Genomic DNA, 72,089 nt, shown 5'->3' with positions numbered 1-72,089 from the left:
ATCAAATTCCAAAATTCAGTTTTTTATCTTAAAAACCAATAAATAGAACTCTATTTATAAAAGAAAGAAAAGGAAAAAAATCAAATGGAAATTAAATTTCAACTTTGGTCTCTACTTTTGTCTTTTAAACTTTAAAAAAGTGCTTAATATATTCTTAAAATTAAAAATTAAGAAAAAAAAAAGGTTTGATAGGCTATTAAACTTACCAATTTTATGGATTTAAGTTTTTGAACTAAAAAAAAAGGTCTACTTGAAATATTTTAAAAATTCACATATCTACTAAACATAAAAAGATAGAGGATGTAACGATCTCATGATTTAGTCCATCCCATGGTTGAATATATCATAAACCTATATATATATATAAAAAGTTTGTGTTGGCCCTCCAAATTAAACTATAGATAAGTCACAGATTCTCTAGATGGGGTAGTCACACACGTGAACCAATCCAAACAAACAATAATGGAATGATACCCTTGAGGCATTTGAAATATGTGTTGCCCACTAGCTTAGCTTTGTGACCATGACTATTAGCTAGCAGACACCAAGTATTAGTCTAGGGTGTGTCAAGATGGCCCTAAATCACTAAAATAAATAAATAGATTGATTGTTTTTCGATTTGATAAAATAAATTTTAAAAGAGAATTGTCTAGAAAAACCAACCGAATTATGTATGATTATTTTGAACCCAAATCAATGAATTGATTACAATTCAATCAACGTCAATTAATTTGGATATAATTGATTAATCTTTTAGCAAATTTAGAAGATGGGATACAACAATACAATATCTCATTCCCCAACAAACATGAAAATATAAAAAAATATACATCTTGATGAACATGCCAGCAGTTCCCACTCCTTATCAAAATACATCTCATATATAATAATTAAATTTATGGGACAAAACCCCACAATCTTACCCTTATAGCATTACACAACCAAAAGCAAACCAACACTTTATTTGCCACGTCGATAATGACACGTGTCAAGAGACTCTTTAGGTGGGTAATTCCAGACTTCCAGACATTCCACACACTAACAAATATTATTTTAACGTAACCCACAACTCTACATCCCATCGCATGCATATTGCCTAATTTCTTCCCATATTTCCTTACTCTTTCTTCTCCTCTCGTGCTTCTTTCTTCTCATCTTTTTCCTCTGCCTCCTCTGATACTAAAGCTTTGGCTTCCGCTACGACTGATGGCTCGTCGGGTTTGTCGTTTTCTTCCTTGGCTACTCCTGCAGCTTCTTTAGATTCTAAATATTCCTCGACCTCGTCATCATCTGTTAGGATAACAACCTCATCTTCTTCCTCCTCCTCCTCCTCCTCTTGATCAGCCGTTGCTTCAACTTTTTCATTTGAAACAACGGCTTCTGAATAATCATCTGACGATCTTTCATCAACAACTTCAACTTTAACACTCTCTTCTTTTTCCTCTACCTTCTCTTTTGATGTGATGTTTGGTGACGATTGTTCCTCAACTTCTTCTTTTGCGTTCGTCTCTTTAACAATCGTCGTATCTTCTAAGAGAACGGCATTCGGAGATACGGTCTGCAAGTTATCATAGTAATTTCTTATAAGAGACGAAGCTAAGAAACTTAAAAGGAAAAGAAAAGCTTGCTACTATAATTATTATTGCTATCTAATATCATATATCATAGTTACAATTATCAATCAATTAATTTTTTTACTTTTTAACTAACTATAAATTTAATCTTTTATTAGCAAAAAGAAAATAGGTTAATTGAAAATAAAAATAAAAGATCATAGTTGTTTTTAATATAACCACAAGTGTCTAGATCAACATAATTATTGATATACTTGACTATTTTTATAGGACAACTCATTTGATCCTAAAACATTTGATTGTCAATAAAATTAGTAAGATATTAAATTCTAACTAAGTAATTGATTACCAAACATACTTAACTCGTAACCTTGTAATCATTCACAACCGTCGTGTTTTTATTTAAAAAAGAAAAAAGTCAGAGCGGTGATACATATGTTTTCACTCTTTTTTCAATATGTATTTCACATGCTATATTTTCGAAAGGTTCATTTTCTAAGTCCCAAGATCTAAATATATTTCCTGAAAACAAACCCATAAATCAATTAAGAAAAAAGAGGCAATTGCACCCTTCTTTCTGTGGAAAAATTATTCGATGAGGTTGTTATTACTTTGTAATTATTAGGGTATGCAAACTTTTTAATTCTATGTCCAATGAGTATTATGAAGTGTGGTTTATACACGTACATTAATTTGGACAACCTAATGAATAATATCTTTTCCTCTTGCAAAACGAAAAGATTTAAAAACATGATGCATATTCAAATCGTAAAGAAAGTAAAAAAGTGAAAGAATATTATTGAGATACCTCAACGGTGGCCATGGAAATAGCTTCTCAATAGGGAATGTGAAGAAGTGCTTAAGAAACTAAAGGGGGAAGAAGCTAAAGGAAAAGACAGAAAATGTAATGTGTGAAACTTTATGGACCTAAGAGTTCGGTTTTATATACACAAACTCAAATAACTTTAGCTTATTATAAAATTAAAATAAGATATATTTAGACAGAGAAAATAAAACGTTGAAAATATTCAAAAAGAAAAAAAAAAACACCAACTGTGTATTCAAATATCATTATTTTTAGTATCATATGTTAGATTTATGGTATGTACTTTTTCACTATTAGGGAGAGACATTAGGTTAAAACTTTAGGCCAAACATGCATTAACATGATATAATTAATATTTAGTTTAAACTTTGATGTTTGTTTTAATTACATTTTTAATGTGATTTTTTTTCATTATTGTTTTAATTTTTTTAATTCTTCTATTCAAATTTCTTTTGGTAAAAATTTAATATAATTGTAAGATATAAGATATGAATTGCGATTGAATGGTAGACAATTCGATTTTCCACTTATAATTATTGATCTTATAAATTAATCTTTTTAAGTAACATAAGTTGAGGTATAGAGAGATTTGAACATACATGTCAATTGCCATTGAGCTATATGATTTGATATTGCAGGAAATCAAAATTTTCTTACTATGATGGAAGAATACGAACCTCATATCTTTTTAAATATCACTAACACGTATTATATGTCAGTTAAGTTATGTTTCGCTTTAGTCATGTGGCAAGAAATTTAATATATATGACATTTTGATAAGTTAAATGTTAGTATATTTCAAGATAGACTAAAATAATTGAAGTTGAAATTTTTAACGGAACTACATGAAAAAAGTAAAAATATTGTTATTTTAGGCGCAAAAAAAACATATAAATTCAAAAGTTTAAAATGAATCAAAGTAAGCATACCAACTCTTAGTGTGTGTATACATGAACTCAAAAACTATTACACAAACCAAAACTTTAGTATTGTAATTTTTTTAAAATCAAACAATTTAAATATAAACATATATAAATAAATTTAAAAGAGGGCAAAAAAAAATTCAAGATATATCAAAAGCATAAATAGCTTTTAAATATAAAAAAAAAACATTTCGATTATGTAAATATTAGGACGGTTGGATAAATTATGCATGATATGTTTATGGTCGATTTGAACTGAAATTGACTGAATTACATCGATGGACTGTTATATTATGACGATACTTCCGCTACAATTTTTAATTTGATGCTTTAGAATGATATGCAAGTTGACAGAGAGTTATTTTAAACTCCTGGTTTACTTTATGTTTTAACTAGGCGTCGAAAAATCATTTACTTTGGCGATTTTATTTGTAAATTTATTTTTCTAAACATTTTAATTTCTTCTTAATTAAGTATATAAATTATTTAAGCTTTGGGCTGATTTTGGTTTTGAAAATAGTATTTTTATTCATGTAATGGTCTTAGCTTAAGTTAAAAAATTGGATTGTTACAACTAAATTCGACCATACTTCTTTTAAAATATATTAATACAATAATTAAAAAAAATCAAAGAATTAATCAACTTATAAACTAGATATTTGAATTTCTAACTTTCAAATTTAGTACCATAGAACGATTTTAATCCGTTGATCGCTGTGACAATTTAGTTAACGTAACTTAGCAACTAAAAAACATATTTTAACCAATAACCATATTAACAAAATATTATTAGTATATTTTTCTAAAATTCCTAAAATTTGTTATCATTAGGATTAGACTATTGGAGGGTTCCATTTTCCAATCTCACATCCTTTTCTTTGGCATTATGTTTCAAAACACTGTGCTTTGTGCTATTGTGGTTCATTAGACATAAACACAATCAATTGATAATTAATCCTTATTATTCAAGTAAATTTAATTTAGATATTAGAAAAAAGAAAAAAAAAAGTCGACCATTTCATTTACAAATAACTTCACAATGAAAATTAAATTTATTATTAGTATATAATATAAGGTTTCGAACCTATTAATTAGTTGGATACGACTTCTATAATTTGTGGGGTTCCATTCATGACAAGGCTACCCTTATCATCTTTTCATTCAATTATTATTTAATTCATCCATCAACTTTTTTTTTTTTCTTTTTGTTACTTTAATTGATCCATCAATTAATTTTAAGTTGAAATATTAATTAATTATATAATTGTTTTTTTTCCTTATATTAAATAATAATTATTATCAATTTTATCGTTATTGTCAACCCAATAAAAGTTGGCTTTTTGAAGTTGAAACTAAAATGTCTTAAATAAAATAAGAATGGACATATGCACTTTCTTTTTTTTTTTTTTCTTAAAAAAAATTAAATGACATTTATTAGCAAATCACAATTTAAATTAAATTGACATTAATGTGGATCCCAATGAGTAAGTTTATGATTGAAAAATGAAATGTTAAATTTAATTTTCCTTCTTTTTCAAAACTTATCCCATGAACAATTCATAACTATCTCTCAAGTCTAAACTTTCTTTTAGAAATTTTATATCAATATTTAATAATGTTTATCAACATGTCAAATATTTGCATCGATATTTTAAAAAATAAAAAACGGTAACACAAATATTAACAAGACACTCTTGCTTAAAAAAAATGAATGAAATGTTGATAAATTAATTTAAATAGTTTCTATATTCATTATACTTTATTTAAAAGTTTCCCTATCACATCAACATTTTATAATATCTTAATCAACATTTTTGTAATGAGATATCCACGCTTATATTAATTATATGGACATTTAAGATTTGAAGGGTGAGTTATATAATGCCTCTTTGGTGTAAGAAGAGGGCATTAAAGAAGAAGAATGTAATTCCATTTTCTCAATTTTATGGATAATGGTCCCTTGGTATACAAGTAGGGTTCTTCACTTGTTACATTAGTTTTGCCCCATTGATCATGATCATGGGGGGTTTGCCCTTTGAAAGGACACACTAAATTGGGACTCAATGTGTACGTGGAATCTATCGACCAATAGTTTGTTGATACATTTTATTCAATAATCGATACCGAATACAAGTTAAAGAGTTTATTTAAAATCTTGTTACCGGTATTGAGATTTATGCATATGATAATATTTTTTATGTATAAAAGCATTGATTTTAGAGATATCAATTAATCTCGAACATAATTCAACACATATTTAATTTTTCTTCTTCAAATAATCGAAGAAATGCATAATCAATTGACATTTGAATGATTTGAGATTTTAATGACTTCTTTTATAATTTAATTAAACAAGCTTTAAAAAAAAAGTTTTCAATAGGTAAAAACACTTCTTATGATCTTTCCAACATGTTGTTAATAAGATGTCGAAAAATTACCAAATAGAAGTTATAAAATTAAATATATAAAAAATGTTATTCTTTTTTATGGAAGTACAATTACCTTATTCTATAAGATTATACTATCATTACCAACATATTTTAGTTTTACGGTTAGAATGCGTTAGTATTTATATTTTCTTAGCATTTCAAAATTCTACAATACGAGACAAAAAAAAAAAAAAAACCATGTGTTTTGCTTATGGGCTTAAGCTCAAAAGTTATTTTCAACATGACTTTTACTCAAACCACTCGGTTTTTTTTTTTTTTTCCTTTTCTTTTCTTTTCTTTTCTTTTCTTTGAAAGATAAGTAGGGTGGGTTAATAGATGTACCAAACAAATCACTTGATTTACCCCATACATTTAAATATATATATATATATATATATATATATATATATATATAATATGAAGATTATGATGTCTTAAAATACAAAACCAAATGGAGTTTTATGTAATGGAAAATGCTATAATGGTTAATATAACAGGGTGATTCTGGATTTGAGGAAACAAGTCGAAAGCAAAAAAAAAAAAAAAAAAAAAAATCAAAGAAAACTAGAGAAAATAGGAGGTTCAAGATAAGAATGGGAGTTTCTAATTATGACCCCAAAGTATAGGTGAGTCAACCAGACACATAGCAAAATAAATACTTTAGTTTGGATAAATAATAAAAAACAATTATATAAATGAAAGAATAAAAAAATAATTGAAAAACGAATATTATGAATCGATAAAAATAACCTCACTTAAACTAAAAACTAACCCAACATACAAATAAAGAATTCGGAGAGTCTCACAGAAATTAAAAAACTCATCCAAATACACTGAAATAAAGCACATACCAACCTTAAGACTTCCTCTTCATGCGTGAACTTAAGAATAAGCATTTGTCTTCTTTTTTCACTTCAACTTCTTTCCGACTTCAACCTATTCCACAAAAAAAAAAAAAAAAAAAAAACCATCGTGCATGAAGCTCTCCGATCGAAATCTATGAAACTTTCCACTATATGTTTGTTAAAAATCCCGAAGAAGTCCTTCGATCTAAATTTGTGAAATCGTAAAGTTTTTTGTTGTCCATTCGTTCAAAATCCACGCGATAGAGGAATAAATCGTCTGATCGAAATTCATGAAGTCGTGAAAACCATGAAGCAGACAAAACCTCAAATATGAATGATAAAGTCTCAAAATTTCTCAAAGTAAACAAGAACCGTCTTCAAATAAAGAAGGGGATGGAGTTTCAACTTCCAAGGAATTTTTCTTTCTTTCTTTTTCTTTTTCTTTTCTTTTTTAAAAAAGTACCAAATGGTAAAATTAGGCATATTGAAAATATAGGTTACTATAAAATTTATTTAATTCGTTCTTTTGAAAAAAAAAAAAAAAAGAGTCCTCTGCCATTTCCTCGGATTCCCCAACATAGATTGGGTTTTTTCTTAGTTCAAACAAAAGGCCCACCATGTGTTCTTAACTTCACTAAAATTTGGGCTTATTGACATATACAGGCCCATAAATCAACTATACTTCCTCTTTTCCTTTCCTTTTTCAAAATTTATTTTAAATTGTTTTTATCATAAAAGTTAAAATAAATATGATCCATATAAATATAAAAAAGACACATATTGATCAAACAAGAATAAGTTTTGATGAAAGTAGGAAGATAAATCGAATAACTTTGAAAAATAAAAATATTTAAGAGAATCATATTTTATGAAGACTTAATAAGATTCAAATGAGTATTATAAGATTTGGTCTTTTAATTATTATTTTCCTTTAGTTAATTTTCCTTTAGTTTCGGATAGTATTTTTATCTAAAACATAATTTATTTTGAATTGATCTAAATGTATAGACGATAGAATGTATAGTTTTTGAATTGAATTTGTTTTAAAGTCAAATTTGTAAGAAATATATTCGATATAAACTTGAACTGTTTAGGTGTGGTGATGTAAAAACCTACCTTTCTCAATCTGATATGAAATTGTGCACTTAAACCTGAAATTTTGGGTGTTGTGAATATTTAGGTTTAATTTTAAGGAAATACAAATAGTTGTGGGGGCTATGTGGCTGTCTAGTTGACCGTTTCGAAAGAAAGAAAGAAAGAAAGAAAAAGAAAAAGTTAGAAAGAAGAAAGGGAGCGAGGAAGACGAAGAAGAAACTTCTGCAACTTCCTAGACCAAAGTCGAAAAACGGGTATTCTTTGCTTTCAATTCAAAATCAAAAAGATAAAAATAAAAAAATTGCCCCGCAATTCTCTGCGCTAATTCCCCCCCCCCCCCCCCCCCCCCTTTGAACTTTTCAAATCCCACATTCTTTCTCTGTTCCTTTTTTTCAAAAACAATCAATCCAATCCATTTCTTTTTGCTCCCTCTTTCGAGCATTTCGCATCACCACATAACTCTCTCTCTCTTTTGGTTCGAACTCCAAACCTCATAGTTTAATTCAACACCCATTTCCTGTTTTCCCACTCTGTTGACGGTTTTTCTCAGACATTTCGCTTCTTTTCCCCTTTTCCTTTTCTGGGTTTTGTTCGTATCTACACCACAAAGAAGAAACCCACCCCTGTTTTCGTCCCCTTCTTTCAATTTCTTGACTGGGTTTTCTTATATGGGATTGAATCAGTAATTAGTGCTCTCTTTATGATCTAGCTCGTGGGGTTTTCTTCTTTCTGGATTTTCTTTTGTTTCTTTGTCTTGGTGTAACCCTTTTGATGTCTTTGGCTGTTGGGGCTGCCTCAAATTCCAAGAACATGGGGTTTGATGAGAATCGTGAAGAGGGGGATGCATTGGATAACCATGGGAATGAGAATGAAGCTACTGAGAAGATTTCAAGGCAAATGAGTGAAACTTCTCTTTATGGAACTGAGGATGAGACTGATGATGAAGGAAGTAAAATTGAGTTGGGGCCTCAACGCACATTGAAAGAAGAGCTTGAAAAAGATAAGGTTAATCTTTGTTCTTGTTTCTCACATTTGATTCAAGATTGTATTGTAATAAGTTTTCTTTGTGTTTGTTAAGTGTATAAGTATTGTTTCGGTTGTTTTGTGGTATGTAAGTTTAGGATGATGAGAGTCTGAGGAGGTGGAAGGAGCAGCTTCTTGGAACTGTGGATTTAGAAAATGCTGGAGGTAATTATAATTTAAAATCTTCCTAGTTTTGTAGATTGATTTCACTTTCTTCGATCATTTCAAAATTTAGTGTTTGGTTCTGAAATGCTTCTATGGAGTTATCTTGAGGTATTTGCTCCCATGTTTTTCCCTAAAAGAGAAAGTTGTATCTCTTCTTTTGGTTTTGTTTTTCAGTTCCATTTCTTATGTATTTTGTAGAAACTCTTGAGCCAGAGGTGAAGATTCTTAGTCTTTCAATAGTGTCTCCAGAAAGACCAGATTTAGTTCTTCCCATTCCCGAGGACGGGAATCCGAAAGGATTGTGGTTTACCCTAAAAGAAGGCAGCCGTTACAGCCTGAAATTCTCCTTCCAAGTGACTAATAACATTGTTGCTGGCCTCAAGTACACCAACACTGTTTGGAAAACTGGTGTCAAAGGTTTCTTTCTCTATCTGATTTGCCTCTTCATTTATAGAAGTTCATGTATCGATTGCCTGACTGGTGATTACTTTTGTAATCTTGTATGTTTCAGTTGATAGCTCCAAAGAGATGCTTGGAACTTTCAGTCCCCAGCTAGAGACCTACACTCATGTAATGCCAGAGGATACCACACCCTCCGGCATGTTTGCCCGTGGATCATATTCAGCAAGATCTAAGGTCAGTTTGTTTTTTAAACACTAGAAGTCCTCTGACGTTGTCACTTAACAATGGCCAAGGCTCTAGCACTTTCAAGTGGGGTAGTGTTTGGTTTTTTCTCCTTACTCCACATATCATAACCTCTTGGGCATAGTTTGAATGACGCCAAATTCCGAGGAATCATCGGACATAATCTGGTTTAAAGAGAACAATCTATGGTGTCGTATCATTGATGTTCCATTGTCTGCATAGTCAAATGAGTTCCAATTTCTCTAGGCTTTCAAACTAGAATCGATATTCAATTCCCGATTTTCAACCAGACGGAGCTTTAAGCATACTCCATCAATTTCATTAACCTTTCCAAGCTATATCTAACTAGTTATTTTAGGATATTTTCCCCAGCTAGCATGAAACTAAGCATCATTGAAGTTCCTTTTTGACTTCCATGCAATTATAGCTACAGTGCTTAAAAACACCGAGCCCTTTTACCATTCTCATAATTAAAGAAGTCTTACATTATTCCCAAGTCTTCATTGCTGTCCAAATCACGTGGCCCATTAAGTCCATTAATTGATTCCTGTTGTGCTGGCTGGCCTTTCTTTCGTAAGGGACATGGCCCATGTTCTTCTGTTTAACATATGCTTTACAAAATGTGTACTTTCATTTTGAATGTTTTCTGAATTCCCCCCCTTCTCAATCAAAATCATCACCACTTTGGATTAAAAAAGCAAAGCCCTTTCTTTTCCATGACTTGACTGTTCTTTTGACAAACCTTCTTCTCAAAAACCTTCCTTGTTCCCATAATTTTTCTTTTAATGAATACCCTTTTCATTCCACGACGAGGTTCATCAAAATCAGGAACAAATGACAGATCTATTCAGTCTCTTTCAAACGGATCCTTCCCCCATCCCTGCATTTATCAGGCTCAATAACTTCCAAACTGAACTTTTATTTCTCTCATTAGAAAAATGAGGATTCTCTCCACTGTGCTTCATATCGTTCGTAAAAACAGAGTAGCATTTGCCTCTACGTTTGTATTTGTAGTTGTGAATGAATTGTAAATTTTTTTTCTGTTTGGCAGTTTCTTGATGATGATAACAAGTGCTACTTGGAAATTAACTACACATTTGACATCAGAAAGGACTGGGCAGCAACATAAAAGCCAGTGATTTGTGGGTATTAGGAGCAGTGCTGTTCTTGGCTTAAGCAATCCCCCATCATCCAGCTGATTAGCTGATGTTCTGAAAACTGCCAATTTTAGTCAATTAATCTCTTTTAATTACATGTAATTATAATCAAGGCCAACAAATATTATGTTAATTACTAGGTTTATGCTGCATCCAAACTTTTGCAAGTTTTCACTGTATTGGGATGTTGGAGGAGGAGATGAACGAATGGATGGGAAAAAAAGAATATAATGAGATTTTTTGTTTGATGCCCTCTAGTAAAAGGTGTGTTTGGCCTTCCACCTTTTCTTACCCATTTTCTCTTTTCACATGTTTGAATCATATGTAGTGGGAGATAGATTTGATTTTTTACTATTGTATGTTCATTTTTTTTTTTTCCAATTATGTACTCTTTAGAGAAAAACATTTTAAAATATAATATGTCGTGGTGTAGAATTCAATTTAAATGTATAATATTACAAAACAATTTAAAATGCATTATTGTCTTGATGTTTGAAACTATCTGTATTCTTTATAGATAGATAACAACCTTACGTCTATAAAAAAGAAAACAAATTAATAATAGTTTATTGGAAACTAATATTTAGTGCATTAGTTTAGAAGTATAACATCAAGTACATTAGAATGAAAATTTTGAATCTATTATTAAACACATAGCTTACTTAATTTCTGATAATTTATTTTTCTTGGTAAATAAAAATATGTGGATTTAAAAAATCTATCTGTTTTTCAAAGATAAAAATGAAATAATCTGTAGGGAAAAAGAAAAAAAGAAAAGAAAGAACAAGTGGTGGAGGTAGAGAAGGCAACAGGCAACAGGCTGTGTTGGTTTGGTTGTTTCTGACAGATTTGAACCCTAAGTGAAAATTCCAAATAATCTTATTTTTAGTCTCTTCCCACCAATACTAGAAAATTACCTTTTACCCTCCATTCTTTTTTTTTTTTTTCTTTTCTTTTCTTCTCAATATATTCATTCTTCTTTTTCAAAAAATAAAAAAGTATAATATTTATTATTTGCTAATTTAATGGTCAAGAAAATATTATGAAATCCATTAAATATTTAAATGTAGGAAGAAAGTAAATAGTAATAAAAAAATTTATAATGTAAATAAAAATGATTAAAAATGGGGTTTTTTTTTTAATATAACGAACCGATAAAATATTTACACTAGTAGAATTTTGAAAATGAAAAAAATTCTATAGGTCTATAATGTAAAATACCAAAATTCCCCTAGTCAACATACGACAAGTCGACCACATGCGCGTGATACACAATCATATAGATTTCGATACACAATCTCAGGCATACCATGCCCCAAGATGTCCTGGGATGAAAGAATTTTTCCTTTAATTCATTTGGTATTAGACATATAATACACCGAGATGGACCGAGATGAAAGACAGAAGTGTAGATCTACACGATCTTGTACTTCATTTTAAATGATGACTTTCAAATTTAAAAGATCGTGTAGATCATGATACACAATCTCGGGCCTTAATTGCACCAAGATGTCTTGGGATTGAAGAACTCTAACTTTAATTCATTTGATCTCGGGCCTTAATTGCACTAAGATGATTCAGAATTAATAATTGACAAAAAAAATATAAACTGCAAGGGCATATATGGAATTTATGAAAAAAATGATCGAACATTGTGGACTTTTTTTATTTTATTATACGAACTGTAAATATTTTGGGTTTTGTTACATTTACGTAAATTACTCTAAAAAATTATAATATAAATAAATACCACAAATAATACTCACTTATTAGCCAAAAACAAATACAAGGGAACTGCTACATTTGAAACAAACATAAATCAAACCCTAAACCCTAAACACGATTATGAGATATAAATTAAACTATTGAAATATATGTTTCATTATTCAAAAAATGTATAATAATTTTATCTTGAAAGCAAGCGATCTCTAACTCTAGCTAAATCGTTCCTTGTGTGAATGACAATGCTTGAAAGTCTCAACTAATCTAAAAATCAAAAGTATCATACTTTAATTACCATATTAATGTTGGAAAGAAAAATAACAAAATGAAGAATAGAGAGTTATTAATATGGGAAGATTAAGAGGAATTAGGGGACATAAGTGAGATGGTCACACATGTGATTAAAATGGCATAGTAAATTTGTTTTAGCTCAAAAACCAGCAAATATATATGTTAGATTATTCTTCACATTGCTTCCACATCTTCCAACCTCTTCCACACATTTTTTAAATAATATTTTACCAACTCTACTTATTTTAGAAAATCCCAAAAGAAGAAAAAATAATGGTAATTGACCCCAAATTTCAAGAATTATTTTATGTCACTTAGTTTAGTTTGAATTTTGACTTTTTGGGTACAAAATAAGACAAAAATTAAAATAAAACTAAAAGCAAAATTTGGTCTTTTAGGGCAACTTTCAACATTGCAACTTCTGCAGACGAGAATGAGTAATTAACCAAGTTTTAGATTTTTGCATTGACTTTTGACTGTGATTTTGTTGTTAAAAGAGTTTTGAATGTTTTCCGAAAGAAACAACTTTATAAGGAACGAAGAATTGGAACTAATTTCATCTCCAAAATAGAAATATCATGTCATGTCAATTACTGTTGAGCTAAGTTAAATTGTAATGGAACCAAACTTATTTTTTTATCGAATTATATTTCTTTAAATGGTCTTTTTTTAAATACATTTCTTTAAGCTAAGAGATTAAAATTAATGGTTTAAATGGATTAGGATTGAAAGCTTTTTTCCACTTAAATGGTAGAAAAATAGCATTATCCTGATTTTCATATTTGTTTTAATATAATCTTAAACTTTGTGTAGATGAAAAAAAAAACAGCAAATGACAAAACTGCTAAAACTATTATAAATATAGAAAAAATTATTGTCTATTAGTGATAGATTTTGATATACAGTAATAAAATTTCACTGCTCGACTTGATCTTGCGGTTCTTACTTCCAAACCTACTAGTCAGATTCAAGCCTACCGTCACGCTCCCAGTAAGAACCATTTACGACCACGAAGGAGGTTAGGCGGATTAGGCGACCATAGAGGAAAGATAGAGCTTTCTTGTTAAGAGGGATTATTGACATTATTCGAAAAGAGTAGGATGAAGGCTCAATTAAGAAATCGGTACAAGTTTGAAGGGATCAAAGAATTTGAGAAAGCAAACGTAGGCTTCGATCCCTTACTTGTGTCAAGTTTTCAGGACGTCAAATCACCCGATGTCAGGCCTATGGTGGAAGTGCACACGAAAAGAAAGAGAAAAGGATAGACTCGATTCTTTCGTACTTTTCATGCAAAAAAAAAAAAAAACAATAGATATTTTTCATTCATAAACGATTGATAAGAAAATATAAATTTTTTAAATATTTTATTAATGAAACATTTGAAAGTCCAAAAATGATTTTAAAACATAATAACAACGATTTTCAACCAAACTTGTAATTTTGAGTTTTTTCTTTCTTTCTTTTATAAAAGTTTTAAAGACATTATTAGAATTTTTTAAATTTTATTCATTGTTTCGTAACAAAATATTAGAAAATTATTGTAAAATATAAAAAAATTTCATATTCTATCCTAAATCGATAGATATTAATAGACTTATGTTAGTAATAGATTTTAAATCTTATTATATTTATAAATATTTTGATTCATTTTGTTATATTTGAGAATCACGGCAAACTAATTAATTACTAATTCGTAACCACTAAAAAAGGAACCATTTTTTTTCCACCTATATGAATGATAAACACTTTGTGAAAAAGGAAAACAATATAATGTATCGCTTTCTCGAGATAATGAAATTTTCTTAATACTAACATTTTAGGGTGCACCCACATTACCAAACTCTTCTAAAACAAGTTTCTTTATCTTTACATTCTCAATTAGTTTTTTTAAAAAACACATTATTAGTTTCCCTTTCACATAAAAACAATATTTATTTACTGCTAATCAATATTCAATTACACATTAGAATTGATATTACTTAAACTATTCTTTTTCACAAAAATAAAAAATAAAAAAATTCAAACATATATATCAAAACTAATAAGTAACATTTTGCCCTTTTAGAATAGGTTAAAATTGACGTTATAGTATTATAGTCACACCTCAGTAACATAAATCATAATGTAATAATAAATGAAGGTAAGTTCTATATCTTAATTAATTGAAAGTATATACTTTAGTAAAGTGTGTAAAAGTTTTATTTGATTTTTTTTTAATATTGTGGGAGAAATAAAACAATGACACTCAAACAAGATTGTAAAAGTAAAAAACGCACAAAAATGGATTCAATGACGATCAACCAAGAGCATATTTGTAGGTGACAATATAATATTGTTAAAATGATGTTTGTCGTATTTAAAATCATTATTAAATATATATTATGATGGTTTAATAATTCAAAACCAAAATTTGATTATATGAGGATTGGGTTTAAGAGTTAAAAATAAGAAATGTTATTGGGATTAGGTTGTTGTAGTCTCTTGCACTCTAATTGGATTACTTATATTGATGATGTTATTTATTTCTTATATAAATTTTGATTATACCAACACACAACAAACAAACAATCATAAATGGAACATGGAAATAGCAAAATAAAGTTTAATGACATGAGTTTAATCACATTTAAATGAGTAATTGAGAATTGATATATATATATATATATGAAATTGAAATTCTTTCCAAATCAATGATTGAATTAACAATAATATACACAATAGGATGGATAATTATTAATATGGAAATTAATTTGGGAGGTGTGTGATCAATGATTAAAGGGTGTGGGTTAATGGGTCACAACTAATTCATCCTATCTATTTCCTTCCTCAAACATAATTTTAATTAATTAGCTGGCTTAATTATAAATTATAAATTGTAGATTAACTAATTAAATAAAAAAAAAAGAAGAAGAAGGAAGAAGAAAGAGATTTGATAATCACACTTCTCCAAATAAGCATAGCATGAGGTGGCTGTCACCGACGATTAGGTTGTTCACATTTTCTTTCTTCTAATTAACTCTTTCCCTAATTGTCAAAATAATATTTAATGGATTCAATTTATAAACACCAAAATTTTGAAAACTATTCTCAAATTATTAATGGGGTAATGGTTAGAAAATCCCTTTTTCTTTTTTTCCTTTTTTTTTTGTGAATTTTTAAATATAGAAAAATATTTATAAAATATAGTAAATTTTCATAACCTACGATATTTATTTATGAATGATATACAAATAAACATCCTACATGTAAAAGGATTAAAATTGATAATTTAAAATTTCAAAACTACAAGGAAGATTTTGAAATTACAAGAATAAAAATAAATCAAAGAATATTTAATAAATATATATTCATTAGTATCTCAAGATTAAACGAGTGGTTTCTTTTTTAAATATTTTGAAAATTTTAAAATGTTTATATAAAAAAAGGAAACTTACATGTAACAAAACTATAAACTATTTATCCGTGCGTATGTACTAAATTCATAAGGTTAGCCATTTTTTAAATATTGAGATTTGTCATTCCATCTTCCTTTTTTTCTTAGCGATTCATCTTCCTCCCGTTATTTTGTCTTCTCCGTCTTCCCCTGCGATTTCGTCTTTCTTCTTTTCTCTTTTTCTTTGCTGCGATTTCTTTCCATCATCTTTCTTATTTTTTAATTCTTTATTTATGTCGTTTAATCTTTCTATCGTTTTTCTTTTTTTCTCTTCGTTTTTTTCGCTTCGATTTCTTTCCATCATCTTTATATTTTTCCTCTTTTTTCTCCCTGTGATTTCTTTTCATCGTCTTTTTTTTCCTCTTACGTGCTTACATTTGGTTAACCAAATCTAAACGACTGTGTACAACAAAATAGCAAAATCTAAAAGATCGTGTATAAAGAATCTTGAAAAGTAAACGATGGTGTAAAAAAAATAAAAGATTGTGTATAAAGAATCTTGAAAAAAAAATTGAGCCAAATGCAAACGATCCTTTAAAAAAGTAAAATGTAAAAAAATAAAATATCGTGTATAAAAAATCTCTAAAAAAAATCATTTGGATTGGAGTAGCCAAATGTAAAAGATCCTGTAAAAAAAGTAAATGATCGTGTAAAGAAATCTAAATGATCTTGTACAAAAGAATTAAAAAAATCATGTACCAATTTTTTTTTAAAAAAATCATTTAGATTTGGGATCGTGTAACAAAATTAAACGATGGAATTGAAAAGATAAATTGTAGTTATATCTAAACGATCGCGTATATATTGAACCATATCTAAACGATCGCGTATTAATTTTAGTCATATCTAAATGATCGCGTATCAAATAATAACCAGATATAACGATCGCAAATATATTACGCGCACGTTATTGACGACGTGATTGATGGAGCATTTTTGGTATTTTACACGGTGGGCCTCTGAGTTTTTTCCATTTTTAGAATTGTTATACAGAGTATAAATATTTTGCCTTTTTTTATATTTTTGAAAATACTCCTAAAAAAGTTTAAATAAAAGTTTATTATATAATTTTACCATTGAGGGTACGAGTCATTCGTGAATATAAATTCATATATATCCATTAACTTTTACGTTCACCTAATAAACCAAAATATTTATAAAATAAAGTAAAGTTTTAGATTTTATCCCAAATAGACATTGATAAACTTCTATCGGTATTTGTATTTATCAGTAAATTGACAATTACTTACAAATTTAAATAAACTAGTGAAAATATCATGAGTGGAAAAATCTATAAATGTCTATTGGTATTTATAAGTGCATTTGGTAGATTCTAATAAAAATATATCGATACCGATTATTGGTAGAATTTGAAATTTTGTTATATTTTATAAATATTTTTAGTAGCTTTTTTTTTTATGTCTCTTGGTTTATCTTTAGTTGTCAATTCTTAATGAATTTAAAAATATAAAGTCAAATAAAATTAACTCTTGTGTTTTTCTTTTTTAAATAATTGCATTTCTATTCATTTAGTAAAGTTTACAAATACTATGGACTCTAGCAAAAAAGGAAAAGAAATGCAACATTAGTTCTAATTAATTTTCTAAGATCCCAACTTAAATCTACATAAAAAAATATGTCAAATTAAAGAAAATCTACATGATCAAAGTATCAACTTGAATTTAGTTCACTCGTATGAAACGTATATATACTTGATTAGAGGCTACTAGTTTGAGTCATGGCATACTATGGGACTAAAATAGGGTTTTTTTTTTAAACAAACTAAAAAAATGATGGAAATAATGAAGTTGATGGGGGGTAGAGTGGAAGGTTGGGTTTAAGAAGAAGAAGAAGGAAAAAAAAAAAAAAAAAAAGAATTAGTTCAAATGTGATTAAGAAAGACTACCCTACATGTCCCACTTCTTAAGAAAAAGCCTTCCCAATAAAGTATGGTTTTTTTATGTCTAAGGAAGATCCCATCTCTTAGTTTATCACCCAATTAACTGTCTCTTCTTCACCACCTCATTGCCTTTTCTTCTCCATTTCTTTAAATACTTGCTTCAATTTTCCATCTTTATTTGTATTTCTCATCTCCTCCTTCCCCATTATTTCTCTGTCAGACCCCCCCTTCTCTCTTCTCTGGCCTGGTCAGTGTCCCTCTCATTCTTCTCCCTTTTTTGAATTGTTAATTTTTGCCTTTTTTACATTTGGGTTTTGCTTCTTATCGTCTCTACTGCATGCCCTGATCTAGATCTGGGTCTTTCTTACTTTTTTTTTTTTTTTTTTTTTTGAGATTTGGTTAGTTGGGTTTTGTGGGAATGTGTGTGGCTGAAGTGCTGATGGGACAATTTGAATTGTTTGCTTGTGTTTGTATGTCTTTCAATTTCTTTTTTTCTTGTTGGATTTACTGTTTGATTTACTTCTCTGGATCTTAGAATGTGCTGTTTTCTTGTGTTCTGTGCTGGCATGTGTTTGTGCTCTGTTTTAGTTTGTTTGCGAGCTTGTGAGATCTGGGTTTTGGAGGAACAAATACTTAAATCTGCTGAGTTTTGGGACTTGTTTTCTTTACTCCTTACTGAGATTTGGTGAATTTTGAGAGCTATATAACCTTTGATAATGCATTTTATTGAAATTTTGATTCCTGCATGTGAACTTGTTTGTGGAAATTTCACTGTGAACTTATGAAGCATATCAATTTCACTTTGTGATTTGTAACTACCTAAGATAGCTAAGATCTGATCCAGGACACCTTTTTTTCTCTGCAGGAAGTTGTGGAAAATGGGATTTTCCATGATTTTCACTGTTTGTAGTGCATTGTTGCTTCTGAGCTCTTCATCTGCCAATGCCCAAACAGCCAGCCCCCCCTCATTTAGCCCGACCCCGGCACCAGCGCCAGCCCCAGATTTTGTAAACCTCACAGATCTGCTCACTGTAGCTGGTCCATTTCACACCTTCCTCAGTTACCTCCAGTCCACCAAAGTCATCGACACCTTCCAAAACCAAGCCAATAACACAGAGGAAGGAGTGACTATTTTTGTCCCAAAAGACAGCGCTTTCTCCGCGCAAAAGAAACCGTCTCTCTCAAATCTCACCGCAGATCAACTCAAGTCTCTCATCCTATTTCATGGCTTGCCACATTACTATTCCCTTGCCGAATTCCGGAACCTCAGCCTTCAGAATCCGATCCCAACGTTCGCCGGTGGGCAATTCAGCTTGAACTTCACAGACGTTTCTGGGACTATCCATATTGGGTCTGGCTGGACTAACACAAAAGTTAGTAGCAGTGTGCATTCAAGTGATCCTGTTGCTGTTTACCAAGTAGACAAACTTCTTCTGCCTGAGGCAATCTTCGGAACTGATATCCCACCAACCCCGGCCCCAGCACCCGCGCCTGATATCGCTCCTGCTGCTGATGCTCCTTCGGATGTTATTGATGGGAGGGCTGCTCCATCTTCAGAACCAAAGCCTTCATCTTCCCATAGGATCATCAATTGGGGAATTTTGATTCACATTGTTTTGGGTATCTCTGGTGGATTTTTGTTTTGATTGTCATCAGAAATCCTACCATCCATTTATTACATTTATGAAAACTATATTGCCATTTTGTTTTGTTATTGATGTGAAGCTCCATTTTTTTGTGAACATATATTATGTTGTTGGATTTGTGCATGAGAATTCCTATTGTGTGGTCTATAAATTATGATGGGGAAGGAATTTTGTTTTACAGTTTCAATGTTTCAATACCATCACCATTCATCCTCTAATAAATATACCAATTCTTGTATTTTATTGAAACAAAAAGTTCATTTTTCCAACTTTGGTTTGTAAATCTGTGATATGGAATCCCAACTAATATTGTAATTATGAATTGTTTGAATTTGTGTATCCCTAATTCTTAATTGACCGAAACTCCCAAATCAGTATGATTTTTACCCGAGATTCGAACACCACACAAGATAGGAAGATCAAATTTCATTTGAATGTTTTTGGCATGCAATTCAAGAAGCTCTCTTGGCTAAACTTGAAGAAGAGCAAATGCTAAATTTGATTCATCGATAAAACAACCAAGTCTAAGAATAAAACACTAATTCATCGTTAAAAGACTAAACTACCCTTACTTAAATGATACAACTAGAAAATACCAAAATTATATTACAATTATTAAATAAAATCAAATTAATAGTTTGATGCTTGGTTGGTTCATTTCATCCTGCCTTACTAATCATTGTGAGCTTTATCCATCTTAAGACCTAGTTTTGATCGGTGTAAACTTTGATAAGTAGAAAATTTGATGATCGATTGTTTTGTGAGTGATTTTAAAAAAATCATTTTCATTATGTTCATAATGATCTAGAAATAAGAACGATGTCTTCAATCATTCTAAACTAATCCTTAAGATAAATATTTAAAATTTATTTCCATATTGTTGGGATTTTATTGAAGTTGTTTGGAAAAAAATGAAAGTGATTTTCATTATTTCAAAATCATTTTCGAATGTACCCTATAACAGTGACGGTTTGAACTTACTCGAGCTCGAAAAAGACGGGACCATTCCAAAGATTCAAGAGTTGTAATTAATGAGCATGGACATTTTGTGTATGTATGATTTGGTTATTGACATGGAAAGATGAAACCATGAAAAGGATGGGAAACTCCCTAACAAAAAGAATGAGACAAAGTGTGAAAAGAAAGAAAAGAAAATGAAATGAAAGGGGTAAATTAAATTCAACTAGATATTCACTTCAAATATTTGAAATAATTAACACAACATTCACAATACACATCTACCAATTTTACCAACAAAACATATGTTGCATCAAAACAAGTTAGCGTGGTTCAACGGTATAAATTTTGTATTATCGATTTTGATGTTAGGGTTTGATTCCCTTACCTTAAACATTGTAAAAAATAAGAAAACCAAATGTATAACTGTTCACACGAGAGTTGAAGAGTTGTAATTTGTGGATTTGAAGTACTTTGTATATTGATTTATATGTTGTATAAACAAGTACGTGTCTAAAGTGTTTCCATGTGTTGGTACTGTGCTATGTCCAAACCGAACCAATATTTTGTCCACCCAAATATGACCTAAAATTACACCATTCAGTTATGTTTTTGTTGGTAATAAATAATTACAATAATAGTATTAAACAAATAGTTTAAATAGATATCTATTGCCAATTTATTTCTCTTAGTTGTAAAACACCTTGCAAGATAGGATATGTTCTTGGTTCTTTTTTTTTTTTTTTTTTTTTAATATTATATTGTATTTGTAAATGTTTTTAGCTAATAGGTAGATACATGCCATTGTCTCAATAATGATAATAATTTAAGAAAGAGAGAAGAAAAAAAAATGATTAAATCACTTTAAAACCTCAAATTTAAAGTTAAATTCATTGACATAACTCAATCCATAAGACACTTATTACTATTCTATAAGTCGTTAGAATTCAATCTTACCTCTCGTAATTTCTTGAACTAAAAGAATGATTGAAAAGTTGGATTTATTCTTTGCTTGCTTACAAGAAAAATAGGAAGAATATTAAACATTCTCTATTTCTCTTTTCAATTTCATCAATTTTCTCATCCATATTCAAGAACAAATGACACTCAAGAATGTCGATTAAATTAAAGTATAGAAATTTTAGATTAGCATAAATGTTTAATTTCACCTTAAATATGAGAGTTGAATTTGTGTTGAACATTAACAACAACAAGCCATTCATGCATTAATTAATAGGAATTAAAGACACCCAAAGAGAGAGATTGCGTAATCATTAAGAAATTCATGAGAAAAGAGAGAGTAAACAATGACTTTTCATATATATATTTTTTTCATTTTCATTTTCAAAACTCTCCATAGAATGAAAACATGAAGGAAAGAAAAAGGAAATGTTTGTTTAAATTAAATCATTATATGATTATTTATTATAATTATATATTTAAGGCTTTCAGTGGCTGAATTTGGTTTTTGGTTCCCCATTTTTCTTGGTCTCTCTCAGCAGTTCCTCAAAACAAGCACGCCTTTCTCTCGTTTTCCTCGCCTATTCCTGTCCCTATTCCATTCGCCTTCTTCACACATCCTCATTCATTCCCACCACCTCTCTTTCACTCTTCACCATGACATTGCTTTTCTGATTAATCTCTTTCTTCCATCTCAATTTTATGACTTTTTCTCTAGGTACGACGTCTTTTCCCTTGCTCTTAATTGATTTTCCTTATTTTCACTCAATTTGTTGTTTTCAGACTGTTCCATGAATCCCCAAGTCTTTGTGTTTTAGTATTCATGCATAGTTTGTTCAATTGCGTCTAAATTATGGCTCTTTATTGTTTTTCCTTTCTGGGCTTTCCTTATTTCCATTGAATTTGTTGATTTTCCACTATTCGGTGAATCCCCAAGTATTGTGTTCGAACATTTATGCATAGTATGTTGAATTGCTTGAAGACTACGCCTCTTCAATTGGGTTTTGGTTGATTTCTCGTTTTATGGGATCTGTTGTTTTGTCAATGATGATTATTTTTCCATGTTGGTTTCATTGTGATTGGTATCGTTTGTTTCATAGTTGTCTCTCATGTTCGTAGGATTGGCTTTTATTGTTTTTGTGGACATCTCTGTGATTGGAATTTATTGTTTCAGTTCTTAGGAAGTGTTCTTTGTGTTGAGACTGATTTTGCCAAAAAAGAGTTGAAGATGTCAAGCTTTGTGGGTGTTCTTGTTTCTGATCCATGGCTTCAAAGTCAATTCACCCAAGTCGAGCTTCGTACCCTCAAATCCAGAGTAAGCGTTTAATTTTCCATTTTCTTGGGCTACTGGTGTTGTTTTGGTTATTTTTTCTGGTAAATTTTGGACTCTTTTCAGTTGATATGAGAATTGGTTTTGTTGGATTTAGTTTCTTTCGTTAAGGAGCCAATCGGGTCGTTTCAAGGTGGAAGATTTGCCTCCTGTTTTTGCGAAATTGAAAGCTTTCGACGAAATGTTTACCGAGGATGAGATTAAAGATTTCTTAAAGGAAAAAAGTAGAGCCGTGGGTGAAGAAATAGACTTCGAGTCATATCTTCGGGTGAGTCTATTTATGATGGAATTTGGATTGCTTTTTGTTTATGGCTGAACTTTAACCATTTCCTCTAGGGAATGTTGATTTTCCTTTTTACAAGCATAAGTAGTTGAATTTATAAGATTAATTACTGTAGGCATATCTAGATTTACAAGGCAGAGCAACAGCTAAATCAGGCGGATCTAAAAGCTCTTCTTCATTCCTCAAGGCTGCCACAACTACGTTTCATCATGCCATTAACGAATCCGAAAAGGCTTCTTATGTTGCACACATAAACAGTTTTCTGGGTGAAGATCCATTTCTGAAGAACTATCTCCCTTTAGATCCAAGTACCAATGATTTGTTTGACCTTGCGAAAGATGGTGTTCTTCTCTGGTAGTTGAAACAACTTGAATTTAGACATATCAATGTTTAACTTTGTGTTGATAGATGGTAATAATTTTTGTTTATGCTTTTGGTTACCCTGTGCAGTAAGCTTATCAATGTAGCTGTTCCAGGGACCATAGACGAACGAGCTATCAATACGAAAAAAGTCCTTAATCCATGGGAGAGAAATGAAAACCATACCCTTGGCCTTAACTCTGCAAAGGCTATTGGATGCACAGTGGTTAACATTGGCACACAAGATTTGGTTGAAGCTAGAGTGCGTTATAACTACCTCTCTGGCCATCTATTGGGATCTGCATATTAGCGTATTCAATTAAATAAAATTTATTGTATAGTTTCCTAATTTGTCTCTTTTTTAATTTTGTTTTCTAGCCGCATCTGCTGCTTGGGCTGATATCACAAATAATTAAGGTATTAAATAATTAATCGTTTTCATTTTGCTTTTTGAATGTTTTTTTTGTTGAAGAACATATACAGTAAAAATGTTCAATTTTCCAAGGTCTTTACTATTGAGAATTAGCTTTATTTCTCTTTTACTGTGCTGGGAATGTAGATTCAAGTGCTGGCTGATCTTAATCTGAAAAAAACTCCTCAACTTGTGGAACTGGTGGATGATAGCAAGGTGATTTCTTTTTTGAGTTAATGTCTTCATGATAAGAGTTGATTTGTTCGGCTGTTGGAGAAAACGAACAAACCTTCTTGAAGCTATTATTAGAGCATGGTTGATGATTTGTAACAATTCTTACAAATATTATCAATAACCTGGCAGGAAGTGGAAGAACTCATAGGGCTAGCACCAGAGAAAGTCTTACTCAAATGGATGAATTTTCATCTGAAAAAAGCTGGCTATGAGAAACAAGTTACAAACTTTTCATCAGATGTGAAGGTTAGAAGATGCCCACTGATTGTATATATTGCACACAATACTTTATAATTGATTCGCGCGTTAGTAGTTCTGAATAGATTCTTGATTATAAAAGTTATGTTCCTTTCAGTACCTTTACATTTCATTTCTGAATGGATTCTAGATGTTTGATCACTAGGACATAGTTAGATTTGTTCTCTTTTCAATCATGAAATTTATTGTCTTAGTTAGATCCATTCTTTTTGTCTTTTTTGCTCTAGCTTCCATGTGAAGTGATGACCTTCGTGAGCATGGTTTACCCATTTTCTAACGTCTGTCAATATTCGATTTAGACAATGGCTTTCTTGGAGAAAAATGTAGTGTGAAAATTATATTCTATGTGATTGACTCATTTCAGGACTTAGAACTGGAACTCAGAATTTCGTGTAACCACATTGAAATCTCTGTTAGAGCCCCCACATTAACTAGAGAAATTAGACTCGTTAAACTATTTTGAAAAAGTATTTAGTGAGGCTGTGTTTTATATATTGGTTACGTAATAAAAAATTTTCATTTGCAGGATGGAGAGGCATATGCTTATCTGCTCAATGCTCTTGCACCTGAGTTCTCTGGTCCAGGGACTTTGAATGTTAAAGATCCTTCTGAAAGAGCTAATATGGTTCTTGATCTTGCAGAAAAATTGGATTGTAAAAGATATATTACTCCCAAGGACATTGTTGAGGGTTCACCAAATCTTAATCTTGCATTTGTTGCCCAAATTTTTCAGCACAGGTGAGAAACATCATTTTCCCCATCATGTTTGTTTTAGACAAAACCATTTCTAGCATTATTAAAATGCTTAATAAATAATGCTTGACCGCTTGTTCTAAATCCTTTGCAAGTGTACGTACCTCTCACTGTGGACTTGCCTTTTTTCTCTCATTCTAAACGTGTTACTTCATTTTCTCAATATTCTAAGTAAACACGTGGATAGTTGATCAAAATTTCAAAGGTAAGAACACGTGGATATTATCTAACTCCCCAGAGCTTTTTGTCCAATCTTTCCTACGTTGACCACAATGGAAAGGACCTAATTCTGGTCACCGATGTTTGATAACCAAGAAACTCTACAAGAAATTTATTCAGTTGGAGGCCCATATGATTTTGACTCAATAACTTGGTTGAAATTTTCTTTATGGATGATCCTTCAATTTTAATTTGATTAAATCTTCCAGCAAGTTGTAAAATGAAGGAAGATAGAAATTTATCATAGAAGATGACCTACCATATCAACAGTAGCAGTATGTTTCATCGAGTTTCAAAATATATGATGCTGCATAGTTGGATTTTTAATCTAATTTGAATTGCAAACTTGTAATGCAGGAATGGGTTGACTGTGGATAGTTCAAAAATGTCATTTGCAGAAATGATGACTGATGATGCCCAAACTTCTCGAGAAGAGCGGTGCTTCCGGTTGTGGATCAACAGTCTTGGCATAGCTACATATGTCAACAATGTTTTTGAGGATGTGAGAAACGGGTATTGTTTTTTGTTTTACTCTTACTTATGAATAACTGTATATCCTCCTTTTTATGGACAAGCTTGAGATACGACGTCCATACTGCAGATGGGTTCTTTTGGAAGTTCTTGACAAGGTTTCTCCTGGATCAGTAATATGGAAACAGGCATCAAAGCCTCCTATCAAGATGCCATTTAGAAAAGTTGAGAATTGCAATCAAGTGATAAAAATTGGGAAGGAGTTAAACTTTTCTCTTGTAAACGTAGCTGGGAATGATATTGTGCAGGGAAACAAGAAACTTATACTCGGTAACTACAAAATTTCTCTCATCTTTTCTAGAATATGAACTCTCCATTCATTTAGATTCTGATTGACATTCACGTTCAATCTTGAAATGAAATGCTATTATGTCATGTTATGATTTATTAGTCACCAGCAGAAAGATTAGTAAACCATACTTTTCAGGGAAAATATATTAGAAAAGAAAGAATAAGAATGATTTGGTTCCTTTAGCCAAAAAAAAAAAAAAAAAAAGAAAAAAGAAACAAACCTTTGCTTGCGCATATGTACTTGCTTATATTCTATGAAGTATGAACTATTGTTCTTGCACCATAGTTATTAGCACGTTTTGATGTTGAATGTATTGATCAAACCATGATCTTACTGCCTAGTTACTGTTGATTCAAAATTCCCATTTGGTAGTTGAAGAGACTTAAGGATCCTCAAACTAGAGGGAGATATTACAAGACCAAATATCTAAAGATAATTTCCTTCTTATTGAGCAGCATTTCTATGGCAACTGATGAGGTTTACTATGCTTCAACTGTTGAGAAACCTGAGATCACACTCTCAAGGCAAAGAAGGAAAAGAGATTACAGACGCTGATATCCTGAACTGGGCAAACAAGAAAGTAAAGAAAGCCGGTAGAACCTCCCAAATGGAGGGCTTCAAGGTAAATGATTAAAGAATGTGTTTTTACGTCAAAGTCTATAGTTGATTGTTTCACCTGGATGATACAACTTCTGGTTTCAGGATAAGAACCTTTCAAATGGTATCTTCTTCCTTGAGCTTCTTAGTGCTGTGGAGCCAAGGGTGGTGAATTGGGCTGTTGTTACCAAAGGAGAAACTGGTGAGTCTTTATGCTCTTTTTCTTAAAGTTCCATCTTTCGAGCTCAGGATTGTTTCAATTTTGTGGGGACGGTTCTGAAAGCTATCTTACGGTGTAAAATTGTCGAATTGCAGAGGAAGACAAGAAGCTGAATGCGACATATATTATTAGTGTTGCCCGAAAGCTTGGCTGCTCCCTGTTCTTGCTACCTGAAGATATTATTGAGGTAAGTTGCTTAACTTGATTATATACCATATCTTTGCAAAAACTGGTGAGTGTAGTTGTTGGCACTTATACTCCAATTGAATTCCTGTTCTACCATGCCAACTTTTGATAGGTAAACCAAAAGATGATCCTTATACTCACTGCTAGCATCATGTACTGGAGCCTGCTGCAACAAGCAGATGAGTCCGAGCAGTTAAATGTGAACGACGGTAATGTTTCAGATGCCAACACAGAAGCTTCCATGGATGGGACCAAATTGTCGTTGGCCAACCAAACTAGTGCTTCGGCAATGGAGGACAATGCTTCAGTTCAAAATGAGGAAGAGTCTCAGGAAGAAACCTCAGCCATTAAAAGTGCAAATTCGTAATAGAGAAAAGAACTACTCACAAAAGCAAACTCAGTATTTTTATTTTTTTTACTTTTTGATTAAATTTATTTATTGAGAGGATATAATACAGGAAGAAAAATGGTTACAGCTTAGCTTATTCTACTGTTTGGTTAATTATGGTTTGAGGAGAGCCCTATTAATTATGGTGCTCATATTACCCTCCTGAGGAAATTAAATTGTAGGGTCCTGTATATTCATTTTCTTTAAATTTTGAACTAGAAAATTTTGTTAATTAGGCTATATTGTCTTTTGAACAATTATTATTATATCATATATACAATAATAATAATATGGGAAAGGAAAAAAAAAGGTTATTATCCTTAACCCCTTGTTTCTTGGATTATTGTAATAAGAGGTTTGATGGTTAAATCTTTCATTTTTCAACTCGAATTGCCCTGAAACTCTCGAGGTTGTTTACTAAAAGTATTTACAAAATTGAGGTTGATACATTTTAGTGGGTGATTCATTTTGTTATATTTGAAAATAGCTTATTAAAAATAACTCATTAAAAATTACTTAGTCATATTTGAAAATAGCTCATTAAAAAAAAATGAACAATAAGACTAACAAAAGAAAAATATATTGAAAACCAAAGTAAGACTAACGAAAAGAAAATATATTGAAAACTAAAGGTTTTTTCTTTTGCTATTTTATATTTTTTATTCGAAATTTGTAAGCTAAAATAATTGAAATTTTTTGATATATTTAAGTTTTTTAAATATAATAAAATATCAAAATATTTACGATTCGCGTAATAAAATAAAAAAACCCATGAAGTTGGTCATTTTTTTTTGAAAAACAAAACACCAAACTATTTACGAGTCGTGTAACAAAACTCATAAAATTAGTCATTTTTTAAATATTCCAAGTTTGCGTTTCCATCTTTCTTTTCTTCCTTGCCATTCGTCTTACTTTTGCTATTTTGCCTGTCCCTTCGATTTCCTCCTTCTTAAACCCTTCTGTTTTTTGCAATTTCTTTCCATCATCTTTTTTATTTTTTAATTTTTTATTTACGTCGTTTAATCTTTTCATCATTTTTCTTCTTTTCCTCTTTTTTCTCTTTTTTTTTCGCTTTGATTTCTTTCCATCATTTCTACTTTTTTTTTTCGCTGCGATTTCTTTCCATCGTCTTTCTTTTTTTTCCTTTTCTTTACGTCGTTTACATTTGGGTATTCAAATCTAAACAACTGTGCACAAGACTGTATACAAAAAAATAGCAAAATCTAAAAGATCGTGTATAAAGAATCTTGAAAAAAAATCATTTAGATTGGAGTAGCCAAATGTAAACGATCGTGTAAAAAAGGTAAACGATCGTGTAAAAAAAAAAAAAAAGATTGTGTATAAAGAATCTTGAAAAAAAATCTAAAAAAAGTAAACGTGTAAAAAAAATAAAAGACTGTATAAAAAAATTCTTAAAAAAAAATTATTTTGATTGAAGTAGCTAAATGTAAACGATCGTGTAAAAAACAGTAAATGATCGTGTAAAAAAAGCAAACGATCATGTAAAGAAATCTAAACGATCGTGTACCAAATTTTTTTAAAAGATCATTTAGATTTAGAGACCCAAGTCTAAACGATCGTGTAACAAAATTAAACGATCGCGTATAAATTGTAGCCATATCTAAACGATCGCATATAAATTGTAGTCATATCTAAACGATCGCATTGTAGCCATATCTAAACGATCGCAATTATAAACGATCACGTATATATTAGGCGCGCGTTGTTGATAACGTGGTTGACGGAGCATTTTTGGTATTTTACACGGTGGGTCTCTAGGCTTTTTCCATTTTCGGAATTGTTCTATAGAGTGTAAATATTTTGAAGCTTTTTTATATTTTTGAAAAGACCTTTTTTTTTTTTTTTTAATATTTCAGGTTTGTCATTCTTTTTCATCTTATTTCTTCTCTTTTTCTGCAATTTTTCTTTTTCTTTCCATCTTCTCTCATTCTGCATTTTTTCTTTTATATTTTTTTTGAAATCATGATATTTGTTTTTAATCAATCATAAATCTTGTATTAATTTTTTTATCAAATTGTTATTTGGTTCAAGATCGTGTACCAAATATAAAAGATCTTGAACAAAAATTGTTGGGATGTTAGTACACGATCTTAAAAAGTCGTTCGAATATTGGTACACAATTGTTTAAATTTAGTTATACGATCCTATACTAAATTTAAACTATATTGGTACAAGATCGTGTACCAAATATAAAAGATCTTGAAAAAAAATCGTTGGGATCATTTAGATTTAGCTACACGATTGTGTAGCAAAATCTAAACGATTGTGTACCAAATATAAAAGAATCTACAAGATCGTGTACCAAATATAAATATTTTATATTTGATATACGATTGAAAAAAATCGTTGGGACATTTATTTGTACAGGATCTTGAAAAAAAATCGTTGAGATATTGGTACATGATCGTTTATATTTGGTACATGGTCTTATATTTTTTTTATATTTGGTACACAATTGTTTAAACTTAGTACACAATCATGTAACCAAATCTAAACGATCGTATAACCAAATCTAAACGATCGTATACCAAATATATTATGCTCACAAGTGGCCAATTATTTGCGTGCTGGCTAGGACATTTTTGGTATTTTCCATCGTGAACATATGAACTTTTTTTGCTTTCAAAATTGTTCTATATGGTGTAAATATTATGCCAATTTGTTATACTTTTTAAAAAACTCATTTATTTGTTCAAATATGTTATATTTTATTATTTTGTGATTTTGTTAATCACAAATTTGTTAGTTGAGTGGAGAAGATCCCTAACCTTAACAATATAAAAAAAGAATCCAATAATTAATTCTCTTGTTCGAACCTTGTGTTTAAGTTAAATAAAAATGTTCTAAATGGCGAAACTTGTAAATATTTTAAATATAATAATAATAATAATAATTATAGCAAAATTTGAAAATATAGCAAAACATCAATAAATGTCGATAAGATACTTATAGACTATTATCATCTATAATAGAGACTTATAGACACTAACAGATGTTTATTAATGTCGTCTGTTACTAATAAACTATGAAAATTACTATATTTATAAATATTTTAAAGAGTTCTGTCATCTATGACAATTTCCTAATTTTTTTTTTATGTTTTTAACTTTTTTTCTTCTTACTCTGACTATTTAGGGGGCATTTGAGCCACAAGCTATGGGAGAGTGGAGTGGGCTATGTGTTAACCTACTCCATCCATTTTCTCTTTCATTCTTCTTTTATTTTTCTTTTTTCTTCCTAAAATATATGTTTAAAGTTTATCGTAGATTTTTTCACTTTCTATATATGCATTGTAATTGTTTTTTTTCCATTGTTTATATATATATATATTCAATAACTCTTCTCTTTACGTTATTTTATCATTTGTTTTAGAACAATAGTTTTAATAATATAAGTTTGTAATTATATATTTTCCATTAGTTTTAATAATAGTGAATACTAACAATCCAAGCTAAATTTATGAAATGAATGTTGTAATTTAGAGGATTAAAGAAATTAATTTGAAGCAAAATTTTGTATTTTATGAAAAATATATATGCATGGAAAAAAGATTAGTGCAAAAGGAAGATCATCAAAGCTTAATTTAGGATATGAACGTCATAATTGAAAAGTTTTTTTTTTGATTTGATGTACCATATATATGCATGCAAAAAAAAGTGGTGAAAAATAACGATTTAATAATTACAATTTTAATTTATAAAATGAACGTCGTAATTAAGAAGGTGAAGGAAAATGCTTTTAAGAAAAATATTGTATTTCATGACAAATATATATGCATGAAAAAAAGATCTTTTTTAGTGGAAATGCAAGATTAAAGTTTAAATTATTGCTAGAAACATCGTAACTAGAAGCTTACTTAAATCGATGTACAATATATATGCGTGAAAAAAAATCATGAAACATCGCAATTTATGCTAAATTTATTGAACGAACATCATAATCAAAATTATTTAATAAAATTAATTTATGAAAATTGTATATTGGATCTACGATATATATTTCAGAAGAAAAAAAAGTTGTGAAAAATCCAGGTTGTAATAGTCTGCACCCCAAACATAGTTTATGATAATACATATTATGATAGTCTGAACCCCAAATATAGACTATCATAACATAGATTATTATAGTCTGAACCCCAACGTCTGTGCTTCAAATGTAGACTATCATAACACAGACTATAATAGTCTGTGCGCCCTAAACGCATACTAAGATTATTATAATAGGACTATCATAAATCACTCCTCACCCTAAACGTTCTGATACTCTTGGAATTAATTTTCAATTCCTCACTCTTAATTTATTTTTTTATGTTTAAAGTTATATCGATAAAAGTTTGTGTCATTCTCTCGATGTCTTTGTTAAATTTTTACATCTAAATTTTTCCAATGCCACTGACAATTTTTTTTAGGTCTATTTTTTTCTACTTCTAAAAAGATATATGATGTTTTAAGGACGACGCAGTCCAACGTCTCTGTTAGTTGAACACCTTTAACAGTAGCCATGATCTCCCAATTAAAGATATTCACTAAACACAAAGTCCGGGCTAGAGTTAAGTCCAATAAAACCAATATAGAATTAGTTAAATTGATCATACAAAAAGCACTAATATTTTGGTAGCAATATAAGTGAAACTGTAGTTGTTGAAGAGCTTGTTCCAGCTGTGTAACCAAACACAAGTGGGTCGTCTCTAACTTTTTTCTTAAACTTAAATTTAATCTGATGATTCTAAAACTACCTTTGAAAACAACCATTATTTATTTAAAAATATTGTTAATTAAATTTAAATGATTTGTAGGGTATGAACCAAATATTAACATGATCAATTACACTTTTACAAAAACTCATTATAATTACATAGTTTAGCTCAAAATATATACTTTTTCTAAAAGTCAATCTCAAACCCGGATTATTTGGGGTAAAGTTCATTATATAATCCTAGATTATTATAGTTAGGTTATAATAGTTTGTATTTTTGAAGTGTATATTATTTTAAATCTGGATTATAATAGTATGTGTTTACGATGTAAACTATTTTACTTTAAAAAGAAAATAGTAAATATTGTTGTAAAAAATTTAAAATTTTTATTGTGTGAAATAGAAAAATTTGTAACAAATGACGGTTTTGAAATAGTGTTGATTGTAGCTCATAGTCTTATTTAATTTCTTACCCTAAGTGCTCCGATTCAAAATCATTTTTAGTTCTGATTTTACAAAATACACTTTTAAAAGTGTATAGCATAACCAAACACAAACATGCTCTCCAAAATCACTTATTAATAAATCAATTTTTTTCAAAATCACTACCCAAACATACTATACTTGGTATGGTCATACAGTGGTTAACTTATATGATGAGATCTTTAAATAAACACAATACTCAAACATGTTAAAATCTCAAGCCATTCCATTTATTCATTACTTCTTTTTTTTTTTTTTTTCTTTTACAAAGCATTTATTCAGTACTTAAAAGCAAACACACACAGGACTGCATACATTATATATAATATATGAACTTGAGAAATCAAAAGACATTATTTGAAATTAAGCAACAAAATAGGTTTTGTTGTTAAACTTTTGGCTTGAGATTGTAAATCCAACCAGGGTCAGATCATCAGCAGATTAGGGGCAGCACTTGACGCAATGACCGTGGGAACACTTACAGCAACGTTTGTGGCAATGGTGGTGGCATCGGGCAAGTGAAGTGTCTTCTCCTCCCAAATCGTGGTGCTTGACATCGTTGACTTCATCGGTTTGCTTAAAAGCTTCCTCTACAATGTTAATGATCTCATGAGAATCAAAATATATATAACACTAATGAAACGAGTATAAGTAAATTAAGAGTACATTGCAATGTATCATCTAATGAAGTATTAGACTCACTAGATTTTATGTCGTCCCCGGCCGTAACTGCAGTTACCTCCAGGACGACAGCGGCGAAAAGGAGACCGAGGAGGATGAAAGCCTTAGAATTCATTTTCTTTTTTTTTTTTGTAGATTTAGAATAATAAAAGTTAAATGTATTTGGAGATGGGATGAGAATTAGTTTTGCAGTTCAAATGTATTTATAGTAGTAAGGATGGGATACAGCAGAAGGGTAAGATTGGAATAAGAATTTTAATTGCTAGAGTAGAAGTTTCCTTACAATTAATTCAACGTCAAGTTGGTGAACATTTGATTCAAATTTTCTTTTACTCATATTTTGTTTTCATTGCATTGGCCTCTCATTCAAAAACACGTGGAGATTTAACTTCTTGTTGCTTTAGCTAATTGAAATATGGTAAAAGTTGTTTATATATAGCAAACAACATCCAAAAGTGACGTGCTAGCCCCTGTGACTAAGCAACGTCACATTTGTTTCTTGTTGCTTCTTTAATTTTTTGGGCTTATTAGAGTAAAAGATGTCTCCACAAATCAATATTAGTTCTTTGAGTACGTTTTGTCTTTACTCACGTGCATTTTAAAGGTTTTTTCCGGTCATCCAATAAAGAATTGTTCCAAGCTAAGTATGTTTAACTTTGGAATTTCTATGATTGAGCCATTAAAAAGACAAGTGTCATTCTTAAGAGCTTAGGAATCTCTCTTGTTTAGAACGTGATCTCGATTCATTTATGCCCCACTCTCTTAAACTCTAGATATTACAATGATTATATACACACACATACACACTACGATATTTTGCAAAATATTATGAAAAGTGCTTAATTTGGTGTTTTGTTTGATAACCATTTTAGTTGTTTATTTTAAGGTATTTAAATTTACAAGGCAACATTATTTAATATTGTTCTTGTGCCAAAGTGAGCTTGCCTCAACTCACAGTTTGTAGTTGCTGTACTAGAAAAGAGTAATTGATACCATTTCTTTTTCGTTTCTAATTTTCTTAAAACTAGGAACATAAATTTGTTTGATAATTATTTATGTTTCTTTTTTTTTTTTCAGAAAAAAGTAACAAACAAATAGATGTTTCTTGTTTTTTGTTTTCTTTTTTACTTTTCTTTTCTTTCATAGTGTTAAAAAAATGTAATTATGTAAAACAAAAAATATATATCATGTATCAATATATTAAAAATAATTATAAAAATTTACATTATCTTACAAACAAGTCTGGATGCAAAAATTAAGTACAATACAATTATTGTTACTTCTCTTTTGTAGTTTCTAAAACGGAACTCTATTTTCAAAAACGTTTCTTAAAATTTAAAATTTAAAAACAAGAGAATGAAAACTATCAAACAAGTTAGTTTCCTAAAAAATGAGAAAAAAAAAAAAGATAAAACAAGAAACATGAAGGCTCCTAATTTTTTATTTCTTAGTTACTTAATCAAAAAAATTAGAGAGAAAAAGAAAATTGTTCAAAAAATGTGTGGTTATATATGTGTGTGGAAAATTTTAAGACATAGATATAAATATTCTTGAGAAAGTTAAGCATCAAAATTTTATATTGATGAAAGAAAATAAGGTTTTCTATCCTAATAATCTATATCTATACTATATATAAAAGGATAGAAGTGGATAAATTTTTTAGCTCCATTTTACCATTTCATTATAATTTTTTTTAGTGGCAATTTTGTAATTCACATAGTTTCCTTACCTTTTCAACAATTCTGAATGAGATGAGGCCATTTCCACATTCAACAAAATAGAAGCTACATTTCCTTAACTTTTCATCTTCTCGTTATAATTTTTCTGAAAATTTTAAAATTTTCTCTCCAATTAATTATGTTATTTAAATTTATTCAAATCTATTCACATTCTTCTCTATCTTTTAATCTTCTATTTCCCAACTATTCACATTCCCTTATCTCATATTAACTCTTTCATATGATCTCCTTCAACCTTTTAAATTCTTCATTTTCAAATCTTTGTGTATAAGTATCTCATTTTTTTTAAAAAAATTTTCACTCATGTTCGCAAGTCACCACAAAATGCTAGGGGTGAAGAAGAAAAGCAAATTAAATTATGCTTTTCTCTTCTCTTCTATTTTTTTTTATTTTGTCTATTTTTTATATAGAAATATTCTTGTGTATATTTATTCATTTGTAGGTTTATTTTTAGTACACAACAGAAGTTAGGGAAACTTAAACCACCAACTTCGTGGTTGACATGTAGATATGTCTATGCTCTTTATGTTTAAATTATGTAATATTGGGAATTTTTTCAATGTAGGTTTTTTCTCTTAATTTTTGTCAATAAACTACTTAGGTGTTCCTCTTAGTGGTAAACCATTGTTGAAGCATTTTTGGAATGACATTTTTGAAAAAATACAAAAAAAAGCTGAGCAGCTAGAAATATTCATATTTGTCTAAAGGAGGTAAAATCACATTGATTAATTTCTCTATTGCTAGCCTTCCAACCTATCAACTTTCTACATGTCAAATTTGTTTGTGGGAGACATCCCCTCAAAAGGCAAATACAACAGCCAAAGATCTCCATGGATTTCTATTATCAAAGGGGTTGATTGGTTTAAGAATCAAATTAAATTGAAGATAAAAAGTGGTGAAAGTCTATCCTTTTGGCACAGTCACTGGCATGAAAACAGTCTTTTAAATCTCTACAGACTAAGGCTCTTTGCTCTAACTACTGAAAAGTAGAGCTCCATTAAATCTATGTGGAATACCGTGGAAGCTAATTGAAATTTATTCCTTAGAAGGCCTCCTAGAGATTTGAATTACAACAGTTGTCTAAATTGATTGCATCTCTCCCTACTCCACATCAGAACCGCGGACAAGATACTCTGAAAATTAAATTACAATGGAATTTTTTTTGTTGCCTCTGTAAAATCTGCTAAGCACGAAAGGATTCAAAGAGAATACAACAACATTGACCCATATATTTACAACAATCTTTGGAAAGCTAGTCTTTCAAAAAAGTGTAAATTCTTCATTTGGTCTCTTATTCACGAATGCATCAATACAGTTGAGATGCTCCAAAAAAGACTCCCAAATTGGAGTCTAAAACTAACGTGGTGTATTCTTTGCAAGGAAGCTGACGAAGATATAAACCATATGTTTACCTCTTGCTCTTTCAACCAGTCTATTTGGGGATTTCTTAAATTGATTATGAATTGGAATATCGATTTACAAAACACGGCTGCCCTTTGTAAGTTTATTTGCCATTCAAAACAAAATTCAAAGAAGAAAATTATCCGTTTCAATTTGGCGACTGTCTCTCTTTGGTCTATTTGGAAAGAAAGAGAATGTAGGATTTTCAACGACCAAGAAAAATCTACTTCAGAAGTGTTGGAAGATATCCGCGTGCTCATTGGCATGTGGACTAGCAGATCTCCTTAGTTCAACAATTACAGTGCTAGCACCATAACTCTTAATTTAAACGCTTTCCATTAATTTGTATTTTATTGGGTTATTTGGGCTTTTCTCTGGCCCATTTTATATTTAGGTATTTATAATGAATAACAATTTTTAGAATAATTATTAAGTATGTAACAATATTTTTAAAAAATTGCAAATATAGCAAAGTCTATCAGTGATAGACTTATATCGTTGATAGACTCTTATGTTTTATCAGTGATAGACCAACATTTGCAATTTTTTTAAAATGTTGCTATATACTTAATTATTTTGAATATAATTGCTACATTTGCAACTATCCCTTTATATTTCTCCAGGCTTCATGTATTTCTTTTCTTGTCTTTTCTTGCTCATGTTTTTTTCTTCATTTAATTTTTTTTATTAAAACTATTATAAATTTTTAGATAGTATATTATGATATTTATAAATTTATTATTCACTATACACTCATTATGATGTGAATACAAAAAATTGATATAAATATGAAAATATTGAATGACTGCTCTAATTTTATAAAGTTAAGTTAAAACTATAATACTTTCGTGTGTGATTTTCAAGTGCATCACACGCGTTGTTTATTAGTCAAATTACAATAATATGTTAAATTCATTGATTTTTTTTTCATGAATAACCTAATGAGTTATGATATTGCATACAAATAAAAATCGAGTCCAAAATTCATAACATCTCATTAATTTTTTTACCATTTACATCGTTTCAAAAAGGAGGACATTGGAAAAAGAAAGACACAAATATGTAAAAAGATATAAAAACCATGTGCCATAAGATGGTCTTTCTTTAAAAAACGATTTCTTATCAAAATTAATCACAATAGGAAAAATTTTCACATTTGAAGATTTCCATTTGTGGAATCATTCATCCTTATTTTTCAACGAGCAAAGAGGGTACGTTGTGCAACCATTTCAATTTCGTAGTAAGGTTCACAATCAATTATTATATTCTTTATATTTAGTTGGTCTATAGTTATATATTTATATCAAAATGTGGGTATATGAACACATTAATTGTTATGACTAATCTACAAAGCTATTTATTCTAGTCTATATATATATATGTATGAGTAATATACCAAGCTATTTATTCTAGTCTATATACATATATATGAGTAATATACAATGATTGTTAGGACTAATATACCAAGCTCTTTATTCTATGTGTGCATGTGTGCATGCATAATATACAATAAATCACCATCGTTTGTGTGTATAATATAAAAATTTAAAGGTAAAAGTAATGTTTATAAACTTTATTTTTAAAAATGAAAACTCATAAACCAAATGGTTAAGAAATTAATTGTCAAATAGGTTAATTTTTCTTATTTTCTTATTATTTTGTTTTTCCACTTACACACTTCTCCATCATTTTCCACCTTAATTAATATCTTATTTGTTACCTTAATTATTTTCCTCCTCACCTAACTCACTTGACAACTTTTTGTTTTTCATCTTCCTTCCCATTCAATTTCCCTAAACAAATCAAACCTTAATTTTCTCTCTTCTCTCATATAACCAACACTTCAACTTTCTTTTTCTTCTAAACGTAAATTAATTACTATCCATTTCTTGTTTTTACTTTGTTTTCTAGCTTAGATATCAAGTAGATTTCTCTGTTTTGCATCTTGGGTAGATTTAGATCGTGTATTATTGGATTCCTGCATTACGATATCCAATTTTTCTTTTTAGTGATATTCGATGATCTTGGAGAGAATTTCATTATCAATATCATCCCTCCTCCTGAAGTAAGATGGTTTGTGGAAAGAAGTGTTAGGATCCATGGTTCATTAAAACAAAGGCTGTTGATGAGTTTGATGAACACAACTCTTTGGTCGAGGCTTACACTTTCAATGGCTTCCAAGCAATCCCGCTGAAAACAACTAGACTCAACGGTGGCTACACTCACTTCAGCTCTGACAAACATTCACATTCAAATCACACATTAGCTAAGAAAGACAGCTCATCAGATTTTGATTATGATCCTTTCAACTAGAAGATTAAAGAAAAAAGGAAAGAGAAAGGCAAAGCCATCCTCATCATTAATGAACCAAATCCCTGCCATTACTCAAAGAGATAAAAAAGAATCTCAAAGAGGAAAGTTTCCTTTATGTCCCCTGGTTGTAACATCTCTCTCAACTTTGATGTGGATAAAAATATTGAAAGAAAATCATTGAAAATCTCAGCCTTCAGTGACTCACAAGCAAACAAGATGGCCATCGAAACAAATCTAAGCTGAAGAGTTATTATAGGATAAAAATAGAATCCCATGTATTAAGTGAAGATCCAAATCATTCCTTAAAGGAATGTGAAGTTGACAACAGAGTCATTAATCTAATGGTTGATGTGGGAGCCGTATATCTATTAGATTATTTAAATCATACTGATAATTGTTGGGTTTTATGTCCTAAAACTCGTAGATAGTAAATATAATCAATTGACTGCAATTAATAAAGTGTTTTATTATTATAATTTCAATAAGTGATTGATTATATTATTAGTTTTTTCTTAATAACCTAAATCCAATAAACTAACATCCTAAGCTGTTTGATGAGTCTTGAACAGTATGTAGAGACATACGGGGATCAATGTTCAAGATCAGCTTAAAGGGTCTATAGTATAGGGTTAAGGTTGGATACCTTATCCTGTTAACACTATGGATACAACTCACTTTGTATTTGATACAAACACATTGATCCAATGTGTTCATGTATGCGACATGCGAGTGAGGGTATCATATGCAATGAGTTTGCATAAGACTGGACCACGAAATAATAATCACTAGATGTAACTCCGTTAACTAGTTGGATTTCTATTTCATTAAGATGACCTAGGTGACTTAGTCTTAATCCTGAGTGTATTATGAACTCCTGTTTGCGAGGGATTGTCCTTTGATTTGTATGGGTGAGAGTGGCTAAATTTTCGACTCAATATGCTTATCATTTTGGGGACAAGATCGAGTGGGGAGCTGGGAACATAATCACACAAGATGGAATTCACTCCTTCCCACCTTTAGGGTAAGTAGATAAGTGTTTCCTTAAATGGTGTCTCCGGGACTTGAACAAAGGGCCCTACCCTCTTTATGGCACGAGAGGGGTTTCTGTTTAGTGGTTGGACCATAAACAGGCCGTTCATTAGAGGAGCACTGGTATTTAAGGACTAGAGGTAACCCAGGGGTAAAACGATAATTTGACCTAGTTGGTGTTAGAACACTTGTGAAGGACTAACTTACTGGTATTGGTATATATCCGTGGACACAGAAATATATCTACAGTGGGAAGAGTTCAGCTGTGAGTCTTTAGTGGAGTGTACACACAGTTAACGAATATTGATTAATATAGTTAATGAGTTTAGCTAATTAATCTCATATCGTTGTAGCTTCTGATCTGTAGGTCCATTAGGTCCCATTCCTAGCTCATAAAGAGTAATGAGATTTATTTATATTGGTTGTAATTTGAAATGTTCAAATTTACTTTGGGAATTAATATAATGTATATTGATACATTATAATATAAAGTTTATTAGACTTTATTATATAAATTTAATTTTGGATATGATTCAAAATTAAATTACGAGAGAATAAAATATTTGAATAAGTTCAAATATTAGTTTAATTTGAATTAGATTCATATTTAAACTATAAGTTAAAATTTAATGTGTATATGATACATATTAAAACTATAGGTTATGAAAGAAATTTATATTTGAATATGATTCAAATTATGGATTAAATTAAATATAAGATATTTAATTTAGAAATTAATTAATTGGAGAATTAATTAATAGTTTAGTTTAATTTGATTTAATTAAATTAATTAAATTAAAACTATAGGTTATGCGAGAGATATTCATTTAGATATGATTTAAATGAAAATATTAATTAAATATGATTTAATTAATTATTAAACTAATTAATTATTAAATTAATTAATTAATTATTTAATTAAATTAATTAATTAGTTTAATATATATATATATATATATATTAACTTAATAATTATTATTAAGTTAATAGGGAACGTGGGTGGTTTTCCCACGTTCCCATTTATTATCTCCAACTTCACACTTCTTCCGTCTGAAGAAGTGGGAATACTTTGCGTAACAAGGAGTGAATTCTGCGAAAAATTTTGCTCTCCCATTTCTCTCTGACAAAAAGTTTTCTCTCTAAGAAAAATTCTCTTATTCCAATTTTGGTTCTCACAAACCATCTCAATCAGAGAATAGGAAGGTTTTCAAGTGGTGGTGCCCAAATTGGTGATTGGTAGATTCAGAGTCGTCAACGAGCCTATGTTTTCTTCTCTATATTTTTATTCAAAGCATGTTTAACCATTAAAATTGTTTTTGTAATTTTTTTTTGCCAATGTATTGGTAATTTTAAGGTTTTAATTTGTAATTTTCCGCTGTAAAGGGTTTTCATCCCTTCAATAACAACCAAGGATTGGAGGCCAACAACAACAACCATTTGAAAGCAAACCTTGAAGAGGACATCGTCAACCAAGCCCTTCAAACAAAAGACAATGTAGATAGAAGCCTTGCAATTCTTGATAGCTTGAACAACAATTCCACAATGGATAGATCAAAAGTCACAAGCTCAGAAATGGATCAGGAAGAAAACAAAGCTTTCAAGATGAAGTTGGTGAGCTAGCTAATGGAAAACGAGCTCAAACTATCTCTAAAATATGTCTTAGAAGTTCCTAGCTCTTCTTCAAATCTTGTACTGTTATTTGATCCAAATGTGGTTATATTAGGCCATGGGCCTTTGGGGGATAAGGGTAATACATGAAGGTCTTATGTTGGAATATTAGAGGGTTATGCTCACCCTAAAAAAGAGCCTCAATAAAAAATCTAATTTCCTCCTATGATTCTGATTTAATTATGCTTACTGAATCAAAAATTAGCAATTTGCAAATGTTCAATATCAATTTCCTATGAAGCAAGAAAGGAGTAAATTATCAATCTCTTCCTTCAAATGGTTCCTCTAGTGGTATTATTGTCATGTGGAATGATATTAATTTCAAAGTCAAAGACATCAATTTGGGAACCTATTCGATCTCCATTAACTTCTTCAATTCAAGTGGACAATGGTGGCTAACCTCAGTGTATGACCCTTCAAAACTTGCTGATAGAACTAACCTTTGGAATGAATTATCTCTCCTTCAACCTTTATGCCTTCCAAATTGGCTGATAGCAGGAGACTTCAATATTTATAGATGGGAATTAGAGACAAATGCAAAATACTTTGATTTCAGAAATATGGCTTCCTTCAACAACTTCATCCAAGCAAATGAGCTCATTGATCCACCTCTATCAAACAACAAATTTACGTGGTCTAATCTCAGAGTTATCCCAACTTTCTCGTGCCTTGATCGTTTCCTATACTCAGAAGGATGGGAAAACATTTTCAAAATTCATTCTTCTAGAACATTGCACAGAACAGTATCAGACCACTTTCCTATTGTGTTGGAATCTCCAAAGATTATATGGGGACCATGCCCCTTCAGATTAAATGATATTTCTCTTTTGGACAAGGATTTCAAAAGAAACTTTCAAGATTGGTGGATCAATTCCAAACAAGAAGATTTCCCTAGTTATGCTTTCATCCAATGCCTTAAAAACCTATCCAAATTCATCAAAGTTTGCAAAGCAACAAAGTAAACCAGATCGAGGCTAATAAAATAATACTGCTGGAAGAAATTGAATCAATTGACAAGCTTGAATTCCAAGGCCTGCTAACTGAAGCTCACCACCAGAAGAGGATCTCCCTTAAATCTGACTTGCTCAACATTGGAAATAAACAAGCTCAAATCTGGTATCAGAAATCTAGACAGAAATGGAACCTTTGGGGGGATGAAAATAGTGCATATTTCCGTAGAGTATGTACTATAAACCAAAGGAATAATTTGATCACATATCTCTGTGGCCCCAATGGAAACAACCTAGAGACAATAGAGGCCATCTCAGATGCTTTCCAGCTGCATTATAAAAACCTTTACTTAAAGACAAACTTTGATGAAGTGCTCATTGACAACCTGGATTGGCAGCCAATCTCTTCTTCCCAACATCCTCAATTGTGCAAACCATTTGATGATCATGAAATCAAAAAAACAATCAGGTCTATCAGTAATGAAAAGGCTCTTGGTCTGGATGGCTTCACTATGCTCTTGTACAAAAAATGTTGGGACTTCCTAAAGGGCGATTTGATGAAAGTATTTCAGGATTTCCACAGTAAAGGAATTGTCAACAACAATGTCAACAACACCTACATTGCTCTCATCAACAAAAAGGAAAATTGTGTACACCCCCCTAACTATAGGCCATTAAAGCTTACAACCTCTCTTTACAAGATTATGGCAAAAGCTCTTGCCAATAGACTCAAGGACACACTTCCTGCTACAATAGCAGAAAACCAAATGGCATTCATCAAAGGAAGACAAATTACTGATGCAATCCTTATTGCAAATGAAGCAATAGATTGGTGGAAGCAAAAAAAAAAAAAAAAAAAAATCTAAAGGCTTTGTTCTCATATTAGATTTAGAAAAAGCTTTTGATAAAATTAGCTGGAGCTTCATAGACATTATGCTCGACAAGAAAAATTTCCTTCCCAAATAGGAAAATTGGATACAAGCCTGCATCAACAATGTGCAATATTCTAACCTTATCAATGGAAATCCAAAAGGTAGAATCAAAGCACAAATAGGCATTAGAAAAGGTGATCCGCTATCCCCATTCCTCTTTGTTCTGGCCATGGACTACCTTAGCAGACTACTGTTGCATCTTGAAGATAAAGGAGCTATCAAAGGGGTCACTCTTAGTAATAATTGCCACATCTCTCACCTTCTTTATTTTGACGACATCCTGATCTTTGTAGAAGACAATGACACTTACATAGAAAACCTACAAATCGCTCTCTCCCTCTTTGAGAGAGCATCAGGGCTAAAATTCAATCACACGAAGTCTACTATAAGTCCAGTCAATGTTCCTACAGACAGAACAACTTGTGTAGTCAGCAAATTTGGTTTCTCCACACAATTCTTACCAGTAAACTATTTGGGAGTCCACCTGGGAGGCAATTCAAACTCTAAGTCTTTTTGGAACCAAACCATAAAAAGTATCCACAGAAAGCTCAATGGTTGGAAGTACAACCAAATCTCCAAAGGAGGAAGACTCACCCTCATCAAATCTTCCTTAACTAGTCTCCCTACCTACCAACTCTAGACCTTCAAGGCTCCTGTTTTAGTATACAAAGAAATTGAGTAACTTTGGAGAGACTTCTTGTGGAAAGGTAGCCAGAAAAAATAGAATACAAACCTTATAAATTGGGAGATATGCACCTCTCCAAAAGAGCAGGGCGGCCTAGGCATAAACAAGCTAAAAGACACAAACAAAGCCCTCCTGTGCAAATGGCTGTGGAGATACCACTCTGAGCCTTACTCTCTCTGGAAAAGTGTATAGATGCAAAATATTCCAAGAGGAATCAAGGTGATATCCCAACTAAAGGTAAGACTCGCAGTGCAAAAGCTCCTTAGGCATGCCATTAAAAATGGAAGAATTGGGTTGATTCAAAAATCAATTGGATCCTCAATGATGGTTCTTATCTTTCCTTTTGGCATAGTAACTGATGCTCAGAGTTTCCTCTATCACACCAAGCCCCAAGAGTATATGCTCTCTCGAACTTACAAAATGCTTCCGTTAAGGAAATGTGGGATCAAAATTTGGGAGACTGGAATTTCTTTCCTAGAAGACCGTTAAATGACAGGGAAAACCAACTTTGGTAGACACTGAAAAACAACATGCCCCAATTACACAGAGATAGAGGACAAAGTAGACCCTTATGGAGCCCAAACAGTAGTGGTTCCTTCATAGTAGCCTTGGCAAAAGATTTGACTTTTAAAGTAAACTTAAACTTTAGGGGATCCCCTTTAGAGAATGAATTCAAATCCCTTTGGAAGTCTTCCATCCCACAGAAGTGTAAGTTTTTCATATGGACTGTCATTCACTAGAGAATCAACACGATGGATCTCATCCAAAAAAGGAGTTTGAATGTGTGCCTCAATCTAAATTGGTGCATATCATGCAAATCATCACATGAAGACCTGAACCACCTCTTCATTCAGTGTTCTAAAGCACAAAGGCTTTGGCATCTTTAGTATCCCTGCTTAAGCTTATGCAGAATCAAAAGGAACAATGAAAAAAGCATCATAAGCTTCAACGTAGCCATTGCTACTTTATATATGGACATTATGGTTAGGGAGGAACAAACAAATCTTCACTGAAAAAGAATCAACATATCAAAATTCTTGGAAAGATATCTGCTCTCTAACAGGAAGCTGGTCCTCAAAAAGAAAATTGTTCAAGCACTACAACCAAGCCACAATCTCCTTAAACATCAATGTTTTTTGTTTTTCATCTATGTAATTGGAACAACTCTTAGTCCTCCTTTTGGCAATAAAATTCGTGACAGGGTGGTTGATCTCCAGCTCCCTTCACTAGTATCTTTTTTCTTTTTAAAAAAGAATACATGTCGTTTTTCTTTCAGAAGAAAACTGCTGCAAAATTATCACAATAAATTCTCAGTGGCTTAGCAATACTGTCGACAATTCCAAGTCCTGAGATAAAGTTCTGCAGCCATAAAACATGAATTGTAGCCTTAAAACATGCTACAAATTCAACCTTCATAGTGGATGCAACAACAGTACATTGCTTCGCATTTTTTCATGAAATTGCTCCTTCAGCTAATAGGAACTGTAGCCACCTAATTTTATACTACATTTTTTTTAAAAAACATATTAATTGTAATAATGGTTAAGATTTTTTATTTGTTCATTTTGTTAAAAAAAGAAAAAAAGGTAAACTTTATTTTTGTAATAATATAAAATTTTATGATAATTGTTATTATTATTATTTTTAAATCTTTTATTAAAATGAAAAATAAAACCATTAATGAGATTATCTATTATTTTAAAAAAAATCAAATCAATTTTGATTTATCATTTTAGGAAAAAGATAAATTAATTTATTTATACAAAATATTTTTTTGATTTATCATTTTAGGAAAAAAATAAGTTTTATTTTGGACAAATTCCTTTCTTTACTCTAAACCTAATCCCATAACGAATGAAAAACTTAGTTGGAGGTTGCATTAGATAGGGTTTACTCCCAATGATCTGCACCTCATACAACAAATAATTTTCTTCGAGATTGAATTCTTATTTTTGTTCTTCTCTTTTTTAAATATAGAGAAAAAGAAAAAAATGTATAAGAAAAATTTCCTATATTTTTATAGTTTATTTATTTTTTTTTGCCACTTTTCATTTTACTGTTATTCTACAAAAAAAAAAAAATAATATTTTTTAACCTTTTTTTTTCTTCTCTCTAAAAAACAAAGAGAAAGAAAAAGATATAAGGAAAATGTGTGTATTATTATTATTATTATTGTTATATTTAATTTTAGGGACAAACGGATACATAATACACAAATAAATACAAAGAAAAAGATATAAGGGACAAAAGTCATGGTATTTAAATAAATGCCACCGTTTTTCTAAACGGGTATTACGGGGTGCAAACACCTTTCCCTTACACAAGTGACCTCGAACTCAACTCTAATTTTTTTGTAGACCAATTTTTCTTTTATTTAAAATGATTTACTTCATTTCGGTTTCCAATCGAACCATAAAAAAGATTGGTGGCGACTCCCTTTTTATTAAGTAAATTAAACCATTTTTAAGAACGTCGACTGCTCTGTGTCATCTCGGGTACGTGGCGACAGAAACATATAGCCAAAAGTGGATTTTTTTTTGTATCCACACATCCGACAAAATCTGAATCTAAATATCCAATCACCTGAATATGATCAGATCTCTTGTAAGTAAGCATATAGATCAATGATTATAATTAAACTTACTCTCACTGATTCTTAGGTGTTTACATCGATCAACGATGTTTTCTTTAAAACCAAAAGATGTGATGGTACATTGCCTTTAAGATACCATTGTTTGGAAGCTTGTTTAAATTCGTATATTGACCTCTTTAATTTACACATCACATGTTCCTTTCCTTCAACCATAAAACCTTTTACACATCATATGTTCCTTTCCTTCAACCATAAAACCTTTCGGGTTGATCCATGAACATTTCTTCATCTAAATTCCCATTTAGAAAGGTAGTTTTCACATCAATTTGATGAAGCTCTAAATCATAATGAGCTAATAAAGCCATAATAATTCTTAAAGAGTCCCTTTTCGAGATAGGAGAAAAGGTCTCTTCGTAGTCAATGTCATCTTTTTTAGTATAACATTTGGCAACAAGTTTAGCCTTTATCATGCGATATTGCTATTTGAGTCAAGCATGGTCTTAAAGACCCATTTACACCTCATTATCATTTTTTCTTTCATGACATCTAACCGATCGTTATCTGGTGTTTGACACTATTCAAACTATTCATGCACTATGGTTAGCAGGGGATTTAGAAAATATATTGACAGGGCTAAAAGAATATGAAAAATAAACTCCATAGGTAACATTTGAACTTGGGTTGGAAGAGAGACTACCAGTCAAATTAACCACTAAGTTAACTAGAAATATTTTTAAAAAATAGTGTTATTATATATATATATATATATATATATATATATATATATATATATTATATAAAGACGATAAAGTTGAGAGCCCCCCTGAACCTATACTAAATCCGTCGGTGATGGTTAGGACAATAAAATCTATACCCGTTTGACTTGTCTGGCTAACCAATGAAGAAACCACAAGTTGTTTTTGAATCTAGTTTTCTTTCATGTGGATTTAGATTCTTCCGCTTGACAACCCCAAACATGCAGGTGCCTTTAACTAGGTTTCCTTATTGTCCATAATTCAAAGATGTCTTTAGAATTGACTTACTAGAAACCATGTTTAATAAATATTGAGCGGTTTTTAATGCATATATCCACAAGGACACAGGTAAAGACAAATTAACTAACATGTTTCTAACCACATTTATTAATGTACGGTATTACGTCCTTTTGCAACACCATTTTGTTGTGGTGTTCCTGGTATTATGTATTGAGCATATATACCATGACTTTCTAGGAATTTAGCAAATAGGTCAAAACAATGTGCTTTCTCATCATATTTTCCATAAACTTTATAAAAACCTTGGCATTTTCAATATTGTAATTGCGGACAATAATCATTTGCATAAACATTAGGCTCAATCTATTTGATCTTTCCTAAACATTATCATTGCTAGCAGCTGAAGTAAGTGTAGCATGTTTCTCACTTAAGAGTGCCAGATAATCAAGATCCAAAAACTCTAGGATGGAATCAGATTTGTTTGCACCAATCAGAGAAATTGAGTCCATTATATAGATGTAGCATGCGAATAAATAGAAATGAGAGCAGATGATGCAATTACAAAATAGATATGCTTATACATTATTGTGTTGCAAAATACCAGGAACACCACAACAAAATAATATTAAATAATCATTAATTTATACATTGAAGTTCTTTGGAAGGCACAACAATGTACAATATTAATACATAACTGATGCTAGATTTAATATCATATAATTGGTAATTTAAATACCCAAATTAAATACATTATAGTTATATTTGGATATACTAATAATATCTAACTAAACACTTCAATTAACCACAATAAGATTCAAAATTATAAAACTATTAATTACCTTTGGACAAATTAAATGTCTTATAATAACGAAAATCAATACACTGATCATGACAAATTATTAATGTTTCATAATATAATCTCATTCATTAGCATCAAATGAACATGAGTAATTGAATCAACTTTAGTTTGATGTCTATAGATTTCTCAATTTGGTCACTTTGGTGACTAACAAATTGTTCTTAACATAGACATCATGATAAAACAATTCCAATGATCCACAATAACATTCATAATTATAAAACTACTAATTACCTTTAGGCAATTTAAATGTTTTATAATAATGAAAAATCAATATACTCATAATATTTTTATGTTTCATAATATAATATGATCATCATCATCACATAAATATGAGTAATTAAGTTTAACCCTAATTTGATATCTATTGAACTTACTAATTTGGTCACTTTGATGACTAACAAATTATTCGTAATATAGATATCATATTAAAATAATCACAAATAATTATTTCCTTAATTTGCAAAACACTATCAATGGAATATCTATAAGACTTACTAATTTGGTCACTTTGGTGACTAACAAATTATTCATAACATAGATATATTGCAATAAAACAATCACAAACATTGATAATTAAATTAACGTAACTTTAATTTGATACTTATAGAACACTTAGTAATTTGGCCACTTTGGTGACTAACAAATTATTTATACCATAGATATCAAATAGTCACAAGCAAATACATGCTTTAAATTATTTGTGATTTAAACATAACACAAAAGGACAACAAAATATAATTTATTGTACCAAACTTTATGAAATGTAAACATGCATAATTTATTATATTTTAAATTTAAGCAACTCAATCATGAGAAAAATAGTAACATTAATGGAGTAATTAAGAACGTAATTAAATATAAGATAACTTTAAATTAAAAAAAAAAAAATTGAATCTTGAAAAACCCTAATCTTGGTAGTGTGATTATTTTGGGTAAATTATCTCTTGATGAAATCATTATCTTTCTTTTCTTTATTTTATTTTTCTTTTCTATAATAAGAAGATAAAAAATTTTCCATGATAAGAAAAATAAAAGATTTTCTTTTTCGTAATAAGGAAATAAAATATTTTTCTTCTTTATCTTCTTTTACTTTATTTTATTTTTCTTTTTCATAATAAGAAGATAAAAGATTTTTCTTTTTCATAATAAGAAAATAAAAAATTTTCTTCAATTTCTAAAACTTATTTGTTTTCCCCAATTAAGTTTAATTTGATATCTATATAACATACTAATTTGGTCACTTTGATGACTAAGAAATTATTCATAACATTCAGATATCGAATAACATAATTTTCAGGTGATTTTAATTGCAAAATTTGCAAAAATATTAATATTGCAAATAATTTTAGCAAAACTCTCATTCAATCTAAACGAAATAATTTAAATCACTAGGATAAATAGATACTTTCACTAGAAGAAATCTTGCCTTTAATGTCAGTTTAAAATTGACATTAAAGCCTTTTAATGTCGGTTGACAACCGACATATTTGCTAGTATTATTAAAGGTCTTCAATGTGGATTGGGCTTTAATGTTGGTTTAAAAGCGACATTGAAGGCCTTTAACGTCGGTTTTCAACTGACAACTTTGATAGTGTTATTAAAGCCCTTTAATGTTGGTTGAGTTTTGACATCGTTTTAAAACCGACATTAAAGAGGCCAACAATGTCGATTTATAACCGACAATATAGATCCTCAATAATGTCAGTTTTAAACTGTCATTAAAGCCTTGTTTTTTAGTCCATTTTTATAAATTTATTTTTATTTAATTGTTGTATTATATTTCATTTTTTATAAATAGACATTGCAGCCATCTAGATAAATATTTTTTTCACTCCAACAAATCAATAAAATTAATATTATTTTAGAAACTATAATATTTGTCTTTTACATTTGTATACACAAAATGAAATCTTAATATTGTGTTTATATATACGTTCTACAACAGTACACGAAACAAGATCCTAATACAATACTTATATAAGGAATCCTAAACGCCTTCTTAGTCTTCAACCTTTAACGATCGCCTGGCTATCTACACAATCGCTTAGCTTTCAATCTGATATGACTTCAGTCATTCTACAAGCAATATCAATATAAACCATTTAATCTTTAGAATTCTAACAAGACAGCTTTGGAAAAAAAAATGTGACATCCTAGCAACTTCAATACACTAAATATTTCAATAGTTAGAGTTAACCTTCCCTATGTTCACGATCATAAATCTTACACATCTGATGCGTTAATACCTCTCTAAAGTAATGCAGCTTCCTTCCTACATTATTAATAGCAGATACCTCATTTCATACAGATCAAGAAGGAAAATAGTCAAATGAAATTAACTTAAATTTACATTGACCTACTCAAAAGTTTGGCATCTAAAGAAACTCCTTCTGCCAGAGCAACAACCTGATAAATTAGGAACACATATTAATTGCATGTACTTTGTCACTGATGTGCAAAAGTGAAATTAAATTTTTAGACCAAAATCAGATAATCAAAGCTGTTGAAGTGTTCTTTGTCTAAAAGAATATATTTAAAATTAAAAGAGAAGATTTATTTAAAAGAGAAGATAATCAATGAATATTTGATTCTCCTATATTTAGGGAATCACTCCAACTATCTCCAAGAATAAAATAAGTTCCTATTCTTTAGGTATCTTATTAGAAGATTCAAGTCTGGTTATATATGATTTTTTGAAGAGTGTTGAAAGGTGTGCGAAAATAGAGAGAAGAGTTTTGGTGTAGATACGAAGAAGTAACTTTCGATTTATCATTGAAGCGGCTGCGACTGTAACGAAAGGTAGTTTAATTTTATAACTTTTGGAGCAACATGACTACCTAAAGTAGAGTTCTGCGAATGAGTAATATACAGAATGAATCTGTGGATGGTTTGATTAATAACAGAGTCACTCATACACTCAGGGGGAGCCTGACCATCAGACGCTGTTGACGAGAGTCTTCTTTACTCCAGGGGGAGCCTAGAGTCTGATGTTAATACACTTGTCATATAGTTATAGTATTGAGAAGTATACATAAGCTATATTGATGTTTTGATGTTTATGATGACTATTAATAAAATTACTCATCTGAGCTATGTGCAACTCTCCAGACGTAGGCAATATTGAAGTCTCATGTGTAATTCTCTTATGATGTCTCACTAGTTATTACAAACATTATTAACTGCAGTCGTAACTGAAGGGTCCTTGATTATACTTTACTATTTTTTAGAACCTAAAAAATTCATTTGTCGAGAAATCCAATACTTTCAATTTTATCGTTTCTTACAAATTTCGGCATGCATGAGCAAAGGAGGAGATCAGAAACGTTAGAGAGGATGGATTGAGCAAAAAAGAATGAGGGAATCCTAACAAATACGATGAGTGAGGGAATCCTAACAAATACGATGAGTTTTCGGTGTCGCCACGTGCCCTAAACGATGCAGAGCGGCTGACATCCTCAAAATAGGTTAGTTTTTAAAATAAAATAGGAGTCGCCACCAATCCTTTTTACGGTGTGATTGGACATCGAAATATAGTAAAAAACTTTTAAATAAAATCATTAAAAAATGGTCTACGAAAATTAGAGTTGAGTTCGGGAGTCATTTGTGTATTAGGAATGTGTTAGCGCCCCACAACATCCGTTTAAAAACAGTGGCCAAATTCCAAATCTTGAATTGAAAATATTCTTTAATTTCTTTAAAAACTAATGTCTTATTTTACCCCTCATTGCTCCAATATTTGAAGCATTAATCTCATAAAATAAGTGAAAAACATTCCATCAATTAAACTATGTTGAAGAAAATCTTCTCACCTCAAGAAAGTAAGGAATTAGTACAATTTCTCAGAATCCGTCATAGTAATAGCCTTCTAATAAATATTTTTTTTAAAACATTAATTAAAATCATTTTTTTCTTGCGATCAAATCTTGGACTTCCAAAGATGTGATCCCTCATCTCAAGAATTCTAGAAAATCGGCCTCCCAAATTTCCTAGATTCCATTGTAGGATTTCGTTTAGGAAAAACGATATAAGTTATTAGAAAAGATTGAATATTAAAGAAACCTTATGAAATCATAGATTAAATTTTGAACGTTTGAAAAACATAAAAAAATTGTAACGTTAGAAGAAAAAAATTCTAAATGATTAAGAAAAAGTTTTGTGAAATGTTTTAAAACTTTGATAATTTTAAGTTAGAAAGATTTCAAAACATTGAGAATTTTAATTACAAATAGTTGAAAATTTTAAATAGAAAACAAAATGAGACTTATAAAGTAGAAACAAACCAGAGTAAAGAAGCATCATAATAAATTATGCAAACATAAAAACACTAGAACAAATATAGGCTTTAATGTCGCTTGGGAAAAATGAAAAAAGACCATTGGTGTCGGTTTTGAAAAAGCGGATCTTTAATGTCGGTTCTCCACCGACATTAAAGACAAAGCTTTAATGTCGGTTTTAAAACGACATTAAAGGTCCGCCATTTTGAAAACCGACATTAAAGGTCCATTTAAATTTTAATTTTAATATTTTTATTTTTTGAATAAATTAGACACTTTAATGTCGGTTTTCCACCGACATTAAAGGTCCATTTAATTTTTTTTAATAATTTTTTTGTGAAAAAATAACATTTCTCTCTCTTACTTTACCCTTTTCGACCGTCTGCTGCTATACGAAACCATATTCGACATTCCCTCTCGTCTTCTCCGAACGATTCCCCTCCATTTCTTCTCCGATCGACGCCACCATTTTCATCGACGCCACCATTTCTATCGCCGCTACCATTTTTATCTTCTCCAATCGTTCTGTTCGCCCACCCTTGGAATCAAATTCGGCCGCATTTCTCTCCTTCTAAAGAAACTCATCCGCTCGTCCGCGTTCACAGCAACCAGCAACCAGGTTCGCCCACCCTTGGAATCAAATTCGTCCGCGTTCACAAAAAACATCCTCTCACATTCTCATTCTCCCTCTCACATTCACAGCAGCGACGGTAAAATTTCCATCTTCTTTCAAGTGGTCGCGATTTTAATTTGGGGTTTTTAGCATGTTTTAATGTATTGTACTTGTTCATTCTTGTTCATCAATTCGAAATTTTAATGTATTAGTTTTAGGTTTTAGCTGTTACCAGGATATATATGGAAGATTGAGTATTAACAATGTATTAGTTTTAGGTTTGAGCTGTTGTGGTAATTGAATGTGTGTTTTTTTATTACTATCAAAAGGGCTTGCTCCGGAGATTCCTGAGGATCTTTACCATTTGATTAAGAAGGTTGTCCCGATTAGAAAGCATTTGGAAAGAAACAGGGACAAAGACTCCAAGGTACAGTACTCTATACCCACTTTATATAGTAATCAATTAGGGATTGTAATGTAGATTAATTGAAGATGAATGGACATTAGCTATAGTTAGAAATGAATATATCGTCAGAGATAGGGAGATTAGGAAAACTATCAATTTTGTGATGAAGTTAGTGGGCAATTCTGTGAGCAAACTTGTCTCTCAGTCTCTTTCACCTTTCTGTAAGTGATTTCATGTAGGAGAGGAGAAATTTCTGTAAGTGATTTCAATTCTGTGAGCATCCCCTACATTTACTTCCATATATATATATATATATATATATATATATATATATATATATATATTCTATTCATATGTGTTGTTAGGTCATTGGCTTGATTTTAAGAAAAATTCTTAAGAGTGGCATCTAGTTAGAATGGTTAAGACTTTGGTGCAATGACTATTTATGACCTCTTGCGATAATTATTTGAGATTTTGGAGCTATTGTTCTTTATCTTATTATATATATATTCTATCATTTTTATACACTCCTTTTCTTTTCTTTTTGTTTCTTCCCAAACTATACACTTTTTTCTTTTCCTTTTAAACAAATGTATCCTTTCTTTCGGATTCCTTCATACGTTGTTTGATAGGCAAACAACAAAGAGTTATGACTCTTTATTTGCCTTAGAGATGTCGAGCTTAGATATGACAGAAGGGATGTTTGTATTGGTAGTCCTAGCCCTTCAAGGAGCTTTGCTTGTAGATCATTCTTTTATTACTTAATAAACTACTCTCCTTCTAGGCAGTGTTTTCTCGATTCTTTGGAAGGTTAGTAGTTAGACAATTGGATATCACTTGGAGAGGAAATTATTCTCCTCCTCCTCCCCGTCGTTCTCCTCCTCCTCCCCTCTCCTCCTCCCCTCTCCTCCTAAGAGCGCCAAGGTCTTGATTTGAACAATGGGATGTTTTTATTTTTAATTACCCTTCTTTGGTCTTTAATGGCGTTGTGTGTGATTTTGGTGGAGTTTAACTACAACCACAAACACTTTTTGATGTTAAATTCAGTAGTCTGGATATAATAATCACTAGAACAAAAGCTTTAGATCATTCTGATGATGTTGGTCTTGTCTATAGGAGAAATTTTAGGCTAAATTTCTCACACTGCTTTAGGGATAGATGATTTTTTATGTTTGATTTGTTGAAAGTTTTTCTTTTTGAATGGTAATTTACATTTACACTTTCTAGCATGACTGGTCTTTAATACTTTTGAATATTTGATCAAGGTTTGAATTATTCCATGGTTTCATTCTTGCTTGAAAGAGTAGGTTTAAATTACATCTTGCATGTTAGGCTGTGGTTTGAATTGATCACTATTTTAGTTCGACAGTGGTAGAGATTATTGATGCAGGAACATAATGTCATAGTCTTAATTTGGTTTCAAGATTGTTTGCAAAAGATTCAATCCAGATAAAAGAAATCTACGTCTAGGTGTTGTGTATTAATTACATGAAGAGTCAAACATGCGTGTTCAACAATACCTTTGATGAAATATTTTCTCTAAAACTTCTCTTAGTTAATAACTTTCATATTCGATCACCTTTATTTACTTTCTTAGTTTAGTTTAAGTATCATCACAAGTCGGTCCTGTAAATAAAATTCAAAGATATAGTTTAGTTTTAGTTTTGAGTAGTTTTTTGGTTATTTGATTGTGGTGTTTGCATATATCATGTTTTATTATTATTTTGAATGGCCTTAAATCCCTATATTCAAAGATAGATTAAGACAATTACTATATTATTAGACTGCAAGCACTCAAGGTAGTGATTTGATTTGATTATTTATTTGGTTTTATATAATTTTGTAAATTGTTTCTTTAAAATATATATATTTGTTTTTTTGATGTTGTGTAATGTAAATTACATAGATCTGCACAATTGAGTTGCTTTCATGAACCATCTATGATTGAATTTCTTTGTGTAAGGAATGTGACAAAGAGTTATATATATATATATATATATATATATATATATATATATATATATATATATATGAAAATGGCAAAACTTTCTTTTTCTTTTTAAATTGTTATCTTTTTGGGCTTTTATTATTCACCAATGATATTAATTTTTTTTTCCTATTATATGTTTAGGAGTACAAACAAACCAAAAACTTAAAATTATCAAGTAATTTACAAAGTTGATTTTTAACGATGTTGTAAGTGATGATAAATATGTCTTTCAAAGTTTATTCTTTAGTTGTCATTTCAATTCTCTATTGACCGTTTCTTAAAATAATTTCCAAGTTTGAATATTAATATGGAACTTTTCAAATTCCAAATATATAATTGAAGCATGCTTCAAAGTAAAACAATATTTTGTACTTTCACATTTCTATTTTGTTTTTACTCTGATACTAAGAAAAACAAAACCTAAAATGTAACATTTGTAAAAACAATGATAATGGAGCTTTGTTTTATGGTAAAAGAAATTAAAGTAAACCTTAGAGTTGAGAGAAGGTATTAGTTGTATGAACTTTATGAATTTGGACGAATCTCCAATGATATAAACCGTACTATTTGATGGATGATTTCATAAGTAGAGAGGATAGGTATGGATAGGGAATAGAAAGAGGAAAGAAGAATAGAAATAAAAAAGAAAAGGTCATTGTCACATTTGAAACCATGTATTTATATAGAATGATAAAGAATTTAAAAAAGTGGGAAGTGAAGAGAAGATACTGAGAAGGGAAGGGGGTGAAGAGATATGGGGAGCCATTTTAGTTGTTCTTCATTTTCTTGCGAAATATGAGATGAGAATATTAAAGTTTTAACTTTTGAGCTTAATATTATAAACAATATGTGTGAGATGAGTTATGCTCATCATTTTATTAACAATTTTAGTTTAAGTGTAATTGAAATCCTAACTTTGACACTTCCCTTATTTATTTTTCATTCTTTTATTCTCTATGATATATTTAGTTCAAAGAACAAATTATATAAAAATCATTGATCATTCATGTTGGATTCGCAACATAAAACCACAATAATAGTTATTAGTTTAGTTAACTTTAAAGAGTGATTAAAAAAATGATAAAAATGATTTTAATCATTTTTAGAATCATTCTCGAACATGCCTTATTAGAGTACTTAATATTATGTTTTATTTACTTATGTGATATTTTAGCCATCTTATCGTAACTAGTAATTGTTGTTGATTTTATGACTATTTAGTTGTTCTTCAATTTCTTGCAAAATATGAGATGAGAATATTAAAGTTTTAACTTTTGAGCTTAATATTATTGTAGTTTCTTTTCGGTTTATATAGAACTTGTTAGTTTTTGGAATGTGGGTTCAGTTTAAGTTTACTTAATTTCGTTGTTTTCTCGATTTTTTTTGTAGATTAAATTGCATCTTATATAATATGGATAAGTCGTGGATGCAAAAGAATAGAACGTCATCTGAGTATGCTTATGGGGTTGAGATGTTTATTAAAAATGGGTTGAAGCATTCAAAGACGTCGAATGTCATGGCATGTCCTTGTTTAAAGACGTCGAATGTCGTAAATTTGTATTCAATTGATATACATGCAGTGCCCTCGTCAATTGGATTCTGTAGGGTGCGGGTACTACGTGTAAAAGTACATACATGAGATAGTGCATAATTCTAGTACTTCTATTACTAACCTTGTAAGTTTCTACTTTAACTTTTTACATATTACAATTTGTGATCCAAACTCATACTTTCCATATCTTTCTCTTTGTGTGTAGTTCAATACCAAAAATGCATATAGGCAAGAGGAGATTGATGAGATTCGAACTGAATGGGCAGCTTTTGTTAGCAGATTTGTGTAAGTAGTTGCTTTTTGTAGTTAGGTTAGTAGTTGATTTTTGTAGTTAGGTTAGTAGTTGATTTTTGTAGTTAGGTTAGTAGTTGGTCGAGTTAAGTTTTTGTAACGACCCGACTCCTTATACTGAATCGAAGTCATTACCAATATAGAACAAGTGGTTTAAGTCATGAAAAAATTTCAAAACGCATACGGTTTAAGAAATTTTATTTATAAAATTCAAACAAGGTAGTCATGCAGAAATGTAAAAGCAATCTGAAATCCTACTCGGGCCCTATCTACATAAAAGATGGTAAGTGATGAAAAGTACTCAAATTCAAATGCGAAAATCTGAAATAAGAATAAGCGGAAGCGGTAGTCCCTATGGCCCTCCACGGTCTCACTTCGGGTCGCTCGCCAGCTTGCCCTTGCCCTTGCCCCGTCCTCTACCTGAAAACATAAAACGAAGAGAGTGAGTATAAAAATACTCAGTAAGGGACCCACTACTAGTCCCACTAGGTGCCTGTTAACTTCCTGTTAGAGTCCTGATAACTGGTACCCAATCTCTGGCACGTTCCCGAACACGTGCAATCATGCGCTCCCGTAGGAACGTAACTCTGGTCTTCGGTGCCCCGAGGGACACCTAGGACAGTCGGGATGCGAGGACCCCGTCGAGTCACTCGAGTCATATCTATATCCATGCTAGACTGGCGTCCCGTCGGACCGCACAGTCCTCAATAGGTGGTGATCCCGAAGGACACCCATGCAGGTACGACTCTAACAGATCAAGCTAACAGGTACCCTAAGTGCAGTATACATACACATGGCATCAGCATATAACATATCATATAAATCATCTCTGCCCTCTCCGTCTCGACATTCGTCGTATAGCTATAACAGCTCTCGCCACACATAACAGGCTATAGTATAACCATACCGTCATTTACATCATACTAACATTGATTTCAGGCATCGTACCGTCCAATCCCCAACATGCAAAATTGGAGTATACATCATCTCATATTTCTAAGCGTGGAGCTAGTAGTAGAATCTCTTACCTGGAGATTTACTTGACGAGTCCTAACCGCGAGGCAGTACGCTTTCCAAGCGACGAGGTCCTAACTGTTTAATATGCCAAAATTCGTAATTAGGTCGCCCACGATTAACGGTTCAAAACTCATTCGAAATGACTTACCCTAGAAGGAGATTGCAGTGCTCAAGCCCCTACTGAAGAAATCCCCCGCTGCAGCAGTTACTTGGTCCAAGACGTCCCTTAAGGAAAAATGATCTAATTTAATTCCAAATTAAATTAACTAGTGCCCAAAATATTGAATCTTACTGGATAATGCCAAAATAATTGATTTAATTACCAAAAATTAGGTGGAAGGAGCCAAATTAGTCCTGGCGGCTCGGCTGGAAGAGGACAAGGACCGGCTCGGCTTGGCGCAGGCGCGGCTCGGCTCGGCACAGGGATTACGCGTGCGGCTCGGCTTGCAGCAGGAGGGAGACGCGGCTCGGCTACGCAGAAGCGCGGCGCGGCGCGGCTTGTGGTGCAGACCGGCGCGGCTCGTGGCGTGGGATGGGCGCGCGCGGGCTCGGCTTACGACTCGGAGCGGGCGTGCGCGAGCGTGGAGCGGGTTCGGTTTCGGGCGAGCGGGCGCGGGTCGGTTTCGGGCGAGCGGGCGCGGATCGGTTTCGGGTTCGGGCGTCGGCCGAAACGTGGGTTCGGCTTCGACGGCTGGAGGCGCGCGGCTGACGATCGTCAACTGCTGCTGCTCGGCGACTCGGCAGGACGCGGCTTCACGCGATGGCTGGCGGCTGCGCACGATCCGGCTGAGCTGCTCGACGACGCAGCAGAACGCGGCTTCATGCGACGGCTGGCGGCTGCGAACGACTCGGCTGAGCTGCTCGACGACGCAGCAGAACGAGGCTTCACGCGACGGCTGGCGGCTGCAACGATCCGGCTGAGCTGACGAACAGAAGGAGGAGGGCTTGGCGGCTCGGGTACGCGGCGGCGGCGGCGGCGGCGGCGTGCGGCGGCTAGGGTTTCCAAAAAAAATTCCTTTTTTTTTTTTTTTTTTTTTTTTCTTTCTCTCCCTCTTTACGCACGAGTCCCAAGGCCCTTTTATATAAAAAAAATGACTCTTTTCTTTCCTTTTAAAAACCCAAAACAACCCATCTCTCTCTCTCTCCAAATCTCACCAAAACAACCAATTTTAGTTTAATATGGGCTTCCCTAATTATTTCCAACAAAATAAAATTAAAATAATAAGATAAATAAATAAATGGAAAAATGATTCTTATTATCCTAAACAAATGAGGATTCCCAACTTTAATTACTCAAGAAAATCCAAATGGTAAGGTTCTTCCAATAAATCTAAAATTTCCATAACCCCACTTAACATTAATGACAATGGACAAAACCCAAAAGAGATATCGAATTGTTGGGCGTTACAGTTTTTGTAGGGGACGGGCAGTCCTATAGTTTTTTGAAGGGCAGGTGGTCCCGTACTAATTGTTGTTTGTTAGATAGTTTGTACCTATACTTTAGTTAGTGAAGGAACTTTCTATTGTGTTTATAAATCACGATCTTATATATTATCTTTATACTTTAGTTAGTGTGCTTGTATTTTAGTGTTGGATCTTATGCATTGTAGGTGTTTACTATTGGTTTGCCATAGATGGTAGGATGTGTTGTTTGATATGTGTGATTATGTATATATTGGAGGATTTGGAGTAGTTGGACTTATAGTGTTGAATATAGTTGTGTTTATATGTGATTATATGTAAGTGTTGGATTATGTGTATTTGTTGTAGTTCTATATGGAAGTGTGGAAAAGTGTGCTTGTATTTTAGTGTTGGATCTTATGCATTTTAGGTGTTTACTATTGGTTTGCCATGGATGGTAGGATGTGTTGTTTGATATGTGTGATTATATATAAGTGTATATATTGGAGGATTTGGAGTAGTTGGACTTATAGTGTTGAATATAGTTGTGTTTATTGATATGTGATTATATGTAAGTGTTGGATGATGTGTATTTGTTGTAGTTCTATATGGAAGTGTGGAAAAGTGTGCTTGTATTTTAGTGTTGGATCTTATGCATTGTAGGTGTTTACTATTGGTTTGCCATGGATGGTAGGATGTGTTGTTTGATATGTGTGATTATATATAAGTGTATATATTGGAGGATTTGGAGTAGTTGGACTTATAGTATTGAATATAGTTGTGTTTATTGATATGTGATTATATGTAAGTGTTGGATATGATGTGTATTTGTTGTAGTTCTATATGGAAGTGTATGCTGGAATTTTAGGTATTATTGTGTGCATTGCAGGTGAATTAGGTATTATTGTGTGCATTGAGTAGTAGGCATTATAGCTAGTGTGCAAGCAATTTTTTTATTTTTTACAATATACGATGACGAACATTTTCGGACGTAATTCGACTCAAATAATATCGGTTTTGCCGTCATAAAAACTATTATAAATACGACATGAAATGAATCTTTAAAAACGACATTAAATGTGTCTTTAATGTCGGTTTAAAAAATGACATAAAATGTGTCTTTAATGTCGGTGGAAAAACGACATTAAATGTGTCTTTAATGTCGGTGGAAAAACGACATTAAAGATGTGCACTAAGCGACATTAATGTCGGTTTAAAAACGACATTAAAGACAGCTTTAATGTCGGTTATAAACCGACATTAAAGACAGCTTTAATGTCGGTTATAAACCGACATTAAAGATGAACCGACATTAAAGACCTTCAATAACACCTTCAAAGATGTCGGTTTATAACCGACATCAAAGGTCTTTCATGTCGGTTTATAACCGACATTAAAGACATCTTTAATGTCGGCTATAAACCGACATTAAAGCCCAACCGACATTAAAGGCCTTTAATAACGCTTACAAAGATGTCGGTCGCCAAGTGACATTAAAGGCCTTTAATGTCGGTTTTAAACCGACATTAAAGGCCAAATTTCTTGTAGTGAAATAACATAATGAGATTTTAATAAAATTGTAACGACCCAACTCCTTATACTGAATGGAAGTCATTACTAAATATAGAACAAGTGGTTTAAGTCATAAAATTTATTAAAAACGCATAAGGTTTGAGAAATTTTATTTATGAAAATTCAAACAAGGTAGTTATGCAAAAAGATGTAATGCGTTCTAAAGTCCTACTCGGGCCCTATCTACATAATAAGATGATAAGTACTGAAGAATACTCAAACTCAGGTACGAAAGTCTAAAATAAGGATAAGCGGAAGCAGTAGTCCCTATGGCCCGCCACGGTCACTTCGGGTCGCTCGCCAGCTTGCCTTTACCCTTGCCTCGTCCTCTACCTGAAAACATGAAATGAAGAGAGTGAGTATAAAATACTCAGTAAGGGACCCACTACTAGTCCCACTAGGTGCCTGTTAACTTCCTGTCAGAGTCCTGTAACTGGTACCCAATCTCTGGCACGTTCCCGAACACGTGCAACATAAGCTCCCGTAGGAACGTAACTCTGGTCTTCGGTGCCCCGGGGGACACCTAGGACAATCGGGATGCGATGACCCCGTCGAGTCACTCGAGTCATATCTATATCCATGCTAGACTGGTGTCCCGTCGGACCACACAGTCCTCAATAGGTGGTGATCCTGAAGGACACCCATGCAGGTACGACTCTAACAGGTCAAGCTAACAGGTACCCTAATCGCAGTATACATACACCTGGCATCAGCATATAACATAACAGATAAATCATCATTACACTCTCCATCTCGACATCTGTCTTACAGACATAACCGCTCTCGTCATCACACAACATGCTATAATATAACCATATCGTCATTTGCATCATACTATCATTGTTTTCATGCATCGTACGGTCTAGCCCCCAACACGCACAATTGAAGTATACAAAATCTCATAATTCTAAACATGGAGCTAGTAGTAGAATCTCTTACCTGGAGATTTACTTGATGAGTCCTAACCGCGAGGCAGTATGCTTTCCAAGCGACGAGGTCCTAACTGTTTAATATGCCAAAATTCGTAATTAGGTCACCAACGACTAACGGTTCAAGACTCATTTGAAATGACTTACCCTAGAAAGAGGTTGCAGTGCTCGAACCCCTACTGAAGAAATCCCGCGCTGCAGCAATTACTTGGTCAAAGACGTCCCTTAAGGAAAATAATTTAATTTAGTCCCAAATTAAATTAATTAGCGTCCGAAACATTGAGTCTTACCGGGTAATGCCACAATAATTAATTTAATTACCAAAATCTAGGTGGATGGAGCCAAATTAGTCTTGGCGGCTCGGCTGGAAAAGGACAGGGACTGGCTCGGCTTGGCGCAGGCGCGGCTCGACTCGGCTCGCTACAGGAACTTTACGCGTGCGGCTCGGCTTGCGACAGGAGGGAGACGCGGCTCAGGTTGTGGTGCAGGCGGCGCGGCTTGCACGCGGGCGCGACTCGGCTACGCAGAAGCGCGCGGCGCGGCTCACACGCGGATGCACGCGGGCGCGGGTCGGGTTCTGAAAGATGGCGCACGTCGGTTCGGCTCGCGGAGCGGGTTTTCAGTCGGATCTTTGCGCGCGAGGCGCTGGCTTCCGGATTTCGGGTGGCGCGGCGGCTGCTGGTGGTCCGGCTATCACGGCTTCGCTCGGCGACGGCTGCAAACGAGCGTTTCGGCTGCGCTGCGTCGGATTGAAGCGGCGCGACTCGGCTGGCTGACGGGTTGGCTGCGGACGCGCGAAGGTGACTTCGACTCGGCTTCGGGCGTGCGAGAGACGGCTGCAGACGCGGCGCGGCGTGCGTAGCTTCTCCTAGGCGTACGGCGGCTTGACTCGTCCGGCGCGGCTGGGAGGGTGGTTCGGCTTCTACTGCGGCTGGCTCCCGAGCGCTGGTGCTTGAACGGGCGGCGAAGGCGGCTAGGGTTTCGGCGACTAGGGTTTAAATCTTTAATTGCTCCTCTCTTTTTTTGTTCTTCTTATGCACGGGTCCCAAGGCTGCTTTATAAGAAAATAATTCTTTTCTTTTCCTTTTAAAAAAACCCAAAACAACCACCTCCTCTCTCTCCCCAAATCTCACAAAAAACAACCAACTTTAGTTTAATAAGGACTTCCCCAATTATTTCCAGTAAAAATAATAAAAAAAAATACTTATTATCTTAAACAAAATAAGGATTCCCAACCTTAATTACTCGAGAAATCAAAATGGTAAGATTCTTCCAATAAATTTAAAATTCCCATAACCACACTTAAATATTAATGACAATGAACAAAAAAATCGAATTTATTGGGCGTTACAATCTTCCCTCAGAAAACTTTCGTCCTCGAAAGTTCTAATCCTCGAACAGCTCGGGGTAGTGGGCTCTCATGTCCTCTTCTTTCTCCCACGTGGCCTCTTCCACTCCATGGTTCTGCCAAAGGATTTTGACCAGTGGAATTTCTCGACTGCAAAGCTTCTTGACCTCCCTTGCCAGGACCCCGACAGGCTGCTCCTCGTAGCTCAAGTTCTCGCTAATCTGTAGTGGCTCGAAGTCCACCACATGTGTTGGGTCTGCGACATATTTCCTCAGCATGGAGATATGGAATACGTCGTGCACTGCAGCAAAAGATGGGGGTAGCGCCAAGCGATAAGCCACGGGGCCAATCCGCTCCAGTATCTCAAACGGCCCTACGAAGCGTGGACTCAGCTTCCCCTTCTTCACGAACCTCAGAACACCCTTCATAGGTGCTACCTTCAGAAAGACCATGTCTCCCACTTCAAACTCGAGGTCCTTACGTCGTACATCAACATAACTCTTCTGTCTGCTATGTGCTGTCAACATACGAGCTCGTATCTTCTGTATGGCTGCGTTGATAGTCTGCACTAACTCGGGGCCTAGCATCCTCTGCTCTCCAACCTCGCCCCAGCAGACAGGGGATCTACAGCACTTGCCATACAGAGCCTCGAACGGTGTCATACCGATAGTAGCCTGGTAGCTGTTATTATAGGCAAACTCCATCAGATGCAGATGAGAGTCCCAACTTTCTGAAAACTCTAGCACGCAGGCCCGCAGCATATCTTCCAAAATCTGGTTCAATCTCTCTGTCTGAAATGATGGATACGGGTACTCCATGTAGTCTCACAATCTCTGTCATATATAACTGCCCCCACTTACTGGCAGTGTAAGTGGATTTCCCTGGCACGAAATGGGCCGACTTCGTGAGTCTGTCGACCACAACCCAGATCACCGTATAGCCCTTTAGGGTCTTGGGCAGTCCCGTAATAAAGTCCATCGACACACTCTCCCACTTCCACCCTGGCACACTCAAGGGTTGCAACAACCCGGCTGGATACTGTCTAGGTGCCTTCACCTGCTGGCACACCAAGCACCTGCTGACAAAGTATGCCACTTCCCTCTTCATGCCCCTCCACCAATAGACACTTCTTAAGTCCTGGTACATCTTCGTACTCCCAGGGTGCATGGTAAACGGGGAACTGTGAGCCTCAGTCAAAAGCTCCGTCTTAACTGCGCTGTCTTCCGGCACACACAGGCGTCCCTCAAACATAAGGCCATCGTCAGAGGATATGGAGAAGTCTTCACCTTGCCCTGTCTCTACCATACGACGCTTCTCGGCCAAGTAAGGATCATTCGGCTGAGCAGCGATGATCTTTTGCCTCAAGGTTGGCTGAACTGACAACTGAGCCAACTGTGCGGTAACCTCACCTACTGAGACTGCAATCTCGGCTCTCTCAAAGTCTCTGAGTAAGGGGGTCTGCTTGGTGATTAGCGCTGCTGAATGTGCAACCTTCCTACTCAGCGCGTCAGCCACTACATTTGCTTTACCTGGGTGGTACAGGATCTCGCAGTCGTAGTCTTTCACCAACTCGAGCCACCTCCTCTGCCTCATGTTCAACTCCTTCTGAGTGAAGAAGTACTTCAGGCTCTTATGGTCGGTGTAAATCTGTATCTTCTCATCGTATAGATAGTGCCTCCATATCTTCAGTGCAAAGACTACAGCTGCCAACTCCAAGTCGTGGGTAGGGTAGTTCTGCTCATGAATCTTCAACTGGCGGAAGGCATAAGCAACTACCTTACCTTGCTGCATCAGGACACAGCCCAGTCCCTTCTTGGAGGCATCACTATAGATCACAAAGTTTCCCGAACCATCGGGCACTGTCAGGACTGGTGCAGTCACTAGCTTCTGTTTGAGCTCCTGAAAGCTACTCTCGCATGCTGGGCTCCAGACAAAAGGGGTTCCCTTCCTGTCAACTGGGTCAACGGGCTGGCTATACGTGAGAAGTCTCCCACGAACCTCCTGTAGTAACCTGCCAAGCCCAGAAAGCTTCGAGTTTCACTAACCATGGACGGTCGAGGCCAGTTGGTCACCGCTTCAATCTTTGCGGGATCCACCGAAACTCCTTCACTGGAAACCACGTGGCCAAGAAACGTCACCTTCCTTAACCAGAATTCACACTTGGAGAACTTGGCATACAACTTGTTGGCTCGAAGAGTCTCCAAAACCTGGTGCAAGTGCTCCTTGTGCTCAGCCTCAGTTTTAGAGTAAATCAAGATGTCATCAATGAAGACTATGACGAACGAGTCTAGAAAGTCCTTAAACACCCTGTTCATCAAATCCATGAACACTGCAGGAGCGTTAGTCAAGCCGAAAGACATCACAACGAACTCGTAATGTCCGTACCTCGAACGAAAGGCCGTCTTGGGAATGTCACCGTCCCTAATCCTCAACTGGTGATAGCCTGATCGCAGGTCGATCTTGGAAAAGACAGTGGCTCCCTGCAACTGATCGAACAGGTCATCAATCCTGGGCAAGGGGTAGCGGTTTTTAACTGTCACCTTATTCAGCTCTCGGTAGTCAATACAAAGGCGCATCGACCCATCCTTCTTCTTCACGAACAATACTGGGGCTCCCCAAGGCGACACACTGGGCCGGATGAAGCCTTTGTCCAGCAACTCCTGTAACTGGACCTTCAACTCTTTTAGCTCGGCTGGAGCCATTCTGTAAGGGGCCCTCGAGATAGGGGCAGTGCCCGGCTCTAACTCGATGGCGAAGTCTACCTCTCTGGGAGGCGGAAGTCCTGGGAGTTCGTCTGGGAAAACGTCAGGGTACTCCCTTACCACTAGTTCGGAAGATAGAGAAACTTCTGGCTCTCTAATATCCACTACACTTGCCAAGATGCCCCAAGTACCCAGGCTGAGTAGTTTACTAGCCTTCATGGCTGAGATGACCTTGGGTATACATACCATGCCTGCCCCCCCTGAATTTGAAACTAGCCCCGGAGGGAGGGTTAAAGACAACTTCCTTGCCAAAACAGTCTATATTTGCATGGTTGGCTGACAGCCAATCCATGCCTAGTATCACGTCAAAATCCTGCATGTCTAACACTAGCAAGGTCACGTCTAACATACGATTCGCTATCTCTACCCGACATGCCTTTATTTGTTCTTTGGACAACAGGACCTCCCCAGATGGAGTAGAAACTGACAAAACACTACCCAAAGGTTCTACCTCCAAACCCACATGCTGAACGAAAACAGAGGATATAAACGAGTGGGATGACCCAGAGTCAAATAGCACAAAAGCATAATGCCCCAAAATTGGGAGCGTACCTGTCACCACTATACCAGCTCGCTCGGCCTCCTGCCGGGTAGTGGCGAAAACTCTCCCTTGCTGGGAAGCAGAAGGCTGGGGCGGTGTCGTCTCAAAGGGTTTCCGAGGACACACATCAGCAGTGTGCCCCGGCTGTCTGCACCTGAAGCAGACTCCACTTCCAGCCAAGCAACGACCTCTGTGGACTCTCCCACAGGTAGTACAAGCGGGTAGCTCTCTCAGAGTCCTCCCGGCTGCTGCAAGCTCCCGTCGGTGTCTCTGAAAGACACCTCCTGACCTCAGAGTTCGCTGCGGTACTACGTCAGGTTGCGTCTCCACCTTTCTCTTCTGCCCCAAGGCTGACCCTCTGCCGGCAGCCTTAGACGAATCGGCTCTCTCAGGCAGGCTCAAATCCAGTGCTATGCGTAGTGCATCAGCATGCGTGGCTGGCCGGAGAGCTCGGACAATGCCCTGAAGGTCTAGCCTGAGTCCTCTAACGAATTTCTCTGTCCTGGCAGCCTCATCCCTTACCATGTCGGAGCAAAGCGGGACAGCATATCGAACTCAGCGTCGTACTGCTCCACCGTCATGTCGCCTTGCTCCAAGTTTAGGAACTCTTGCAGCTTGGCGTGCTTCACATTGGCAGAGAAGAACTTAGCGTAGAAGTTCTCCTTGAACTGCTCCCAAGTTATCTTGCTGACGTCGCCCCCCAGCATTCTCTCAGCGGTCTCCCACCAGGCAGTGCCCCTATCCTCCAAGAAGAAGACTGCAAACTGCACCTTCTGGTCTTCTGGGCACTTCATGTACCAGAAGATAGTCTCTATGGACGTTAACCACATTTGGGCCTTTGTGGGGTTGTCCATGGATCCGTCAAAGGTCTTAGGATTATACTTCCTAAAGTCCCGTAAGTGTTTAGCCTCGGTCGACAGTTGAACTGGTACGGGTTGAGCTTCCTCAGGGGCTGGAGGAGCGACGGCTTGGGCCTGAACAGGGACAGCCTGGTTCTGCTGGGCGGCGAGGAAAGGCGCCAAAGCAGCTTGTAGCATGTCCTGATAACGCTGCTCCATCGCGGCGAGATCCGCCTGGGTGACCGGTGCGTTAGGGTCGACTGCCGGTGCAGCAGGTTGCGCCTCCGGCTGGCCACGACCGGCTCCTTTGCCTCCCCTACCACCTCCTCGGCGTGCACCTCTACGTGGCGGCATTCTCCCTAAAATTCACCAACAAAACTTTTCACCACAAGAACTTAACACCCTATCTCTAGGTCTAGACTATTCAGGCAAAATTGTAATCTTAACATTAGCAAGGCTTTAGACATACCTGGCGAGTGCCGAAGGACCGTATAGCCATAGGGTGAGGTAAAACCAAAACAAAACAATGACTTACATCGTAGGTCAGTCTACAGAACCTAAAACACTGTGCTCTGATACCAACTGTAACGACCCAACTCCTTATACTGAATGGAAGTCATTACTAAATATAGAACAAGTGGTTTAAGTCATAAAATTTATTAAAAACGCATAAGGTTTGAGAAATTTTATTTATGAAAATTCAAACAAGGTAGTTATGCAAAAAGATGTAATACGTTCTAAAGTCCTACTCGGGCCCTATCTACATAATAAGATGATAAGTACTGAAGAATACTTAAACTCAGGTACGAAAGTCTAAAATAAGGATAAGCGGAAGCAGTAGTCCCTATGGCCCGCCACGGTCACTTCGGGTCGCTCGCCAGCTTGCCTTTACCCTTGCCTCGTCCTCTACCTGAAAACATGAAATGAAGAGAGTGAGTATAAAATACTCAGTAAGGGACCCACTACTAGTCCCACTAGGTGCCTTTTAACTTCCTGTCAGAGTCCTGTAACTGGTACCCAATCTCTGGCACGTTCCCGAACACGTGCAACATGCGCTCCCGTAGGAACGTAACTCTGGTCTTCGGTGCCCCAGGGGACACCTAGGACAATCGGGATGCGAGGACCCCGTCGAGTCACTCGAGTCATATCTATATCCATGCTAGACTGGTGTCCCGTCGGACCACACAGTCCTCAATAGGTGGTGATCCTGAAGGACACCCATGCAGGTACGACTCTAACAGGTCAAGCTAACAGGTACCCTAATCGCAGTATACATACACCTGGCATCAGCATATAACATAACAGATAAATCATCATTACACTCTCCATCTCGACATCTGTCTTACAGACATAACCGCTCTCGTCATCACACAACATGCTATAATATAACCATATCGTCATTTGCATCATACTATCATTGTTTTCATGCATCGTACGGTCTAGCCCCCAACACGCACAATTGAAGTATACAAAATCTCATAATTCTAAACATGGAGCTAGTAGTAGAATCTCTTACCTGGAGATTTACTTGACGAGTCCTAACCGCGAGGCAGTATGCTTTCCAAGCGACGAGGTCCTAACTGTTTAATATGCCAAAATTCGTAATTAGGTCACCAACGACTAACGGTTCAAGACTCATTTGAAATGACTTACCCTAGAAAGAGGTTGCAGTGCTCGAGCCCCTACTGAAGAAATCCCGCGCTGCAGCAATTACTTGGTCCAAGACGTCCCTTAAGGAAAATAATTTAATTTAGTCCCAAATTAAATTAATTAGCGTCCGAAACATTGAGTCTTACCGGGTAATGCCACAATAATTAATTTAATTACCAAAATTTAGGTGGATGGAGCCAAATTAGTCTTGGCGGCTCGGCTGGAAAAGGACAGGGACTGGTTCGGCTTGGTGCAGGTGCGGCTCGACTCGGCTCGGTACAGGAACTTTACGCGTGCGGCTCGGCTTGCAACAGGAGGGAGACGCGGCTCAGGTTGTGGTGCAGGCGGCGCGACTTGCACGCGGGCGCGACTCGGCTACGCAGAAGCGCGCGGTGCGGCTCACACGCGGATACACGCGGGCACGGGTCGGGTTCCGGAAGATAGCGCGTCGGTTCGGGTCGCGGAGCGGGTTTCGGTCGGATCTTTGCGCGCAAGGCGCTGGCTTCCGGATTTCGGGTGGCGCGGCGGCTGCTGGTGGTCCGGCTACCACGGCTTCGCTCGGCGACAGCTGCAAACGAGCGTTTCGGCTGCGCTGCATCGGATTGAAGCGGCGCGACTCGGCTGGCTGACGGGTTGGCTGCGGACGCGCGAAGGTGACTTCGACTCGGCTTCGGGCGTGCGAGAGACGGCTGCAGATGCGGCGCGGCGTGCGTAGCTTCTCCTAGGCGTACGGCGGCTTGACTCGTCCGGCGCGGCTGGGAGGGTGGTTAGGCTTCTACTGCGGCTGGCTCCCGAGCGTTGGTGCTTGAACGGGCGGCGAAGGCGGCGGCGCGACGGCTAGGGTTTCGGCGGCTAGGGTTTAAATCTTTAATTGCTCCTCTCTCTTTTTTTGTTCTTCTTATGCACGGGTCCCAAGGCTGCTTTATAAGAAAATAATTCTTTTCTTTTCCTTTTAAAAAAACCCAAAACAACCACCTCCTCTCTCTCCCCAAATCTCACCAAAAACAACCAACTTTAGTTTAATAAGGACTTCCCCAATTATTTCCAATAAAAATAATAAAAAAAATACTTATTATCTTAAACAAAATAAGGATTCCCAACCTTAATTACTCGAGAAATCAAAATGGTAAGGTTCTTCCAATAAATTTAAAATTCCCATAACCACACTTAAATATTAATGACAATGAACAAAAAAATCGAATTTGTTGGGCGTTACAAAAATCATATTGGAAATCGATCTCGGACTTACCAAGAATCGATTTCCTCACCTCAAGAATTCTAAGAAATTTGATTCCCAAATTTCTTAGATTCCATCATCGGATTTTATTTAAAGAAAAAATAATTTAAAATGTTAACAAACTTAAAAATTATTAGCAATAACATATTAAATTGACCACAAAAGAGGGAAAAAAACAAATAATAAATAACATATTAAAGAAAAATAATCAAGATGAGAAAATATTAATGAAGCAATAATAAACGCTATAAAAAAAAATTAAATAAATAAAAATGCTATATATATATATATATATATATATATATATATATATAAAGTAAAGAAACAATATATATAAAATAAAGCTTAAGAATAAGTTAATAAAGGAAAGACATAATAATAAATAAAAAAGAGATAAACAACAAGGTATAAAGAAATACGTAATAAATAAAAAAATATATAAAAGAGATGCTCACAAGATAATAAATAAATAATTATAAGAGGAAAAAAAATAGAGAAATAAGAAAATCATTTTTGCTATTTATCTTCTCTTTTTTCAACACAGAAACAAAATTCTCTATAAAGTTTCGTTTTCTTCAACCTATATTTAAACTCTTCAACGTCGATCTGTTTTGCTAGGTTCAAAATCTCACACATAAAAGTAAAGAAATGTTAAGAGAAGAGGAAGGAGAATGCGGTGATCTACGTGGTTCAAGAAAATCGTCTACACCTAGAGGAAAGTGACTATTCTTGAATATTTCGTATGAGTTTTTCTTTTCTTTTACAAAAGCAACACACAAAGTAATAAAAAATGAAATGATTCTGAAATGATTTCTTCAACCGTTCGGTAACAAATTTACATTTTATTTAAGAGAAATTACAAGGGGTATTTTTAAGACTATAACAAACTCGCAAAATATTTATATTGTATAGAGAACAATTTTGAAAAAGGAAAAAACATACAGGCTCAAAATAGGAAATATCAAA

The 72,089-nt window shown here is 33.4% G+C and overlaps 4 protein-coding genes and 2 long non-coding RNA genes across 9 annotated transcripts; 3 read left to right on the top strand and 3 right to left on the bottom strand.

The window, feature by feature from the left end:
• Positions 1-770: 770 nt before the first annotated feature.
• LOC103495666 (uncharacterized) lies at positions 771-2,472 on the bottom strand. The gene is made up of 2 exons (XM_008457292.2): positions 2,383-2,472; positions 771-1,558 (listed from the first exon to the last, which is right to left on the bottom strand). The coding sequence occupies exons 1-2, from the start codon at positions 2,395-2,397 to the stop codon at positions 1,118-1,120; spliced, it is 456 nt and encodes a 151-aa protein (XP_008455514.1). The 5' UTR covers positions 2,398-2,472; the 3' UTR covers positions 771-1,117.
• Positions 2,473-7,789: 5,317 nt separating this feature from the next.
• On the top strand, positions 7,790-10,961 carry LOC103495665 (rho GDP-dissociation inhibitor 1-like). Its single transcript, XM_008457291.3, has 5 exons — positions 7,790-8,697; positions 8,814-8,880; positions 9,079-9,297; positions 9,392-9,516; positions 10,577-10,961. The coding sequence occupies exons 1-5, from the start codon at positions 8,464-8,466 to the stop codon at positions 10,652-10,654; spliced, it is 723 nt and encodes a 240-aa protein (XP_008455513.1). The 5' UTR covers positions 7,790-8,463; the 3' UTR covers positions 10,655-10,961.
• Positions 10,962-18,070: 7,109 nt separating this feature from the next.
• LOC103495664 (fasciclin-like arabinogalactan protein 7) lies at positions 18,071-19,742 on the top strand. Its single transcript, XM_008457289.3, has 2 exons — positions 18,071-18,275; positions 18,894-19,742. Exon 2 carries the CDS (start codon positions 18,907-18,909, stop codon positions 19,672-19,674), a length of 768 nt encoding a protein of 255 aa, XP_008455511.1. The 5' UTR covers positions 18,071-18,275; positions 18,894-18,906; the 3' UTR covers positions 19,675-19,742.
• Positions 19,743-22,083: 2,341 nt separating this feature from the next.
• LOC103495662 (fimbrin-5) lies at positions 22,084-27,989 on the top strand. Of its 4 annotated transcripts, none has more exons than XM_008457286.3 (15): positions 22,084-22,309; positions 22,766-22,906; positions 23,019-23,189; positions 23,320-23,558; positions 23,655-23,826; positions 23,943-23,981; positions 24,124-24,192; positions 24,340-24,456; positions 24,995-25,206; positions 25,798-25,953; positions 26,042-26,241; positions 26,719-26,885; positions 26,966-27,062; positions 27,176-27,267; positions 27,379-27,989. In XM_008457286.3, the coding sequence occupies exons 2-15, from the start codon at positions 22,820-22,822 to the stop codon at positions 27,631-27,633; spliced, it is 2,073 nt and encodes a 690-aa protein (XP_008455508.1). In that variant the 5' UTR covers positions 22,084-22,309; positions 22,766-22,819; the 3' UTR covers positions 27,634-27,989. The 4 variants fall into 4 exon arrangements, with proteins under 4 accessions (XP_008455508.1, XP_016901752.1, XP_016901751.1 ...); XM_017046263.2 differs by lacking the exon at positions 22,084-22,309 and adding an exon at positions 22,531-22,553; XM_017046262.2 differs by lacking the exon at positions 22,084-22,309 and adding an exon at positions 22,542-22,673.
• Positions 27,990-33,059: 5,070 nt separating this feature from the next.
• LOC103495661 (uncharacterized) lies at positions 33,060-33,711 on the bottom strand. Its single transcript, XR_538896.3, has 2 exons — positions 33,556-33,711; positions 33,060-33,443 (listed from the first exon to the last, which is right to left on the bottom strand). It is a non-coding gene; the product is annotated as an uncharacterized LOC103495661 (long non-coding RNA).
• A 35,417-nt stretch (positions 33,712-69,128) lies between these two features.
• LOC127149521 (uncharacterized) lies at positions 69,129-69,956 on the bottom strand. The gene is made up of 3 exons (XR_007821214.1): positions 69,890-69,956; positions 69,753-69,816; positions 69,129-69,146 (listed from the first exon to the last, which is right to left on the bottom strand). It is a non-coding gene; the product is annotated as an uncharacterized LOC127149521 (long non-coding RNA).
• Between the last annotated feature and the right edge of the window lie 2,133 nt (positions 69,957-72,089).

The sequence above is a fragment of the Cucumis melo genome, chromosome 1 (genome assembly GCF_025177605.1).
Source record: "Cucumis melo cultivar AY chromosome 1, USDA_Cmelo_AY_1.0, whole genome shotgun sequence".
NCBI lineage: Eukaryota > Viridiplantae > Streptophyta > Magnoliopsida > Cucurbitales > Cucurbitaceae > Cucumis > Cucumis melo.
Note: the sequence above shows the minus strand (reverse complement) of the source record. Positions and strands in the feature narration are given on the sequence as shown.

Bases quoted from the DNA above. Each gene is read 5' to 3' on its own strand.
- LOC103495664 (XM_008457289.3), top strand. From the start codon at position 18,907: ATGGGATTTTCCATGATTTTCACTGTTTGTAGTGCATTGTTGCTTCTG.
- LOC103495662 (XM_008457286.3), top strand. From the start codon at position 22,820: ATGTCAAGCTTTGTGGGTGTTCTTGTTTCTGATCCATGGCTTCAAAGT. The intron at 23,827-23,942 runs GTGCGTTATAAC...TTTGTTTTCTAG, and splicing joins AAGATTTGGTTGAAGCTAGA to CCGCATCTGCTGCTTGGGCT. The intron at 26,886-26,965 runs GTAAATGATTAA...TTCTGGTTTCAG, and splicing joins CCCAAATGGAGGGCTTCAAG to GATAAGAACCTTTCAAATGG.
- LOC103495665 (XM_008457291.3), top strand. From the start codon at position 8,464: ATGTCTTTGGCTGTTGGGGCTGCCTCAAATTCCAAGAACATGGGGTTT. The intron at 8,881-9,078 runs GTAATTATAATT...TGTATTTTGTAG, and splicing joins GGATTTAGAAAATGCTGGAG to AAACTCTTGAGCCAGAGGTG. The intron at 9,298-9,391 runs GTTTCTTTCTCT...TGTATGTTTCAG, and splicing joins TTGGAAAACTGGTGTCAAAG to TTGATAGCTCCAAAGAGATG.